General features: G+C 39.0%; 2 long non-coding RNA genes and 1 pseudogene across 2 annotated transcripts; all 3 read left to right on the top strand.

Moving 5' to 3' along the window:
* Positions 1 to 965: 965 nt before the first annotated feature.
* On the top strand, positions 966 to 37,767 carry LOC121978640 (annotated as a pseudogene).
* Positions 37,768 to 39,504: 1,737 nt separating this feature from the next.
* LOC121976454 lies at positions 39,505 to 40,023 on the top strand. Its single transcript, XR_006110636.1, has 3 exons — positions 39,505 to 39,590; positions 39,679 to 39,774; positions 39,965 to 40,023. It is a non-coding gene; the product is annotated as an uncharacterized LOC121976454 (long non-coding RNA).
* Positions 40,024 to 46,653: 6,630 nt separating this feature from the next.
* On the top strand, positions 46,654 to 47,755 carry LOC121976453. The gene is made up of 3 exons (XR_006110635.1): positions 46,654 to 47,322; positions 47,411 to 47,506; positions 47,697 to 47,755. It is a non-coding gene; the product is annotated as an uncharacterized LOC121976453 (long non-coding RNA).
* The last annotated feature ends 13,193 nt before the right edge of the window (positions 47,756 to 60,948 follow it).

Below are 60,948 nucleotides of genomic sequence, written 5' to 3'. Positions count from 1 at the left end.
AGCAATCCAAACGGGAAAATGGGGCTTTCACCACAGCTTGTCTTTCTCATCAAGACTCGATCCAAGTGTTATACCCGAAAGATCATCCTGAACTGCCCCTAATCTAACCCGGCTGGGACAGAAGACGCTAGGCGACAACAAGGTCAGGGAATCGTAATCGCCTGTCAGAGAATAACTGTTGTATCTCAGGGAATATTCCAATGGTCTGTGGTCATCTGTGAATGGAACCTTCTCCCAGTCCATGGGAGGATGCCGCATGTCCTCCATCACCAGACAAGTCCTGGTACCCAACATTCTCTGACATCGGTCAAGCTCCAGAGGTACACACGGTCATATAAAAAGGGAGACTCTCTCCCTTGAGCAGGTACGCTCTCTCGCACATTCGCAATTGTCTTCTACAGTTTCTTTTCCTTCGTACATTGTTCTTTAGGGGGGAAAGTATCTTATTTGAGCGTCAGAGGGCCTGCGCTAGGGACTTTTCCCCTGGTGTCGGTCTTTAACGTTCCGTATGCTTGTCTGAGTGTGCGCAGAGCTTCAAGTACCGAAGTATCGTCGGCTCAGTGACCACCGTTCATCAGCACCACGTGAGGGTCCATTATCTGGGGCACGTACGATAAGGGTGTCCTAGTCGTCTCTCCGTCAACACTAGTAACAGCTCATTCGACCTTCGTCCGACTTAGATTCCGGACAAGATCAGAGAAGATTGGAAAATATATTTTGTATGGTGTTTCACTTTTTGGAGAATCTTGAGAAATATATTTTGTATAGAGTTTATCATATTTTAAATGAAATATATTGATTTTTAAAATTTTCTATTAAACTCTATTCAAATTGTATGTTAGTAAATATTTTTTTTCTTATAGGGACTCCTTTTTTTTTTCACCAAGGGCCCCTAAAAGTCAAGGCTGGCCTTGTGCCCCTTGTTGGTGAGCTTGGGGCTGTCGATGATGCTGAGCGTGATCGTGATGAAGCTGGACCCGACGACAGGGATCATCCCTTCACTCAACGTTGCCTTCGGCCTCCTCGACTTCTTCATCAAGTTGTGGACCAAGGTGTTGGAGCACATCGGAGTCCTCCACGTCCCCTTCACTCGCCAGGAGAATGTCGTCATCCAAACCTACATTGTCACTGCCTACGGCCTCGCTTTCAGCGGTGCATTACTTTCCAATATATTTTTCCTTTTTATGGTCTTTTTATCTCCAGATTCAAGTTTTAGAATTTTGGGGCTACTAATGTAATCAATTAAATAAGTCAAAAATTAAAAGGATCAAATTTAAAATTAAAGAATTTAACTTAAGGGCTTAATTATCATAAATATAATAGTGTGAATATCACATGTACAATTTCTAATTTGTTGAGGGTCAAATTAGAAATAAACAAACTTAGATAATTATAAATATGAGTTGTTGTCCCAGCTTGTAGTACAACGATTTTGTTTAGTGCTCCATCAACAAAACTCTCTGGATATTAAGACAATCTACAAATTAAATATCATTGTCCAAAATTGACCACAAACTATGAGTTTTGGTATGCTTCCGCAATTCTGATTATTATGTTTATGATTTTTTGTTATTTGTTTGAAAACAATCAGTTCAGTTTATCTATTAATTCTAATATTGTAGGAACCGATTCACTTCTAATTTATGACAATTTATATATACTTGATATAAATATTTCTTTATTGAAATCCTAAATGTGAAATCACGTGGTACTAAGCGTAAATTTAATACTGAAAACTTAGGTGTATTATGACACAAATGTTTAGGACACATATATAGAAATAAAATTAAACTACTTATATTTGATGAAATTTTACACTCCACTGATTTTACAGACCTAAACATTTGCATTAAATAAATTAAGGGCAAACAAACTAAAATAAAGAAAGAGGGTGCATATAGAGCTACAGAAGTATTGGAATTGATATATATAGATCTTTGTGGATCATTTTCAACACTTTCTCGGAATGGTCAACAATATTTTGTATCATTCATTGATCATTATTCTAGATATGCATACTTGTTTCTTATTTGTGAAAAGCTCAAGCATTGTATGTTTTCAAATTATTTAATGTTGAAGTTGAGAATCAACTCTATAAAAGAATTAAGACAGTCAGATCTAATAGTGGTGGCAAATGCTAAGGTAGATATGACGGTTCAAGTGAGCAACATCCAAGACCTTTTGCTCAATACTTAGAGGAGTGTGGAATCGACACCATGCCAGGCTCACCAAGAATGGTGTAGCTGAACAACAAAATCAGACTCTTTACTAGATTCTACTCTGGAGAGAAGCATTAAAGACTACACTTACATTCTAAATTGAGTACCCACTAAAGTAGCTACCAAAACACTTTTTGAGCTTTAGACAAGACGAAAGCCAAGTCTAAAATATTTTCATATTTGAAGATGTCCGGCTGAGACTAGACTGTATTGGCCACATAAAAAGAACCTGAACTTCAGAACAGTAAGTAGCTACTTTATTGGATATTTTGAGCGATCACGGGGCTTTTATGATCCAAAGGTAAAGATAATCTTTGAGATGGGAACTGCAACTTTATTTGAGGATATTGACTTGGGGCGGAGGAGCGGGGGGTGGGGGGGGGGGGGGGGGGGTAAAGTGATAAACCTTGTTTTTGAAGAGGAATGTATTCCACTACTCTTCAAGAGGAAATGATTCATATTCCTATAATTGAATTTTATTTCTGTCAGTAATTAGGATGCAATACAAGAACAATAAGACATTGTCAATCAACTTCTAGAAGAACAAACTCAACAACCTTAAGACCCCGTGTATGAAGAACAAGTGTCTTTATGAAGGTTTGTTGGAGAAACGATGAGTGTAATTTTGGATGACTACATAGTACTACTCCAAGAACATGAGGAAAATAATGGTATGATAAAAGATGATTCGATCAACCTTCGTTAAGCCATGCAAGATTCAAATTCTTAAAAGTGGATCAAGGCAATGAATGAGTATGAGGCAATGCAAGGCAATAAAGTTTAAGAACTTGTCCTATTCCTAGTGGGTTGTAAGTAGGCTTTTAAAACCAAACAGAATTCAAATAGTAATATGGAAAGGTATAAATCACGTCTTGTAAGTAAAGGGTATATTAAAAAAATATAGGATTGACTTTAAGGAGATTTTTTTTCTCTAATTTTAACGAAGGACTCTTTTAGGATGATCATGACACTTGTCACACACTTCAATATGAAACTCCATCAGATGGATGTCAAGACAGCTTTCTCAATGGAGATATTGAGAAAACAATCTATATGGTGCAACCCAAATACTATGTATTGGGAGATCCAAAGAGTATTGTAGGTCTATTGGCGATTGGCTATGGGGGGTGAATGACATGCAAGATAAAAAATGAACCTTTCTTGATATTTACAGCTTGATTAAATTAACACTTGCATAAAAAATTAATAAGCTAATTAAAGAAAGAAGAGGCAGAGTAAGAGTTACTGGGTTTGCAATCAGGGGATTGCTACTCCAAGAAAGTTGAAAGCTCACTAAAATCTCCTCTGGGCGGAGAAGCCTATTAAAGCAGTAAAATCTCACAATTACAAAGCTAAATTGAATTAGAATCAATTACAAGTGTTGTGTTTAGCTTCTGAGATTAGGGATGTATTTATAGCCCTGATCGGTGCGCCTGAAGGGTTCGAGGTACCTGGACGTGGATGGAATTTTATCTCGTCGCAATGGATCGGGCCACATTACGAGTTGATAAAAATTATGGTCCGGGCACCCAAACCTAAAAGTCAACATTCTGTTAATTTTTTGCTCTGGGTCTTCCGCTCTGATTTTGCTCGCTTAGATCCGGGTCTTTCGCTCTGGTTCCGCTCGCTTGGGTGATTTCGGCCATTCGGAATAGGGCTCACCCAAACCCATTTTTTTACTTTCTCGAGCAACCTTTCGCTTTAGTTTCTCGTCCCTCGAAAATGCCGCGCGCCTCCTTCTCGTCCACCAGCGTACTCTTCCATAGCACCTCATCCCTTGGACGCACTGAGCTCATCGACTCTCTCTCATGTCGTCTTTCTCACTAGCCGCGTCTTTCGCTCATCTTCCTGTGCTCCTAAGTTCCTGCACACTTAGACAAAAGGATTAAAACACAACAGGACCTAACTTGACTTGGTTGATCACATCAAAACTATCACGGGGTACTTACAATCTTCCCCTTTTTGATTTGAGTAACCCAAGTTAAGTTAGGGTAAACCAAATAAAAATAACAGTAAGGTAATGAATTTTACAAGTACAAAATAAGCAAAAAAATCTACCTCCCCATAGACTTCACTAATTCTCCCCCTTTGATCACATTAAAATAAGGTAGTCTAAGAATATAACTTGAAATAAAGTCTAAGGGTTAAAGTATAGTAAAAAAAGAAGGTTTAATTTTAAAAAATTTGGATTTTTTAAATTATAAACCAAAAAAAAATTTAAGTTTTGAAAATTTTATAACAGTTAAACAAACATATTTAAAGTAAATTTAAAATTTTTCAAAAAAGATTAAAAAATATTTTAAACAGAAATAACTTCATTTCAGTATAAATTCAAGAAGTTAAAAATAGTTATTAATCTAAAAAAATATTAAAATATTTGCTGAGAATACATAATAGTTAGTAACTTTACCGAAAAAATTTCAAAAATTGATTTTTTTTAAAAAATTAATGTTAGAAATTTGTATTTGGATAAATAATTCATAGAAATTTCATCAACGGTCAAAAAATTTCAGAAAAACTATCTTAGATAGAGAAAATAATAAAGTTCCACAGAAAAATAAATTTTACAACAAATAGCACTACAAGATATTTTTAAATCGAAGAATACAAATTTTGAAAAAATACATAGAAAAATAATATAACGATAAAAAATTTTTTGAAAATTTTTCTATAGATGAATACTGGAATTCTCTTTCTTAGAAAAATTTAATTTTAATTATTTTTTAAAATAGTAATTATGTAGAACTATTTATTTGATAATTCTAAGCATGAATATGAAATCAAAATAAAAGTAACACATGCATAATGATTTTTCAATTTAAGCATGATTTTGAAACCTAATATAGGTTTCTTCTAACTGGGTTAATAAAAAATTCCTTTAGAATATGTTTTTGTAATGTTCTTCTAACGTGGCCTTTATGAAATCTAAAATACCAATTAAGTTCTCAGTCATATTTAAAATTTCTATCATTAGCATGTAGAAAATTGAGTATGAATCATCTTTTTCTAGCATTTCAATTTTATCTTTTATTTTTGTATTTTCATCTATTAGTTTTTCAAATTCTTCTGTTAGGTATACATGTTCTTTCTTTGACTTTATATACTTTGTTCTATTTTTATATAATGATTTACTTAGCATTTGCACAATTTTAAATAATTGCTCTGGAGGAAGCATACTTACTTGACTTACCGTGTATTCATCGGTAGATGCTCCTATTTCATTGCTGCTTGCTTCTGTAGTGTCTTCCCCTTCATCGATGCTCTCAATGATCATTTTCGAGGTGCTTTCGTCGTCTTCGGTAGGTACTCGACAATTAGCGCTATTCCGGTAATCTCCTTGGATTCGGATGCTTTTGAAGACTAGTCGGTATCCATAGCACAATCAAATTCTTCTTTCGTTGATTGTTCGTAAACTCCAAGAACTTTTCCCAAAGTTCTTTTGCACATTGGTAGTTATCGATTTTGTCGAGTTCTTGAGCAGGAAGAACACTTAGTAGGTTGAACTCGACCTTACTATTTGTTATGAATTTGTCGCACTGCTTTTGATTCCAAAGATGCTTCTCAAGTTCTTTTCCATCTTTACTTTTGGGGACATCAAAACCAAATTTCATAGAAAGCATTATATCAAAATTGGTTCGAGAAAATACCTCCATTTTTTGTTTCCAGAATGAGAACTCCCCCTCAAATGTTGGCGGGTGGATGCTGAGTCCGGTCATTTCTTTTGCTTCGATCGACGATTAATCCTCCTGAAGCATCCTTTCTCTGATACCACTTGATGGTCTCTTTGTGGCTGGCTAGAGGGGGATGAATAGCCTGCAAGATAAAAAATGAACCTTTCTCGATCTTTACAGCTTGATAACTAACACTTGCATAAAAGAATTAATAAGCTAATTAAAGAAAGAAGAGGCACAGTAAGAGTTAATTGGTTTGCAATCAGGGGATTGCTAATCCAAGGAAGTTGAAAGCTCACTAAAATCTCCTCTGGGTGGAGAAACCTCTTACATCAGTTAAATCTCACAACTATAAAGCTAAACTGAATTAGAATCGATTACAAGTATTGTGTTTAGATTTTGGGATTAGGGCTGTATTTATAGCCCTAATCGGGGTGCCTAGGAGGGTTTCAGGTGTTTGGATGTGGATATAATTTTATCCTCGTCGCAACGGATGATGCCACGTTGTCAGTTGATACAAATTCTGGTTTGGGTGCTTGGAACCAAAAGTCAACATTCTGTTGACTTTTTGGTCTGGGTCTTCTGCTCCGATTATGCTCGCTTGGGTTTGGGTCTTCCGCTCTAGTTCCACTCGCTTGGGTGATTTCTGCCATCCGAAATAGGGCTCCCCCGAACCCACTTTTCGACCTTCTTGAGCAACCTTCCGCTCCGGCGTCTCATCCCTCGGAAACGCCGCACGTCTCCTTCTCATCCACCAGCATACTCTTCCACAACACCTCATCCCTCGGACGCACTGAGTCTGTCGACTCTCTCTCGTGTCATCCTTCTCGCTAGTTGCGTCTTTCGCTTGATTTCCTGTGCTCCTAAGTTCCTACACACTTAGACACAAGGGTTAAAATACAACATGACCTAACTTGACTTAGTTGATTACATCAAAACTATCATGGGGTACTTACAAGTATGGTTTGCAAACTTAGAAGTCCATCTATGGGTTAAAGCAAGCTTCTTGTCAATGGTACCACAAATTTTATCAAATAATCATGTTATTTGGTTTTGAGGTAAATGTGGTAGATGATTATATGTATCATAAGTTCAGTGGGAGTAAGCATATCTTCTTGGTTCTATATGTTGACAATATTTTGCTTGCCACAAACAATATAGGTATGTTAAATAATATCAAGAGATTTCTATCCAGATATTTGAAATAAAAGATCTTGGTAACACATCTTTTGTACTAGGAATCTAAATGCACCGAGGTAGTTTTTGAGATATTCTTGGATTTGACATGGAAGATTCCAAACCATGTAACGCCCCGGTAGCTAAAGAAGATAAGTTTAGTCTTAAACAGTGCCCTAAAAAAAGCCTTGAGACTCAAGAAATGAAAATGATTCCCTATGCTTTGGCTATATGACGTCTTATATATGCTCAAGTTTGTATGTGTCCGGATATTGCGTACATAGTTAGAGTGTTGGGCAGATATTTAAGCAACCCGAGAATGGATCATTGAAAAGTAGCAAAGAGGATAATGAGATATTTAATGAGAACTAGTGATTACATGCTCACATATAAGACTCTGATTTTGCAGGATGCCAAGATAGCATGAGATCTATTTAAGGCTATGTTTTTCTATTAGCCGCCAAAGCTATCTCTTGGAGAAGTGCCAAACAGGCACTGACAACTTCTTCCACCATGACAGTACAGTTTATATCATGTTACGAGAAATCTAATCAGGGAATATGGTTGAAATTTTTTGTCTTGGTTGAGTGTTTTGGGAAGGGTTAAGAGACCACTCAAGTTATTTTGTGATAATAGATCAGTTGTATTGTATTCTAATAATAATAGTAGCTTGACAAAATTAAAGCACATCGATATTAAGTTCCTTGTTATGAAAGAGAGTACAAAGTGGACAGATTTTAATAGAACACATAGACACAAACTCCATGATAGCAGATCCTTTTACGAAGGGTTTACCACCCAATGTCTTTTATGAGCATACCACTCGTATGAATGTTATTCAATTTGGCAAAGTCTAGATCTAATGGGAGTTTGTACCATATATATTTTCTATATATGTTTGGTTATGTTGTTGAAACTTATGTATTTAGATTACCTTGCATGTAATTTTTATACCATATATTCATGATTGATCTATGTGATTTGATTGTATTGATGTACATGACCATTGATGGTTTAGTTGTGAAAAATGCAACAAAGAGTACATTGATCCTATGTCTATGTAATTAATATATGACATTGTTAAGGAAGCCCTATGACTATAATGACAAAAGTTTTGAGCTCTAAGGTTAACACATTTATAAGTTTATACATATGGTCATTATTAAAACTTTTAGATTATAATTGTAATTATAAATATTTAATGTCATCAATTAAATAAGTCATAATTAATGTGATCAAATTTAGAATTAAAGAATTTGACTTAAGGACTTAATTGTCATTGATTCGGAGATAAGAACTTATGTGGCACAGGTCAATAGTCACAGTGTAGATCAAAGTCAAAGCGGTTAACACCAGGCTTCAAGTAAGGCTAATCCGAGTAGGAGTGACTACATCAGCCGACAGGAGTGACGCTGCTCGGTCGACATGAAATTAGTCTGAGCGGACCACCCGTTCGATCAGATGCGGCACCGACATCAGTCACGCAAAGTAATAAAAGAGAAGACTAACTTGAGGAAGAGAAAGCAAAGGAGAACACTCCATCTGTCATTAAATACATAGAAGCCAAGACAAAGGTGTCTTCTGTAAATAATCAATATCGTTAAACAGGGAAAGATGGAAGATTACTAAGAAAGGTATAAAAGGGGCATGCCAGGTATGAGGGAAAGGCAAGAAAAATAAGTCTCGGTCTCTATCATTTCCCATTTTCCTTTCTCTGTTTCTAACTTGAGTATCGGAGAGCCAACGCCAGAGATGCCTTCCTTAGTTTTAGTTTTATTTTGCAGAGTGGAGCGAGGTCATCATCCAGTCAGGGGAATTGCCACCTCCCCGACTTCACACTTTTGGACAGGATAAGTCATGAATATAATAGTGTGGATATCACATACACAATTTCTGATTTGTTGAGGAGCAAATTAGAAACAAGCAAACTTAGACAATTATGGATATTAAGAAAATTTACAAATTAAAGATCATTGGCCAAAATCGATCACAAACTATGAGTTCTGGTACACTTCAACAATTCTGACTATTATGTTAGTGATTTCTTGCAAATTGAATAGAGTTTAGGATTTTTCGTTGAAATTTCTCAACCGATTTTTCTATGATTAAGCTTTTTCATGCTTTTCCATTTTATCCTTTTTGTCAAACAAGATATAATAATTTCTTCAGTTTGACAGTAATTTTAAAACTCAATTAACAGGTGGTTATGGCAATTACCTCCTTGGAATGAGTTTGAAAATCGCAGGCCAAACAAAAGAAGCAAATGATCCACTGAATATCAAGGACCCAAAATTAGGATGGATGATCGTTTGTCGTCAGTTTGTAGGATTGTTTTCTGTCACGCCCCTCAGAAAGGTAAGTAGAATCAAACAATGGCCTAATGATTGTACTGGCAGTGGCCCTTTTGCAAGCTCTTCAAGTTTTTGTAGTATTTGCACCGTTATGTAGGAATACTTATTTCTTGATTTCTATAGATAATGATCATCGACTACAAGCTGATCTATCCGAGTGGCACTGAAACTGCATACCTTATCAATGGCTTCCATACTCCTCAGGGCGAAAACTTGGCCAAGTAACTATCTCAAGAGCATCCAAGTCTTTTCTCTCTTTCACCTTTCCAATAAGGCAGTAATGAGAATGTAATGATCTTGCCATTGAACCTTCAGGAAGCAAGTGAAGACACTAGGAAAATTATTTCTCTTCAGCCTCTAATGGGGAGTGTGGTCGCTCCATGTGTTTTCTGGCTTTTATGTAACGCCTTCGATGATATCGGCGTTCCAGGAAATCAATATCCGGCACCTTATGCCATCCTTAACAGAAACTTGGCAATTCTAGGCGTCAACGGTGGTCTCCTCACTACCCAAGCACTGCCTCACACTGTGCTACATATTTTTCGCACTGGCTATTCTCATCAACTTGGCAAGGGACTTGTCTCCTAAGAAGGTGGGCCAATGTATCCCAATTCCAATGGCAATGGCTATACCTTTTTTCCTTAGAACAGCCTTTGCCATTGACATGTTTATAGGAACTGTGATAGTATATATTTGTGTGGCAAAAGATGGACAGGGCAAAGGCGGCAGCATTTGGTCCCACAGTGGCATCTGGTTTGATATGTGGTGATGGAGTATGGAGTCTACCTCAAGCAGTGCTTGCATTGCTCAAAGTCAAGCCACCGATATGCATGAAGTTTCTCTCAAGACCAATGAATGAAAGGTTTGATACTATTATTAAACCAGCATCATAGTTGTAAATTGGAAACAGGTGGACAGAACCAGCTTTATCTGTCAGATATGATCTCTAAACATCTTATGGCACCAGTTATTATGTATTCAGATACTTTATATGTGATATATGTTTAGCTTCACTAATGGAAGTTATCTTTAGGGAGGGTAAGGTAAATCACCTACCTGAATATTGTTCCATGTTTTATATAGTGTCTCAGTGGTAGTTTTCTACTGTCTACATATATTGCAAGGTTCCTTTTTTGATAATACCTTTTCCAACTCTGAGTTCATAATAGTTTGTAAGTTGTTTATCTCTCTCTTGAATAATTCTAGCATTTTGATAAAGCATAATAGAGTTTATGAATTAATTAACATCATTTCTTTAGATGGCAATGATAGAGGTGCTGAAGAAAATTATTAATTTCATCTGAGTTGAAAATGTGAACTATATATCTAAATAATAACTAGATGTAGCAAAAACCCAGTCTTTTAAGATATAAGTGCAGAAGCTTTCCAGAAGAGAAAACTCGTCGATAGAGATACCTGAAACAACACAGAAGCAATGAGCATGAGTTCACATTTTGGCATCAAGTCCTCTGATAAAAGACTCTCCTCATCAATTTGAACCTTTGAGACTTTTTTCAGTGTTTTCGTTAGGAAGAACAATGAACTGACCGGCCGAGAGGCCTTGTTTCCCTGGATCTGCATGAAGTTGTCAATAGCAAGAAATTCAATAATGAGCAACGAGTACCCTGTTTAAGATTAACATAAAGATGATTTAAGTATCAGTGTCACGACCAAGAACCCTTCGTTACCTTGATCATGTCCATCGAATCGTTAACAATGAAATGCATATATATAAAAGATTCATACACATTTATGTCATTTCAAGTTAGACTTTAACAGAAGGATTATATTGGCATAAAAGTGGGTTCATGACAGGTTGAAACAATTTCAACAACTATAAGGCCTGAATCTATTGGCAAATCACAATCCTTCAACCCTGAAAAGGTCATGACAGGTTGCAAAGGCTTAACTGACACACAAAGGCACAAGTGAGATATGACATAATTGATCAGCTAGACTTTAACAGAATAATCAAGCACAATGTTAGGCTTCCATAAATGAAAACCTTCAGGAGTTTTTAAGAGAGAGTTTTAGGATTTAAGATTCAGGGTTATTAAACGATTAGCAGGGTTGTAATTACATTACTATGTTCTTGTCCAAATATGGATCCTAGCACAGGCAAAGAAGTGAAAAATTTGAACTCATACTAATTGACCGAAGTTGTACTTTATATATGTAGAAAAATTTTTGTCTGGCTGAGGAAATATTTGGTGAGACTATGTGGGTACTATCCGGAGGTTCACTAGGCTCGAGCGGGCACAAAGCGCAGAACTGCGGAGCGCACAAGCATTAGTAGAGCAACGGGCAACATGGCTGGCAAACAACGGTGCTAGACGAACTAATTCCACCCAAGAATGTGTGGCATGCCCCGACAGGCAATCGTCTCAGAGCTACAGTGAGATCTGAGGCTCTTCTATGGGCAGGCGCTGGCAGTTGTGGAGCTCTACGCCAAAGGAGGCGTGGCAGTGCCGGATTATTATAAGCCTACAATGAGTCTCGATATCGATATCGATATCGGGATACGGGCAAAAGGTGGCGAAAGTCATGGCATTGTGCCTCATTCGCCTCCCATTTGTCATCTATTTTTGTATTCGTACATCTCTTGAAATAAAAAAAATTGAGGGAGCCAAATCAACTTTCTTTTAGGTCTGATTTTTTTTCTTCTTTTTAAATTGGATTTCAATATACCATTTCTTTAGGGTCATACTTTCTTCAAGTTAGATTTTAGTAGATTATTTTTTTTTTTCAAATTGGGTTTTTTTTCCAATCGAGGTTTAGTATATCAACCTCTTCAGATCAGCTTTCGAAACTCCAAGTAGCAAGCTAAGGAGGTCCTTTGAACGAAAGTCTACAAAGACTCAAAGAAGAGATTAGACATTAGAAGTAGATCAAGATGAACCTTGGCAAGGCCACTCCGATATTGGAGAAAAGCGGAAGAAATAAATGAAAAAAAGGATAGTCGAGAGTTTAGGGTTCACTTTAATTAGAAAGTGAAAGAATAACCATGATAAGATAGCACACCTCTTCCGTTCCTTGTCGAGAGACACGTCTATTGGTGATCGCGTTTCAACAACCGTGTCTCTTAGCGCTTCAATAGCTGCCGAGTTGAATCAAAGTTCGAATTTAGGCAGATTAAATTTGGATACAGTCGTCTCTCAGGAGTCGACTTGACCCAAACTTGATTTGATCAAGATCGATTTCACTTGATCCAAGCTCAACTTTATTCGAGCTCGTCTTGATTTGACGTCAATTCAATTTGACTTTTGACTTGATCATATCAGATGGTATTGAATGAAAAAAAAAATATTTTCATATCATGTCTCCACAGGGTACCTAGTTGACTTTAGAATGACAAATTTACTATAATAAGATATGGATTAATTCTCGATAGGAGCATGTCTTTGGGGAAAAACTCTTTCCACCCCTTAATCACTTGATGGTCGATTATAAACTGATTTCATAATTTATCTCCCTTTACATAATTTAATGACCTTGTATTAACATTTATTTTTCATATCATAAATTGTAAATGAAAAAGTATCCTCAGGTATCCTGAGAGGATTGAAAAGGATCAAAATCCATATCAAAACTTGAAAAATAAGCGAATTGTGCCAATGTTTTTGTTATCAATATATTAATGTGGAAAATTTGCTATGTACTGTTTAAACTAATATGACCAAGTCATCTACAAGTAAATTATTTTTCATCGTTTATTTTGGGAATGGATACTTGAGAATAATTTGACAGACTTTTGACAGACTAATGAAACACAATGTTAGGCCTCCATAAATGAAAACCTTCATAAGTTTTTAATTTACTTTTTTGAATTTAGGATTTAGGGTTATTAAACTATTAGTAAGATTGTAATTACAATACTATGTTCTTGTCCCTACATAGATCCTTGCTGTGAAAAATCTAAACTCACATTAATTAACTGAAGTTGTTCATTGGGTAGAAAAAAAAAATATCTTGCTGGACTTGTACTTGTGAAAATCCTGCAATCAACAGATTTGCTTTATTGTGGAACTTGCCTGAAGCAACAACATAATTTGTCAATTAATGTTAGATATTATATATTTTTCCCCAAATTATTAACTTTATCAAGATTAATCCATATAATTCGCTTGAATATAATATCTCTAAATTTCTTATTAATTAAATTAGAAAATTAGTCACTTGGATTCCTTGGTCTAGTTGGTAGTAAAACTATTTAACATGTATCTAAGATCATGGGTTCAAATCCAAGTATAGGGGTGGATGCTTTAAGTTAAACTATAAGGTATTCTAAAATACCTTTTTTTTCATATGTAAATTTTGTTTTTATGACACCATTTTTTAATAATTTTTTATTAGTTATCCGATCTAGAGTCTCATCTCAAATTAATTTTAATAAAATTATAATTTTTCTAAAACATTAATTCAATATAATTTATATTTTTTATTGGATTACTATTTTTTTTAGTTTCAAATTGGAACACACATATGTCTTCAGTATACTAAAGTGTTCTAAAATACTTTTTTTTTTAAAAAAAAATAAAATTTGTTTTTATGATACTATTTTTAATAATATTTTATTGATTATTGTAGAATGTCTCAACTCAAACTAATTCTAATAAAATTATATTTTTTAAAAGACTTTCATTCGATATAATTTTTATATAATTTATGCTTTTTAATTGGATTACTATTTTCCTTTTTTTATTCAAATTCAAAGACAGATATGTATATATGTCTTCAGTATGATAGATTGATAGTTGTTCTCGTATGAAGAAGACAACAAACTAAGGAGGTGGCTAAAAGTTTGACGTGGTGAAGATTTTATGTACTCCTATCATATAAAAGTATTAGTGTCGTCCTCAGTACATAGCGTAAATAAAGGACGCATGATATCTCTATGTAATGATCAGGAGTCGATTCTCAGGAATTAACGATATGAGATTTACTTCATAATGTACATAATTTTAAGTAAACAAAGGTATTCTAAAATTAATTTTAATAAAATTATAATTTTTCTAAAACATTCATTCAATATAATTTATATTTTTTATTGGATTACTATTTTTTTTTAGTTTCAAATTGGAACACACATGTCTTCAGCATACGGGGGCGGATCCTTTGGTCCGTAAAGACTGGATCAATTCATGGTCCAGTCTTTATATTGGTGAGAGACAATGGGCCCCCACCTATTAACAGATGGGGGATATTGCCTCCCACCAATCTCCTTATCTTGATCTAGGAGCGGACCAAAACAAGGGGACCAAGGATCCGGTCCTTCACTATACTAAAGTATTCTAAAATACTTTTTTCCTAAAAAAAAAATAAAATTTGTTTTTATGATACTATTTTTAATAATATTTTATTGATTATTGTAGAATGTCTCATCTCAAACTAATTCTAATAAAATTATATTTTTTAAAAAGACTTTCATTCGATATAATTTTTATATAATTTATGTTTTTTTATTGGATTACTATTTTCCTTTTTTTTATTCAAATTCAAACACAGATATGTATATATGTCTTCAGTATGATAGTTGTTCTTGTCTGTAGTTGTTCTTGTACGAAGAAGACGGAAAATTAAGGAGGCGGCTAAAAGTTTGACGCGATGAAAATTTTATATACTCCTACAAATATAAAAGTATCAGTGACGTTTTCAGGACATACCATAAATGATGGGCACATGACATTTCTACGTAATGATCAAGGGTTAATTCTTAGGAATTAACGACACGAGGTTTACTCCATAATGTGCATAACTTTAAGTAAACTAAGGTATTCTAAAATATCTTGTTTTTTTCATATATAAATTTTGTTTTTATGACACTATTTTTAATAATTTTTTTATTAGTTATTCGATCTAGAGTCTCATCTCAAATTAATTTTAATAAAATTATAAATTTTCTACACACATGTGTCTTTAGTATACTAAAGTATTCTAAAATACATTTTTTTTTTAGAAAATAAATTTTGTTTTTATAATACTATTTTTAATAATATTTTATTGATTATTGTAGAATGTCTCATCTCAAACTAATTCTAATAAAATTATATTTTTTAAAAAACTTTCATTCGATATAATTTTTATATAATTTATGTTTTTTTATTGGATTACTATTTTCCTTTTTTTTATTCAAATTCAAACACGTATATGTCTATGTGTCTTCAATATTATAGTTGTTCTAGTAGGAAGAAGATGGAAAATTAAGGAGGTGACTAAAAGTTTGACGCGATAAAAATGTCATGTACTCCTATAATATAAAAATATCAGTGTTGTCCCTAGGATGTAGCGTAAATGTTGGACGTATGATATCTCTGTATAATGATTAGGGGTCGATTCTCAGAAACTAACGACTGAGGTTTACCCTACCATATGCCTATGGTCTGTGTACCTGCATTTACCTCCTTCTATATCTGAGAGGTTGGCATTACGGGGCCGCTAAGATAGTGGATCTACCTTTTTTACAAAAGCGTCAGTGCCAGGCCGAGAAAGGGTTCTCGACGTTGGCCCTTTGACGGTCAAGTTAATTTTCGATGATATAGAGAATAGCAAGAGTATTGTAGCAAAATAGTGTGTAAAATGATGAAGTTGTGCATCCCTCTTCTTGTAAATGGAAATCCCTTTTTATAGTGCCACTGTAGTGCCTGCACACATATTTCAAAGTATATACACATTTTCCCAAATATCCTATGAAAAGACGAGTCAAAAAAATGTCCCTAACACCTTTCCTTAAGCGAGCATGCATATCTCTGATGTAACAGTCTGAAAGCTTCCATCGTATAATTAGCCTATAGAATATGCTCTGTTGTTAGTGGCAAAAACTTCCAAAAGAGTATGAGTAGATGTCGGTGCAGGTTGCACTAATAATCTGATTTTGATGTATGACAAATAGGTTAAAGTTAGATATGTTGTTTGTCTAACCCTTCTACCAAGTGTGCAGGAGTTGACTAGTCTGAAGAACCTGACTGTTAGAGTGTATACTAAAAGCCTAGCTTTTATAAACATTTATTTAGAAATAAAAAAATCACATTGGTCAAATGTCTATATTTTATTTGTTAATTGTAGTTGTTCAATTAATTTATATTGTAGATAACATGGTGTGTGGTGCCACACATAGAATATCATGTTATCAGTTCTTTATAAATTATAAACAGTTGCTCATGACTAATATGGAAAGGAACAAATCATTGGAATAGTCGTAGTGTAATTAGGTATTAGTTTATCTTGACTAATAAATTACACTAGTACACTCTAAGTGTATTGAGTAGGACCATTTTAGGTAAGTTCTTTTTATACTGACTTAATAAAAGAACTAAACCTTAGTTATTATGGAAGTGTGTGCTCTTAATCCTAATATAATAACAAGCACATATATTTAGTATTTATTTCTTTAACTTATCAAAGGGTGAGATTTAGCTCGATAAATCAATAGGCCTGATAAGTTGAGAAATGATATTACTTATAGTGTGTATTGTTGATTATAGAAGGAAACTGTGTCCTAGTTATCTAGGTTGAGAATGTCCCCAAGAGGAGCTCATAAGGACAATGAGGTTGAGTGGTACTACTCTTGGACTTAGATATTAATTAAGTGAGTTGTCAGTAACTTACTTAATTAGTGGGCATTTGTTATCTTAAACACAGGGAGACTAACACACTCATGATAAGAAGGAGCCTATAAATGTAATTTGGGATTGGTGCGGTAGTGCAACAATAACTCTTTAGTGGAATGAGTTATTGTTGATGAACTTGAGTTGTGTGTTCAGGGCGAACACGGGATACTCAAGCTCATCGGAAGGCCAAAATCAATTTCTCCTCTAGGTCCCTGTCGTAGCCTCATTAAAACCTCAAGTCCATCCAAATATAAGCCCATCTTGGTATCCAAGAAGGGGGCCGGTCCAATGCTTGGTGACCAAGCAAGGGCCGGCCACATCCTCCTCTATGGGGGCCGACCCTTTTGCTTGGTGACCAAGCAAGTAGGGTCCGACCATGATTAATTCAAATAGGAGGGGTGTTTTGAATTTTTAAAATCTTCTCTTTGTAGAAAACTATAAGTTTTAAAAGAGAAATTTTAAAATGAAAAACTTTCCTTATTTGAATTAGGCCACATGGTTTAATAGAGAGTTTTAAAAGTTTTAAAACTTTCCTTTTTTAACCATCCTCATGGTTTTAGAAAAAAGGAAGAGAACTTTTAAAATTAAATTTTCTATTTTTGTAACCATGTTAAAAAAAGGAAATTTTTAGAAGAGAAGTTTTAAATTTTAAAATATGATTTTAATTTTTAAAACTTTCTTTTTTAACATCCACTTTAGAAAAGAGAGTTTATAAAATTTTATAAGAGGATTTCTTCTTGTAAAATTTTATAAAAAAAAATATTATTCTTTCCTTTAATTGACCGGCCACCCTTGCTTGGTGCCCAAGCAAGGGGTCAGCCAAATCATAATCCAATCAACCCATGATTTGGTGATTGATTCAATTAAGAGGAAAGAAAAGGAAAAATAAAAATGGAAAAGGAAAATTTTGAGGAAGATTTTAATTTTTGTAAAAAGTCTTCCCTTATTTACCTTGGGCAAGTAATATAAAAGAAGGGGAGGGAAGGCCTCATGAGATAACATAATTCTTATTCTCTTGTTGGTGATCTCTTTGGCGGTCGGCCCTCTCTCCCTCTCTTCTCCCTTTGCTCTCTTTTGCTCCTTGGTGGTGGTGGTCGAATACTAGAAGATGGAGAAGCTCTTTTGGGTGGTGTTCATCTTGGAGGATCGTCGCCCACATGACGTCCAAGGCGAGGCGAGGAATACGGAAGAAGATCTTGAGGTCATTAGCTTGCAAAGAAAAGGTATAACTAGTAATTTTTTTCCGCATCATGCTAATTATTTTTCTTTGTTAGAATTCCAAACACAAAAGGCATTAGATTCTAGTTTTTCGGATTTGCTATTCAAATTTGTGTTTTTGTTTTTCGAATTTGTGATTCGATTGTTCTTTTTGGTTAAACCTAGAGTTATATAAAGAAATTAAATATTAGCTTTTCTTAAAAGGCTTTGTCTAGGAAGTGGTGGTTGCTCCCATATCCAAGAAGGCCTTGTGCCTAGCCATGTTTAACCTGGAAGCTAATTTTAGAAATTAATATTTAATTGAATTTATAATGTAGGTGGATTTGGATCAATAGTGTTAAGTTCCGCTTGCGATCCAAGTCTAAACCATCAAGAACAGATAAGTTAAATTTGGAATCAATGATGTTAAGTTCCGTCTGCGATTCCTAATTTAACTTCTAAAGAACACAATAGGTTATTAAGGAAAGATTCGACACTTGTACAAAATTTTTGTATAGTGGAACTGGTTCGATCTTCCTAGAACTAACCAACACTGACACCAGGCTAAAATCCAGCTAAGTTCGCGGGACTCGATAGCTGGTGCGAAGTCTAGATAAGTCTACAGGACCTGATATCTGACGGGAAGTCCGGTTGGGTCCGTGGGACCTGACAACCGGTTGAAGTCCAGTTGGGTCTACGAACCTGACAACTGGCAAGAAAACCTGGTGGGTTTAGTCAAGTGACTGCAAGTGATAAGTGAAGGTAAACAATTGGAGGAGAGATCCAGTGAGGAAGCGTTCCTCGTTGAGGGAACTGTAGGCGTCGGTTCAGCTTAGGTCTATTTGGGAAACTTAAGCTGAGACCTTAACTAGATCTTAGTCTCGAGGAGACAAGATCTAATTACTACTCATATTTTATTATGTTGTGCTAACTCTGTTTTGTAGGGTAAAAATACCGCTTGGATTAACCTTTTTCTTGCATGAGAAAGTTGTTGAAGAAAAGGGGGTCCGAGCGCCCGGAGCTAGTCCGGGTGCCCAGAGTAGGCTCGCCCAGGCGGGTGCCTAGGGCACCCTGATGGTCCTGGCACCCAAACTCGGTCCAGGCGCCTGGACTCGGTCCAAGCGTCCAGACTCGAAAAATCATCCATAAGCTGATGTGGAGTGCATTGATTGGCCGAGCCACGTGGTCCAGGTGCCCGAAGGGGTTCCAAGTACTCGGAATGGACCTATTTAAAGTCCTTCGACCGGAGCTTAAAAACAACAATTGCTATGACTTTCATTCTTGCTCGGTGCTCTTAAAAAGTTCTTATGACACTGTGAAGCTCCTCCGACAACCGACGACCAAGACTTTCCTATTTTCTTTGCTGTCGATAACTTTTATTTCAGTTATTGTACTTAACTCTTGTAACACTTTTTGTGAACTATTAGTGGATTGTTCAATGATAGCAATCGATGAGTGCGAGCCTTGGAGTAGGAGTCGTCGAAAGCTTCGAACCAAGTAAAACTTGATTTGTTAGCATTGTTTTATTTTCTTCTGCTACGTACTTCGATTTAATTCGCTCTCGATTTTCAACAATCACTATTCATCCCCCTCTAGCATCCTTTTCGATCCTAAAAGTAGTATTAGAACGAGTACTGCTCTGAATTAGTGCAACCACCAATCAGGTAAGGGGGTGATTTTTTCTCTCTCTCTTTCGTTTTTTGAGCTTTTTCAATATAATCCAATTGGTACAATTACTCTTTGGATAATTTTTTTCCATTGCAAATTACTCTGCATTGATACAACACCAATCGAGTCTTAATATTTTTTTTCTGTCACACTACTAATCTAAGACCTAGTCTTGGGACTTCTATTCTTTTTTCCTCTTTTGTGTGCAAGGTTTATGACCCAAAATGAGGGATACAGTACCGTACGTCTTCCCTCATTAACGGTGATGACTTCCCATATTGGAAGAAATAGATGGAGGTGTACTTGAAGACTAACTTCGACTAATAGTTCAACGTCACCAAAGGATACATGGCTTCCGTCAACAACGCTGGATTTCCAATGGACCGAAAAATTGGAATCCAGAAATAAAAAAGAAGGTCCAGATTGACTTCAAGTAGCAAGCTAAGGAGGTCCTTCGAACGAAAGTCTACAAAGACTCAAAGAGGAGATTAGACATTAGAAGTAGATCAAGATGAACCTTGGCAAGGCCACTCCGATATTAGAGAAAGGTGGAGAAAACAAATGGAAAAAAAGGATAGTCGAGAGTTTAGGGTTCACTTTAACTAGAAAGTGAAAGAATAATCGTGATTCCTAAATAGCACACCACTTCCTTTCCTTGCCGAGAGACATGTCTATTGGTGATCGTGTTTCAACAACCATGTCTCTTAGTACTTCAATAACTGTCTAGTTGAATCAAAGTTCGAATTTAGGCAGATTAAACTTGGATACGGTCATCTCTCAGGAGTCGACTTGACCCGAACTTGATTTGATCAAGCTCGATTTCACTTGATCCAAGCTCAACTTTATCGAACCCGAGCTCGTCTTGATTTGACGTCAACTCAATTTGACTTTTGACTTGATCATATCAGATGGTACTGAATGAAAAAAAAATATTTTTCATATCATGTCTCCACAGGTACCTAGTTGGCTCTAGCATGACATATTTACTATAATAAAATATAGATTAATTCTCAATAGGAGCATGTCTTCGGGAAAAAACTCCTTCCATCCTCTAACCACTTACCCTCTGTTTGGATGGAGTGAGGGAATGTTCATTAACGGAAGGGAAAGGGAGGGGAAGGAAGGGGAAGTGAGGGGAAGTAAAGTATTTAACTTCTCCTTGTTTGGGAGGGAGGGAAGGTTCATTAACGTAACATGTGTTACTTTGTTTGGGAGGAAAGGAAGGGGAATGAAAGTTAAATAGATAAAGTTACAAAAATGTCCCTACTTTTTAAATTAGAAAATTTTCATAATATTAATATTTATTTTATAAATACAAATTAGATATTTTTAATAATAAAATTAATTTTTTATATTATCATTTAAATTAACTATTTTTTAATTAAAAAAATTAATTTTTTATAGTATTCATAACAAAACAATGAATTTCCAATAATAAAGTAATTAAATGAAAAATAATGATTTTAGAAACCTTAAATAAAAAAAATTGAAAGATAATGCTGATAACGAGAATTCCTATTCTTTAAAAACTTATTAAATTTTGATGGAAAATTAAAAAAATAGTAGATATCCTCTTAAATTTTGAGGATAAAAATGGTTTCTTCCTTCAATTCAGTTAGAAGATGTGTCGGATCTCCTCTTCTAATAATCTGGCAGCAAGCGAGCTGTGAAGAAGGCGAGGAAATTGAACTCTGGCGATATAGCAAAATTAGAAATTGGAATATTTCTTAAACTATTAAGAACAGAGATAAAATTAGAATAAAAAATCTTTTATTTTCCCTTCCTCTTCCTTACACCCCAATTCGGGGTGTAAGAAAATCTTTCTTTCCATGGGTAACGAAGGTTAAAACTTACCATTTCTTACCTTTCCTTCATTTTTCTCACTCCTTTCCAAACAAGGTTCAAAGTTTCCCTTCCCTTTATTTACCCTTCCTTCCCCTTTCCTCACCTCCTCCCAAACAGACCATTAGCGGTCGGTTATAAGCTGATATCATAATTTATCTCCTTTCACATAAAATTATGACCTTGTATTAACATTTATTTTTCATATCATAATTTGTAAATGAAAAAGTATCAAAATCCATATCAAAACTTGAAAAATAAGCGAATTGTGCCAAAGTTTTTGTTATCAATTTATTAATGTGGAAAATTTGCTATGTACTGTTTAAACTAATATGACCAAGTCATCTACAAGTAAATTATTTTTCATCGTTTATTTTGGGAATGGATACTTGAGAATAATTTGACAGACTTTTGACAGACTAATGAAACACAATGTTAGGCCTCCATAAATGAAAACCTTCATAAGTTTTTAATTTACTTTTTTTAATTTAGGATTTAGGGTTATTAAACGATTAGTAAGATTGTAATTACAATACTATGTTCTTGTCCCTGCATGGATCCTTGCTGTGAAAAATCTAAACTCACATTAATATACCGAAGTTGTTCATTGGGTAGAAAAAAAAATTATCTCGCTGGACTTGCACTTGTGAAAATCCTGCCATCAACAGATTTACTTTATTGTGGAACTTGACAGAAGCAACAACATAATTTGTCAATTAATGTTATATATTATATATTTTCCCCCCAAATTATTAACTTTATCAAGATTAATCCATATAATTCGCTTGAATGTAATATCTCTAAATTTCTTATTAATTAAATTAGAAATTTTGTTACTTGGATTCCTTGGTCTAGGTGGTAGTAAAACTATCTAACATGTAAAACATCATGGGTTCAAATCTAAGTATAAGTGGACGCTTTAAGTTAAACTATAAGGTATTCTAAAATACCTTTTTTTTCATATATAAATTTTGTTTTTATGACACTATTTTTAATAATTTTTTATTAGTTATCCGATCTAGAAAGAGTCCCATCTCAAATTAATTTTAATAAAATTATAATTTTTCTAAAACATTCATTCAATATAATTTATATTTTTTTTATTGAATTACTATTTTCCTTTTTTGTTCTTTTTAGTTTCAAATTGGAACACGTCTTCAGTACGGGTGGATTATACTAAGGTATTCTAAAATATTTTTTTTTAAAAAATTGTTTTTATGATACTATTTTTAATATTTTTTATTAATTATTGTAGAATGTCTCATCTCTAACTAATTCTAATAAAATTATATTTTTTAAAAACTTTTATTCAATATAATTTTTATATAATTTATGTTTTTTATTGGATTATTATTTTCCTTTTTTTATTCAAATTCAAACACATATAAGTCTGTACGTATTCAGTATAATAATTGTTGTTGTATGAAGTAGACGGAAAGCAAGGTGGCTAAAAGTTTGACGCGGAGAAGATTTTACGTATTCCTACAATATAAAAGTATCAGTGTCGTCCTCAGAATGTACCGTAAACGATGGATGTATGATATATCTGGTATAATGGTTAAGGGTTGATTCTCAGGAACTGACGATATGAAGTTTACCCTACCATGTGCCTATGACTTATGTACTTGTATTTACCTCTTTCCATATCCGAGAGGCTGACATTAGGGGGGCCGCTAAGATAACGGATCTACCTTTTTTACAAAAGCGTCAATGCCAGGCCGGAAAGGGGTTCTTAACGTTGGTCCCCTGATTCTCAAGTCAATTTTTGACGATATAGAGAATAGCAAGAGTATTGTAGCAAAAGAACGTGTAAAATGATGAAGTTGAGCATCCCTCTTCTTGTAAATGGGAATCCCTTTTTATAGTGTCACTGTAGTGTATGCACACACATTTCAAAGTATATGCACATTTTTTCAAATATCCTATGAAAAGACGAGCCAAAAATGTCCCCCACACCTTTTCTTAAGTGAGCATGTATATCTCTGATGTAACAGTCTAAAAGTTTCCATCGTATAATTTGCCTACGGAACATACTCTGTTGTCAGTGGCAAAAACTTCCAAAAGAGTACGAGGAGATGTTTGTGCAGGTTGCATTAATAATTTGATTTTGATGTATGACAAATAAGTTAAAGTTAGATGGGTTATTTATCTAACCCTTCTACTAAATGTGCAGGAGACACCAGATTAAAATCCAGCTAAGTTTGTGGGACCCGATAGCTGGTGCAAAGTCCAGATAGGTCCGCGGGACCCAATATCTAGCGGGAAGTCTGGTTGGGTCCATGGGACCTGACAACCGGCTGAAATCCAGTTGGATCTGCGGACCTGACAACTGGCAAGAAAACCTGGTGGGTCGAGTCAAGTAACTACAAGTGGTAAGTGAAGGTAAACAACTAGAGGAGAGACCCAGTGAGGACACGTTCCCCATTGAGGGAATTGTAGGCGTCGGTCCAGCTTAGGTCCATTTGGGAAACCTAGGCTGAGACCTTGACTAGATCCTGGTCTTGAAGAGACATGATCTAATTACTGCTCATATTTTATTATGCTATGCTAACTCTGTTTTACAGGGTAAAAATATCGCCTGAACTAACCTTTTTCTTGTATGAGAAAGCTATTGAAGAAAAGGAGGTCCGAGCGCCCGGAGCTAGTCCAGGTGCCCAGAGCAGGCTCGCCCAGGCTAGTGCCTAGGGCGCCCTGACGGTCTTGGCACCCGGACTCGATCCAAGCGCTCAGACTCGGTCCAAGCGCCCAAACCCGAAAAATTATCCATAAGATGATGTGGAGCGCATCGATTGACCGAGCCACATGGTCCAGGCGCTCGGAGGGGTTCCAAGTGCTCGGAATGGACCTATTTAAAGTTCTTTGACCAGGAGTTTAAAAATATCAATTGCTATGACTTTCATTCTTACTCGGTACTCTGAAAAAGCTCCTACGACACTGTGAAGCTCCTTCGACAACCGACGACCAAGACTTTCCTATTTTCTTTGTTGTCGGTAACTTTTATTTCAGTTCTTGTATTTAACTCTTGTAACACTTTTTTGTGAACTATTAGTAGATTGCCTAACGAAAGCAGTCGACGAGTGCGGGTCTTGGAGTAGGAGTCGTCGAAGGCTTCGAACCAAGTAAAACTTAGTTTGTTAGCATTGTTTTATTTTCTTCTGCTACGTACTTTGATTTAATTCGCTCTCGATTTTCAACGATCACTATTTACCCCCTTCTAGCATCATTTTAGATCCTACAAGTGATATCAGAATGGGTACTGCTCTGAATTGGTGCAACCACCAATCAGGTAAGGGGTGATTTTTTTTCCCTCTCTCTTTCGATTTTTTAGCTTTTTCGATATAATCCAAATTGGTACAATTACCTCTTTGGATAATTTTTTTTCCGTTGCAAACTACTTTGAATTGATACAACACCAATCGAGTTTTAATTTTTTTTCTCTCACACTACTAATCTAAGATCTAGTCTTGGGATTTCTTTTCTTTTTTTCTTCTTTTGTGTGCAAGGTTTATGACCCAAAATGAGGGATACAGTACCGTACGTCCTCCCCTCTTTAACGGTGATGACTTTCCATATTGGAAGAAACAGATGGAGGTGTATCTGAAGACTGACTTCGACTAATAGTTCAACGTCACCAAAGGATACAAGGCTCCTGTCAACAACGCTGGAATTCCAATGGACCTGGAAAATTAGAATCCAAAAATGAAGAAAAAGGTCCGAATTGACTTCAAGGCTCTCAACACAATCCAGTGCGGCTAACAAAGGAAGAACTGAACCGCGTTGGCCCACACAAAAGCACGAAGGAACTATGAGATAAACTCATAGAATTACACAAGGAAACAAACGATGCCAAGGTAACCGAACTAAACTCACCTGTGAATAAACTAGTTAACGTTAAAATGCGGGACGAAGAAAAGATGACTTGGGATGACATAGATCGAAATCATATGACTACCTCGCATTGATGGCAATGGAACCGAAATTAGAAAGCGAGTCAGAGCAAGACGACGAGTCCAAAGATGAATTAAGACACGAGTCCACAATCATTTCCGAAGGTTCAAACGAGGTATCTTCTATCCCATCCTCTAATTTTTTTAGAATAATTACATGTTTAAATAAAAATGAATTAAATATGAAAAATAAAATGAATCACTTCTTGAGGAAAATCAACACCTTAAGGAACAAATTGAAAATAGAAATCCAAATAAAGATGTAACACTTGAGGAGAAAAACACAAATTTAAAAAGTGAAATTAATAAACTTAAAGGATTATTAGAAACTTTTACCACTACATCAAAAAATTTAGATTTAATTCTTAAAACTTAAAAAGTTGTATATAATAAGTCCGGGCTTGGATACAAGTCCAGCTTAACAAACAAAATCTTTATATCATTGATAAGTCAAAACAAAAACTTAACTAAAGCTTGAGTTCTGAAAGCGAGTCTAACCACGCAAGTAAGACTCAATCAATTCTATGTACCTAAAATTGAAATTCATTATCTAAAATCAAATCCAACTAAACCTATTAACTTAAAACTAAACCAAAATAAACCTTCAAAGCTAAATTCCAAACTTAAGAATCAAATCAAATCAAATAATTTAAACTTAAATAGAGAAAATAAATTCAAATCAAATAACTTCAAAACTAATTTAAATTACCATCAAATCTATTTTAACTATAAAAATAATTGACGTAAACCTAAAACCTAAACTGAAAAGTTTAATAATTCAGAGGGAGACTCCAAATTAGTTGGCACCTCTAAAATAATACGTTACCTGATAGGATAATTAGGATTAGACCAAAAAGGGATAAAAGTTTAACTTGACAAATAGTACTGGAGAAGTTTTGGATGATAGTAGGTTAGGAAAATTATGCCTATGCATATCTAGGAAGATATGGCTTCAACCTGGTATATTTGGCTTAGTGGAACTAAGTGAAGCTACCCCTTACCAATCCTAACTGGTTAGACCAAACTTTTGTTATTAAGTTCAGTGGATAAAACTATTTGGAAAACCTCGAAGGCGTGGTTACTCTAATGATGTCCAAGCGATTCACCATAGCTTAGAAGTTTATCCAAAGAATACCTGTTTGTTGAACCCAAAGCTAAACTTGAATCTAACACAAGTTTAAACTAAACCTTGAAATTCAACTTAACTCATCTCACAAAACTATAGAATCCCTTTTTCTGAAAACTTAGACTAGGTGAGATGAATAAGGATAAAATGTAAAATAAATTAAATTAAATTAAATTAACTTTTATTAAATTAAAATTAAAATCAAATTTAAATTAAATTAAATCAAAATCAATCAAGTTAAGTTCACACTTAGCTAAAAATTTACTTTTCTTAATTTTTTTTAGGAATCTAATTAGATATTGGACAATGGTTGCTCCCGACACATGATTGTGGATCAAACAATGTTCATAAAGTTAACCTTCAAAAGACTAGGAATAGTTGCCTTTGGAAACAACGGCAAACTGAAGGTAATTGGAATAAGTAACATTGAATTAGAATCCAATTTTGTTATTAACAAAGCAGTCCTTATTGAAAATTTTAAATTTAACCTACTCAGTGTTAATCAATTGTGTGACTCAAAGTATAAGGTTAGGTTACATCCACTAAATGCTTAATTAAACATATGAAAGACCCTACAATAAAACTAAAAGGACATGGGAATAATAACATTTATACAATTAACCTAGCCAACTCCTCACTTATGTGTCACTTGACATAAAAAGAGGAAATCTGGCTATGGCATAGGAGGATGCCCCCACACTAACTTTAGAAATGTCACCAAACTAAATAGTTTAGTTAGAGGACTACCAAAACTATAACTTAGACTCAATAATTTGTAATACTTGTCAACAAGAAAAATAGACCAAATCAACCCACAAACTAATTAATCAAATTCAAACCAATTCACCACTTGAATTATTACACTTAGATTTATTTGATTCACATGGGATTAAATCTATTAATAAAAACTTATACTGTCTAGTAATAATTGATGATTATTCAAGATTCACTTGGTTAAAATTCTCAAAAAAATAAAGATAAAATATTTGAAATATTTAGTAATTTTTGTAAACAAGCTACAAATGAAAAAGACTCAAAAATCAAAAGAATTAGAAGTGACAACGGTGGAAAATTTAAAAATCATAGGTTTACAAAATTCTACTTAGAAAATAGGTACCATCAAGAATTCTCATGTCCTTATACACCTCAACAAAACGGAATAGTAGAAAGAAAAAATAGAACTCTCTAAGAAGCCACTAGAACAATGCTTAATGAATACCAATTACTAAAATACTTCTGGGCAGAAGCTATTAGTACAACCTGCTATGTACAAAATAGAACAACAATAAATAAATAAACATAATAAAACTTCATTCAAAATTACTACAATAAATTACCTAATATTAAATACTTTAAGGTATTTGGATGTCCTGTTTACATACTAAACACAAGAGAATATTTAGAAAAATTTACATTAAAAGTAGAAAATAGAATCTTTGTAGGGTACTCCTTAAATAATAAAGGATATAGAATTTACAATAAAACTACTCTAAGAATTGAGGAAACAACCAATATAAAATTCGATGAAATTACTAAAGAAACTAACTCAACTCAACCACAATACCAACCAATTGATTTGACTAGAGCTAGCACTGATCTAGGGGGAGCAAGTGAAAATCTAATAGACGAATATGAAAGTGAACAAAATCTACCACAAGGAAATGAACAAACACAAACTGAGGCTACAACAATAAGAATTAGCTTAAACCACCAAATTGAACAAATTATAAGTGACCCAGACCTGAGAGTTCAGACTAGATCATCCTTTAGAAATCTAAGTTAAATATCATTAATCTCTAAAATCAAACCCAAAACAGTAGAAGAATCCCTACTCGACCCAAACTGGATCATAGCAATGCCGGAAGAATTGGCCAAATTTGAGAGAAATGAAGTCTGAGACTTAGTACCACTACCTGATAATAAAAAGATAATAGAAACAAAATGGATATTCAGAAATAAACTAAGTGAAAATGAGAAAATTGTTAGAAACAAGGCTAGACTAGTAGCCAAAGGGTTTAGTCAAGTAGATGGACTTAACTATGATGAAACATATACTCTGGTGGCTAGACTTGAGTCTATTAGAATGCTACTGAGCTATGCAGCTCATAAAGGTTTTAAACTTTATCAAATGGATGTGAAATCTGCCTTCCTAAATGGGCTAATAAAAGAAGAGGTTTATGTAGGTCAACTACCTGGGTTTGATAGTATAGATTATCTTGATCATGTCTTTAAACTTAAGAAAACCTTGTATGATCTTAAACAAGCACCTACGCCCTGGTATGAAAGGCTGACCTCCTACCTAATCTCTAAAGGGTACAACTAAGGTCAAATTGATCCAACTTTATTTGTAAAATTAGTCAAATAAGAAATCTTTATAGCCCAGGTGTGTGTAGACTACATAATCTTTAGTTCAGCCAACTCAGAATTTTTATAAGAATTTATAACTTTAATGAAATAAGAATTTGAAATGAACCTTGTAGGTAAACTAACTTACTTTTTAGGATTACAGATTAAACAAACTAATGAAGGAAATTATGTTTACCAACAAAAATACATCAAAGAATTACTTAAAAAATTTGAAATGGAAAATATCAAAGAATTAAAAACACCAATGGCAACTAACACAACCTTAGATAGTGACCCAAATGGAAAACCCGTAGACCTAAAATGCAATAGGAGTGTCATAGACAGCCTTTTATATTTAACTACAAGCCGACCTGATATTTTATTTGTAATTAGTATGTGTGTTAGATACCAAACCTGTGCTAAGGAATTCCACTTAACTAATGTAAATTTTTTTAAAAAAATATTTAAAGGGTACAATAATTGTAGGAATATAGTACCTTAGAACACCTAATTTTGTAGTAATTGATTACTCTGACTTTGATTATGCCAGTTGTAAACTAAATCGTAAAAGTATAAGTGATGGATGCCAATTACTTGGATCATCACTTGTTAGTTGGTTTAGTAGAAAATAACATTGTGTTGCGTTATCTACTACTGAAGTCGATTACATAGCAATGGGTAAGTGTGTACTACAATTGTTATGATGATGTACACATTAAAATACTTTAACTTGGAATATAAAAATATAAAAATCCATATTAATAACATCAGTTCAATTAACTTAATCAAAAATCCAGAGAAAGAATCAAACATATTGAAATAAAATATCACTTTATTAGAGATCACGTCACCAAAGGAGATATTGAACTCAACTATGTTGAGTCCAAGTCAAATTTGGCTGACATTTTCACCAAATCACTACTAGAATCTGAATTCGGTAATTTACAAAGACGACTGGGAATGTGTACGATATACTAGTTTTTTTTTTACAAATTTTCTAATGATTTTCAAATCCTAGGAAAATTATTTACTTATGTTTTCTAAAAAATTTTCCATTTCTTTAGTGTTGAAAAATTATTTTAGCCTTAATTTAGATCAAATCCATAGAAAGTATGATCCTATAAATCTAAGAAACGAGCATCTCACAAACACACTAGGTTTACCTTGATTGTGTATTCATAAACATAGAATGGCATGAGATGCGTAGGCCTCTTGTCTGGACTTCAGATGCTTATATTAGTACATCAACATAAGTTTGGGCATAAAATACCAAAATACAGTGATCAAGCTAAGCAATCCTTTTTAATAAACAATAAGTTAGATCAAATCTTACTTAACTTGACTAACCAAATAAACACTGCTATCCTCTATATAAATAGTTAATAACTAACAGTTAGACATGTACTACAAATATTAGAAATTAAATGGTTATTTTTTAAAGATATCAAATTCAGGAGGAGGATTTGTTTAGATAATTTTAAAATGATTTCATTTTAAACATCTTTCTTACTTTGAAAAATTTTCTTTGTTTTTTAAAAAAAGTACTTTAAAAATTAGTCTTAAAAAGGTATTTTTATTAAAAAGACCTTTGAATTTTTCTTAGAAAATTTTACAAATATTTACTTTTCTCAAAAGATTTCTTGAAAAATTGTCTTGAAAAATGTTTTAAAATACTTACATCTGACAAGTTTATATTCAAAACCATATTTCAAAATCTATTTTGAAAATTACTTTAGAAATTTTCTTGAAAATGTTATGCAAAAACTCTTTAGAAATTATTTTGAAAAAGAGCATTAAAATATTTTTAAAAATTATTACTTTTGAAATATTTTCAAACTTACTTTGGAAAATTTTCTTTAAAATTGCTTTGAAAATCTTCTCTTAGAAAATTACTTCTTTTAACTTCTTTTGAAAATCTTTATTAGAAAGTTTTTTTAATTACTTTGCAAATAATTTCCTAGACAAGTATTAAAGCATTAGAACTTACTTTTATAATCTCCCTTAGAAAAGTTTTTTTTGGAAATCACTTTGAAATTCTTACTTAAGAATTTTGTTTAAAATTATTTTAACAAATTTACTTTAAAATTTTTTCAAACTTAAAGAAGTTTACTTAGAAAAATTTACTCCTCCCTCAAATGAATCTGGAACAACACTTGTAATTTTTTAAGTAGTTGGTTTTCAAAGCCTTGTTTCAAAATTCCTTAAAATAATTGTTTGAAACTTGCTTAAAGAACTAAGGCTGCAAAATTCTTTTTGCTAAACCTTTATTTAATTATTTATGATTTTTACATTTAGTTTTTGATGTATGCCAAAGGGGCAGGATTGTGAGTTAGGCTAGAAAAATCAACTCGCTTTAAATATTTCATGCTTAATACTTACTTTATTGCTTTATTGTATTTTTTTCTAACTCTAACCCAGGTTGTCATTACATCTAAAAGGGAGAGATTGTTGGTGCAGGTTGCACTAATAATTTGATTTTGATGTATGACAAATAGGTTAAAGTTAGATGTGTTGTTTGTTTAACCCTTTTATCAAGTGTGTAGGAGTTGATTGATTTGAGAGACCTGTCACCAGGCTGAAATCTAGCTAGGTCCGCAGGACCCGATAGCTGGTGCGAAGTACAGATAGGTCGGCGGGATCTGATATCTGGCGGGAAGTCTGATTGGTTCCACGGGACCTGACAATCGGCTGAAGTCCAGTTGGGTCTGCGGACCTGACAACTGGTAGGAAGACCTGGTGGGTTGAAGGCAAGTCAAGTGACTGCAAGTGGTAAACGAAGGTAAGCAACTGGAAGAGAGATCCAGTGAGGACGCGTTACCCATTGAGGGAACTGTAGTTATCAGTCCAGCTTAGGTCCATTTGGGAAACCTAAGCTGAGACATTGACTAGATACTGGTCTCGGGGAGACAAAATCTAATTACTACTCATATTTTATTATGCTGTGCTAACTCTGTTTTGTATAGTAAAAATATCACCAGGACTAACCTTTTTCTTGCAGGAGAAAGCTGTTGAAGAAAAGCGGGTCTGGGCGCCTGACTCAGGCACCCGGAGCTAGTCCGGATGCCCGGAGCAGGTTCACCCAAGTGGGTGCCCAGGACGCCCTGACTGTCCGAGCGCCCGTACTCGATTCATGCTCCCGGATTTTAAAAAATCATCCATAAGCTGATGTGGAGCGCGTCGATTGACCGAGCCACGTGGTCCAGGATACCAGAGGGGTTCTAAGCGCCCGGAATAGACTTATTTAATGGCCTTCGACTAGGAGCTTAAAAACAACAACTGCTACAACTTTAATTCTTACTCGATGCTATGAAAAAGCTCCTACGATGCTGTGAAGCTCCTCCGACAACCGGTGATCAAGACTTTCCTATTTTCTTTATTGTTGGTAACTTTTATTTTTAGTTCTTGTACTTAACTCTTGTAACACTTTTTGCGAACAATTAGTGGATTGTCCAATGAGTCGTCGAAGGCTCCAAACTAAGTAAAACTTGGTTTGTTAGCATTGTTTTATTTTCTTTCACTACGTACTTTGATTTAATTCGCTCTCGATTTTCGACGATCACTATTCACCCCCCCTCCCCTGTGCCCTTTCTGATCCTACAGGAGATATACAGATGGGTCCTGCTGTAGGCCGATCGGTGGTCGCTCGATCGGGACACACCCACTCAGCTGTACTGTGCCGAGCCATCTCCCTTCGTTTAGCTTTCCCATTGTCGGAGGACTGCCTCTCATCCAGACGGGCTTGCCTCTCTCTCGGCGAGGACGGCAGCCGAGGGATGCACTGGCTGTTTGTCTCTTAACCTCGAGTCATTTGTTTAGCTCTGCTCGTTCGCTCGGCTGAAACTTGCCCGTTTAGCTGACTTTGACTCCTTCCTTGACTTTGACTTCCACGTCAGCTAGTCTTCCTTGCTTTGGCCTATCTCTAGTGGGGCCCCCTTCATTACCGCATCACAAGCCTTCCCCTCAAGTTTAGTCGAAGGAGGCTATAAGTCTGACTGATTGGATGAGTAGTATGTTCTAGGGCTCTTCTTCCGGCTCAGATGCTCTGGGATTTATAGTTATCGCTCGACTATCATCCTCAATGCGTAGGAGTTTCAAGCTACCGCTCGACTGTAATACCTATTTCATAAGGGTTTATAGTCGTTGCTCGACTATGATCTTTGTTGCTTCAAGAGCTTATAGCCATCGTTCGGCTTTGATCGTCTTTGTTCAAAAGTTTATAATCGCCGAGAGACTGTCATCCTCAATGTGTACAAGTTTCAAGCCGCTGCTCAGCTTCAATACCTATTTCACAAGGATTTATAGTTACCGCTCGACTGTGATCTTTACTGCGTCCAGAGTTTATAGCCGCCGCTCTGCTGTGATTAGTTGTCGTTCGACTACGATCTTCTTTGTTCAAGAGTTTATAGCAGCCGCTCGACTGTAATGCTCCACTGTCACTCGGTGATATCATGACCAACACTTAGCCATTTTTTACCTTCTTTCTAATCTCTGCTCCAGCCGCTTAACCCACGTAGTACCCTTTGATTGCTGCAGATGCCACTACAATTTCTCGAAAGTCATTCAAATTCTTGAACATTAATGCAAAACATGCTTATTCACGCCCTTTAATCATGCCCTCTGCTTTCTCATTAATGTCACATATAACCGAATGTCACGTGTCACCCTTGCACGTCGCCGCATAGGTGATGTGATAAGTAACTGTTGAAGCTTGATGTGATGATTGCCTTTTCAAATTCAATGGTCACGATGAAGTCTTATTTTTCAAAGCCCTCGATCGGATAGCTAGAGTCGATCGTCCATAGGGTTTTTAAACCCTTAACTTTTTTCTCTGCCCTATCATATTCTTAGTCTTCATCCCGATAACCTCCTTACTCCCCCTTCTCTGTTCGTCGCTAGCGATCTTTTCTTTCTCAGTAAGTTCCTCTATCCATCCGTTATTCCATGGTCGTCTCTCCTTCCCCATCCCTGACTATCCTCAGGTTGTGATATACCTCCACCGAGTCTAAATTTAATGGCAATGAGGTTGATAAGATGAAACTAACTTATCGCTTCCTTGACGGTTATCAAATCGCCATGCCCTCTACATACGATCACCCTCATACGCCCCCAACAATTTTTTGCCTTTCTTCAAAGACCAATTTCTTGTCGGCCTATGCTTTTTTCTTTCATCCTTTTTTTGGAGGTCTTTAGATATTTTCACATCCCCATGCATTAGTTAGTATCCAATTCCTTCAGACTGCTCTGCGGGGTTGTGGTACTATTCCATCTGTACGGGATTCCTCTTGTGCCTCATGTTTTTCATTACTTCTATTACCCGAAGCTTTATGAGCTGGGTACCTTTCTCTTCTAATCCCAAGTGGGTGATATATTTTTCTTCGTTTTGTCGTCTTTGAATCTAACTGATTTCTCTTTATTTTCTGCAAATCGAATCATGAACTGCACATTGTTGAGCGACAAATGCAGGCTCTCCGATACAGACATTAATGCCAAAGGAGTGGCTAAGTTGCAGAGCTGCGGCCTGTTGCCGGTTGAGCACTCGGACGAGCCGACCGACAAGGCAAGGGGAAGCCGGACGGCTGCCAGTGAGGCAAGAGGAAGTCAGGCAGCGGTTAGCAAGGTAGCTGCTCATATTAGCGAGCTGTCGCCCGAATGCCCATCCATGGTACTGGTCACGGTTCCATCCGTGTCGGTTATGTCGGGTGATCCTTTGATCTAACAGCGCAAGTGACACTGAGCGGAATCCTCTTCCCGTTCGACGACTTCGGTTTTGTAGGCCCGCGCTCCAGCGACGAAATCCTGGCCTCCTTCTGAGACAGGGCAATCTTCTACTTCCACAATTCTTGAGAGGGAGGTTGCACTACCAACTCCTCCTTCTTCGGACAGGATGCCCTCGCTGTCCACACTGCTGTCCGAGACAATAATCACGCCACCAGTTGTGCTACCGACTCCTCCTTCGTACTTGGTATCCACCTCAAACTAGATGACTAATCCAAGGACTCGGCCCTCTCTCACACATCCACTATGAAAATACTCATTCTCGGAAATAATCCAAAGGCAGAGAAGTCTCATACAAGCTCACACACAAAGAAGATACAAGAAGACAAAGATACAAGCTAATACAAATGAAATCTTATAAGATTTACAATGATGAAACATAGCTTTCTCTCTTATTGCTTATAGACACCTCTTAATCAACTTGGAAGTGCAGCAATACTTCTCTCTAAGTCTCCAAGAATCTGGTGTGTGCCTGTGAGAAATGTGGACAACAGAGTTCTACTAAAACAATACATGAAAAATCCTTTTCTAGGGTTATCCTTGGCGCCTTAATCGATACAGTACATGAAAAACTCTTTTCTAGAGTTATCGTTGGCGCCTTAATCTATTAAGAAGCTTCTTAATCGATTACCACATCAACAACCTTCATAACAACTATTTTTCTGAAACTTAATCAATTACCCTAATCGATTAAGCCTTCCAAATCGATTAGCCTAGTCGATTAGGAAGCTTTATATCCACGCGGGAATTAGCTGTAAGCGATTAAGCTTTCCTACTTAATTGCTTACCATAACTACTGTTTCCCACAGAATCAACCTTAATCGATTAAGGCTTGCTGAATCGATTACTCTAATCGATTCAACTTCATTCAATTTCTCACGACAATGAGCTTAAGCGATTAGGGTAATCGCATAAGATATGGTAATTGGTTACCAAACTCTAACTTCCAAACCTAAGTCTAGGACTCCTTTATCCAATATCCAGTCAACCGTGACTTGTTGGGACTCCTCCTTGCCTAGCATCCTATCAACCTTGACCTGCTGGGATTTCTTCACCAAGTGTCCGGTCAATCTTTTGACCCGCTTGGACTTTTCTCCTCGTGCCAAGTGTCCAGTCAATCTTGTGATCTACTTGGACTTTTTTCCTCATGCCAAGTATCCGGTCAATCCTTTGACTCACTTGGATTTTCCACCTTATGTCAAGTGTCCGGTCATCCTTGAACCACTTAGACTTTCCATCTCGTGCCAAGTGTCCGATCAGCCTTGACTCACTTGGATTTTCAAATGCCTAGTTTCACTCACCAGGACTTTTCACCACCTAGCTTTACTCACTAATACTTTTTATCTTGCTTCACTTATTAGGATTTTCTCACTGCTTAGTTTCGCTTACTAGAACTTTTCACCTGACTTCACTCACTAGGATGTTTCATCTGTCTTGCTTCACTGATCGGGACTTTCCAATTGTCTGACTTAACTCACCAGAACTTTTTAGTTCAAGTATCTGGTCAACCTTGATCTACTCGACTCTTCTTATGTCAAACTGATCAACTTTGACCAATCTCCTCAATAGATAATTGCATATGCAATCTCCATATATTATCAAATATCAAAACTCAAGTTTAAACTAACTCAAGCTTAGTCAACTTTAGTCAACCTTGACCTAGGGACAATTGCACTAACACTCTCCTGGTCTATTACACGATTTCAATATTTTTCATCTAGTGAATTCTTTCAAAAAAAAATTGTCATCTAAATTATCATAATTCCGTGAATAAATTATAATAGTTTTAAAGTTTTTACCTTATCAATGTATCTAATTGGGTTGTTTTTCTCGACTTTGATCCCTGAAAAATAACTCAATCAAATACATTGATAAGGTAAAAAAAATACAAAAATTGAGGCAATTTAGATGACAATTTTTTTAGATGAATTCACTAAATGAAAGATATCGAAATCGTATGGTACATCATGGATTATGGACCAAAAGATCTGAACGGAATCACATGGCCTCACATTAATAATCAACAGGGTAACTGGTTTTTAGCAAATCTTCAGCAACACATGAGTCTACATGGCTTGGAAGGATACAAGATAAATCCTTGTTGCTACTATTGTTTCAACTAAAGAAACCTAGCATTTCCTAGTTTTATATTGTGCGCAGCATCATTCGGGTCTTTATAGCTATCTCCATGATTCTTGGTGATGGTCTTTATAAAGTACTCAATGTCCTCACCAAATCAGTGCAAGCTTTAGTTTCCGATTCACAAAAAGTCCATTTAAGCACCCTTCCTGTCTTGCACGAAGTCCATATGGCTAAACAACCAATCGTTTCATATGACGATGATAGGAGAACTGAGGTATTCCTCAAAGGTCAAATCCCAAAGTGGGTGGCAATTGGGGGATATGGCATGCTTTCCTTAGTTTCCATCATCACACTCCCTCACATCTTTCCTCCACTCAAGTAGCACTTCATCTTGGTTGTCTATGCCTTAGCTCCCGTTCTAGCTTTCTGCAACGCCTATGGGTGTGGCCTTACAGATTTGAGCATGGCTTCGACCTATGGAAAGCTTGCCATTTTTATCTTTGGAGCTTGGGTAGGTACCCACCAAGGCGGTGTGCTTGCAGGCCTTGCTTCCTGTGGTGTCATGCTGAGCATTGTAGCTGCTGCTAATCATCTAATGCAAGACTTCAAAACTGGGTACTTAACACTTTCTTCTCCGAGATCTATGTCTGTGAGCCAAGTAATTGCCATGGGTTGTGTGGTCGCTCCGTGTGTTTTCTGGCTTTTCTATGGAACTTGGCTGCCATCAACAGATTTGCTGAGCATTATGGAACTTGGCTGAAGCAACAACATAATTTGTCAATATGTTATATATATATTTTCCCCAAACTATTAATTAACTCTTATCAAGATTAATCCATATAATTTGCTTGAATGTAATATCCCCTTAATTTTCTTATTAATGACATTGAAGTTATAGTCACTTGGATTGCTTGGTCTAGTTAGTAGTAGCATGCTACTATCCAAGATCATGGGTTCAAATCCAAGGAGAGGAGGAGAAAGACGAAGAAAGAGGTAATCTAAAATGGATATTATTTTTATTGGTATTCTCTTATCTCAAATTAATTTTAATAAAATTATAAAATTTTGAAAACTTCCGTTAGACGTGTTTTTAAATATCTATATTTGTTCATTCCATCTCTTTTTTTATTATTATTATTTTCTAAGTATTCCACAATTGAAACAAACATCATTGAATTATATTTTATTTCCTATAATTTTAATTATATGATTAAAATTATACATAATCATTAAATTTTTAAACATACTGCTAAATCATAATTAAATAGACCCATTTATAATGGTGGGAAATAAGGGATTAACTACTATTTTAGAAAAAGAAATATTATTTTGGTTCATTTTCAAAGGATACATAAGGATTTGATGTTCATTATAGTATCAAAAAGCTCATTAAATCTTTTAGAATAATAAAAATATTGCCTACTTAAAGTTGATATATCTATTTTGTTTTTTAATTAAATTTAAGGACATTTTAAAACTTTAAAATTTTTTGATCAAAGTCAAACAACTTTATATTTCGTAAGTTCTCCCTCAGTATACATGTAGTTTTTTTTTTTCACAAAATTTTGACAAAGTCCACTCAGGTACATCTAGGAAGCTTCATTAAGGGTTTTTAAATTAGGTCGTGATTATTTTATATAATTTCCCAGATTAAAATGATGAAACTTTGATTTACGTATCATTAATTTTTCTTAGAAGTTTTTATAAATAAAAAAATATTTAACGTTTTAGTTCTTGATATGTTTGAATGGAGAGATGGTGCACTAGACATATTGTAAAATACCGGGAAAAAAAAAAGAATATTAATAAGGGAATTTTCCGAAATTTTTGGACATTTTTCGGGAATTTTTCGGAGCTCGTACGGACGAGTTCACGGGGATAAAAATGGAGCCCAGGGAAGCCTATTTAGGCTACCCCATTTAAGAGAGGAAAAGTTTGCTTTTCTTTTATTTCTTTTCTTTGTTTGTTTTTATTTTCTTTTCCTCTGGTTTTATTTGTCGCCGTTTCCCTCTTCTCTTGCCCGAGTCCTCTTCTTCCTTTTCTCCCCGACGCCGCCGTGCCTCTCCTTGCCCTAACTGCCGGCCGACGGTTTCTTCTTCCCGAACGCGGGCGGCCCGTTCATTTGCCGGAGCCCTAGCACAGCCGCCCGACCGCCTGCCCGAGCCAAACTCCTCTCCTCTGCTTGCCCTAGCCACTCGACGCCACCACAGCGATGCCGTCTGTGCCCAAATCCCCTCTGCCGCCGGCGACGAGAGCCACCGCCGACCCCCTGTCGCCCTAGGTGTGGAGATACCGAGCACTAGCCGATCGCCTCTGCCCTAGTTGAGCAACACTGCCGCCGATCGAAGCCTCTCTCCATCTTCCTCCTCAGCCTTGTATCGGCTGTTGTCCCTCTCTGCCCTAATGTTGTGATCCTTGCCCTCTCCACTGCACAGTGCCGACGCTGACCCACCTTCACTGGCCACTAGGTTCAGCCGTGCCCTAGGTCTTTCACCAGCACACCTCTGCTCGGGTGGTTTCCGGCCAGGAGCAAGAAGGGTCAAGTCTTAGTTCTTCCTGCTTGGTCCGATTATTTACAGTAAGGTAAAAGATTAGGTGGTCAGGTGGGTTGTGGTTTGATTTGTGGTTCCATTTATTGAACTAAACATGATCTCAGTGGGAAGGATTTCAGCAGGGGGATTCGGTTCCGTGGGGACTTCGTTTGGTTCTAGCAGCACTCCAGTGAGCAGTTCCTTTGTTCCAGCATCAAGAGGGGCTGTGAATTGAGGTATCGTGTAAATTTTGATACATGATGAGTTAGGTTTATGTATAGTATTGGATTGGTATTGAATTTAATCCATTGCTTGTTTTGTTACATGAGATCAATTCCATTTCTAAGGAAGGATAAGGTTATTAAATAGGTTTGGAGATTTTTATTTAGCTATATAGCTAAATACATTATCTGTTTGATAATACAGGACCTTGATTCGAGACGAGCATCTCGACGTTCGAGTTGGACCTTTCTATTTACGGAGGCGGGTACTTTTGACTTATTGTCTTTGATATGCTTAGTAATTAAATTAACAAGATGCATTAATTGTGTTTCTTACTTGTTTCAGTTAACCCAATACATGCTACCTGTTGATTGATTGTTTGTTTACATCTTGTATGGATACGTACCTGATTCCATGCTCATGGGTAGTGATATAACCATATTTTACCATGTCGGGACCTAGGTTTGATACCTTATAGGATCGATACCTTGATATGATTCATTCGCTTTGGTGCACATTATGATATGTCCGGAGATGGTTTAGTATATTACCATGTTTAGTGACACGCACCATTCGCATGATTGCATGTTGAGTGATTGATTGCTCCTTTATTGTCGAGCACTTTGCCAGTTTCATCACTGTTCGGTGATCCTCATGGGTAGCGGGACACAGCGTGGTAGACGTCGGTTTGACTCTTCCGGTGCTCCGTTGATCCGCTCGTGGGTAGTGTGACGCGTGTAGCACGTTAGAGATTCCTTCCCGTCATAGTGTACCGGGAGATGAGCATTAGCTCCCCATTTATGATTTAGGGTAGAATGCGTATGTACTCGACAAAGATCCCGTCCACCGATCACTCATCGTGAGTAGTGTTCTTGAGTGCACCACTGTCACCCACTTGGTCCCACTTTTGTTGTGAGTTGGTGGTAGCGTCGGTGACCGTGACATCGCATCATACGTGATGCATTTATTGTTCAGGTTTGTGTTTGTTGCACTTATACGCCGCATTGCTTGATACCTTGATCGATACGCATGTGTCTTCTATACCTTCTGATGCTTTGTCCTTTTACTGGTCCCTAGTCTGATTCTCTCTGTCTTCTTGGTTTGTAGTTACCTTTATCTTTATCGGAGGACGCATGATTAGTCAGTGTTATTTCTTTACTGCGTATCAATTGTACTGCCGAGTGTTGGACTCACCCCGCCTCCATTGTTGATATTTTCGGGTTGATGCTGTCAGGAGAGTTCTAGGTCCCTGCAGACCTCGAGGATGTGATTGGTTTTCGTTTGGTTTCCTTTTTCTAGACTATTTGAACTTGTTATATTCTGGATTTATTTACTTACGGACATGGTATAGATTTTATTATATCGATGGATTTGGTTTGGTTTTATTCTACTATATGCCTGCCTAGAGGATATCGGTTTGAGCTTTCTGAGTGTAGTGGAGTAGGTGAATTGAAGTGTATTATTTTCTTGTTTGATTATATATAACTGCGTGGTGATGTTTTATTTTGTTGTTATTATTCCAACCGCTATTTGTGAGATGTAGAAGATTGTCTCTCGTACAGGGAGATCTTCAAAATTTTCTCGACGGGGACTCCTCAGGGCGTGACAATTTAGTGGTATCGGAGCCAGTTTTACGATCTTTTGTTTCGTATTTTTTTCGAATTTATCCGATACCAATTTATTCGTATCGAGCGATAATACACGCTGTGTTCGAGATTTATCGGATCTGGTTGTTGGTATTCGGATATTTGGGTTAGCTGTTTGCATGAGTCAAACCGGGCATTATCGGATTTTCGATATGGTTGTGTTTCGATTTATTTGGATTTATTCGGATTTCAATTTGTTTCAATTTAACCATTTAACCCTGGAACATCTCCAGACGTGAAATAGGTATGTTGTTATTTTATGTTGGTTATATTGTATTGATATCCGTAATTTAATTTAACAGATATGAGACGATCTACTCATATTCTGCGAGGCGTGGTGCTGGACGACCACGTGAGAGGACCACGGATCTCCGGATATGCGGAGATGCCCATCGTTAGTGAGCACCGTCGATCGCGGACTCGGGATCGTGGAGCATCGGCTCTCAATCCCGATAGCTCCGTGAGATACCTATTTCGCCACACCGACGATCCACGCCTACCACTGCACTCATCGTGGGTACCATTGGTGTACCACATATGCTCCAGTATGACTATGGCGTATTCAGACCACCGCCACTGGACTCCACAGTACCCGACACCATGGCACCAAGTGCCCCGGTGCCTCTGATGAGCAGCACCATATCCCAGACCTTTTCACTGCACTCCAGTTGCCACCACTTTGCTTCCCAGCAAGACCACCGGCTTTATGCTCGGTATATACAAAGAAGACGGAGTTCCTCCTCCGGTTTATTCCGCGGTATCACCTCAGTCGTCCCGTCACAGCTCACTGATATTGTCATTGCACGAGCTAGGATTCCAGCCTTGGCCGAGTCGATGAAGACTCGTTTCACTATTTTCCGCGGAGATCTCGATCCGAGTATGGCCTGTCATGGATAGAGACTATGGAGCGACTTTCTTCTATACGGCTTGCTCCGAGTGGGAGAAAGCAGTGGCCGCTTACCATTTACGGGACTAATACCGTGGGTTACTCAGCGTTCTATTATCGGTGAGCGCAACGTCACATGGACCGAGTTCAGTTTTGAGAGCCGTTTCTTTCCACTATCCTATTAGATGGCTCACGACAGATTTTAGAGTCCGAGGCGTAATAATCGCTCGACCGAGTATAATATCGAATTCCTCCGGTTGTACAGCTTTTGTCCAGAGTTAGTCATGAGGACGTAACTCGCATGATGCGCTTTATGATGGACGGTTACTGCGCATGTATAGTTCACGGATTAGGATTACATCTTACTCGATGCATCAATCGAGCTTTGATGATAGAGTTAGCTCAGCAGAGAGACAGGAAAAGAAAGCATACTGGTCGACATCGTAGGTCCAGCAGACAGACAAAGATCGAGTAGTCGCAGACGATCAGTCGAGTTCTTCCGGGGTTTCTCGTAGGTCTCGAGGTTAGGACAGCTTCCTCAGACGCTTCCGGTCTCCCGGCCAGATCGTAAACACCACCGATATCTGAGTTTCCGATGTGGTTCCAGAGACCACATCACCTCAGCTTTTATTGCAAACTGCCTGGGCACCAGAGCCGAGATTGTCAGGTGAAGGCTCAGCAGGCTTCCGAAGGTCGAGCAGAGGGGACAGTCTAGTCAGTCGATGTCTCGACGAGGAGGGCGGAGATTCACACCTCACGGAGCAGCCCTCCGCAGCAAAGATTTGGCATGCTTGGACAGAGTACTCGGTGCTCAGAGCACCCGCAGTTTTGCTCCGTGACCTTATTATCCGACTCAGAGGCAGTATCAGACTCAGTCCCAGCCATCCTCTACTCCTGCACCACAACCATTACCACCTCCTCCTCCGCCAGAGACCGGTCGTATAGAGGACATGAAGCGAGCCGACGGATCCGTTTTCCGCGGGACGATTTCTATTTATGCATTTATCGTTGATATTTTGATTGACATCGTAGTTCGGATTCTTTATATCCGCACTTTACGCGGGAGATTGGTAGATTACCCATCGTTAGGTCGCGATTGTCTCACCGTCGGTGATACTTTGACGCCACCAGAGATCGAGGTTGCCGCTAGACTTTGGCAACATGATACTTACTGTAGATCTTTTAGTATTGGAGATGGTCGAGTTTGATGTCATACTTGGCATGATTGTCAATATATCATGCTACCGTTGATTGCCGGACGAGGGTGGTCACCTTCCTCCGAACCAACCCTCGTGGAGTTTCACCGGCATCGACGACGGTATCTCGATTATTTCAGCGATTCAGCGCAGGCCGTCTCGCTTGTCATGGTTTTATCGCTTGATCGATCGAGGATGAGTAGTTCGCAGCCTCCGATATTCCCTGTCCGGAATACCGATGTATTTCCGAGGAGCCGCTGTTTGCCTCCCGTAAGGCCGGTGGAGTTCGCTATTGAGTGATTCCGGAACCGCTACGACATCGAAAGCTCCGTGATCGTATGGCACCAAAAGAGTTGAACAGTCAAGGTTCAACTCCGGAGATTTTAGATGAGGATTCATTCGCCTAGTGTTTCACCAGGGGTTCTCCATTATTGTCAAGAAGAAAGACGCACCATAAGGTTATGTATTGACTACAGATTAACCGTCAGAAATAAATATCCACTACCACGGATTGAGGATTTGTTTGATCACCTCAGGTACATCGGTGTATTCTAAGATCGATCTACGATCCGGATATCATCATTGAGAGTCGAGATTCCGATATCCAAGATAGCATTCCGCACCGGATACGGTTATTATGAGTTTTGGTAATGCCATTTGGCTTACCAATGCTCCAGCAGTGTTTATGGACTTGATGAACCGCATTTTTGGAGTATCTAGATCAGTTCGTTATCGCTTTCATTGATGACATATTGGTACTCTCGCTCCGAGGAGGAGCATGCACAGTCGCACATCTTGGAGATTCTTCGACGACATCACCTGTACGCGAAGTTCAGCAAGTGTGCATTCTGGCTTGTTTTCGGGACACGTGGTTTCTAGCAGAGGTATTTCATTGATCCTCGAAGATCGAGGTCACACCGGTTGGGAGCACCAAGTCGCTCAGAGATCCGCAGCTCGATTGGCGGATATTACCGACGCTTTGTCGAGGACTTCTCGCGTATTGCTATGCCACCGACACGCCTTACCCGAAAGGCGTGAAGTTCATATGGTCCGAGGATCATGAGACCACTTTCGTGAGTCAAGCGAGATTAGTGTCGGCTCCAGCTTTGGTTTTACCTTCCGGAGAGGATGGATTGTACTTTACACCGACGCATCTCTTCATGGTTTTGATGCAGCACGCCAGAGTAGTCTCTTATGCTTCTCGTCATGAAGGAGCATGAGAAGAACTACCCAGCTCATGACTGGAGTTAGCCGCCATCATCTTTGCGAAGCTTTGGCGTCATCATTTATACGGTATCACATTTGAGATTCTCACTAATCATAAGAGTCTCAAATATATTTTCACCGAGGAGCTTAATCTTGACGGAGGAGATGGATGGAGTTCTGAAGGATCACGATTGTACCATTAGCTACCACCCGGGAAAGCTAATGTGGTTGCAGATGCACTCGGCAGAAGTCCAGAGGGACTTTGACTTGCCACTGACTTTCAACGGACTTGATTCTGAGTTTCTCGGAGTTAGGGGACCGACAGAGCGTGGTATTCTTGTTACCATGGTTGCTCATCGTCGATCGTGACGAGGATCCGAGAGGCACAGGCCGGTGATCAAGATTAGCAGTCAGATAGCTTCCGGGCAGTACACCGAGTTTACACGAGACGAGGAGGGTATTATATTCTTCCGAGGCGATTATGCGTACCTCGGTCATCCGGCCTTACAGAGCTACTCAGAGGCACACCGTTCTCGATTTGTGATCCATCCAGGAGGAACCCGTATGTATCGAGACTTGAGGCGTTCCTTGGTGGAACTGCATGAAGAAAGACATCGCGGATTTCGTAGCTAGATGTCTTGTCTGTCACAGGTGAAGGCTGAACACCAGAGACCGCATTTTAGTGGATTCCTATTCACGAGTGGAAGTGGGATCACATTACTATGGACTTTGTGGTAGGGTTGCCGAGGACGACGAGGCCACGACGCGATTTGGGTAATCGTTGATCGATTAACCAAATCTGCGCATTTCTTAGCGATTCGGAGGACTGATCCCCTGGATCGATTGGCGATCTGTATTGTCGATTATCGACTACATGGTGTTCCATTGAGTATCATTTCGGATAGAGATCCACGGTTCACGCCTCGCTCGTAGTCTGCAGGCCCTTAGGCACACTTGCTTCAAGATCCTTTCCATCCACGCATGTATGGGCGGACCATATCTGGACTTTGGAGGACCTCACGAGGTCATGTGTTATGGATTTCTGAGGCGGTTGGGAGGACCATCTCGTTAGTAGAGTTTACCCACAACAACAGCTTCCATTCGGCTATCCAGATGGCACCGTTTGAGGCGTTGTATGGTAGACCTTGGACACCCGTCCTTCGATGAGGCCGAGAGGCCCAGATTGTTGGGACCTCATGAGTTCACAGATGCAGTTGGTCCGCACTATCGACGGAGGATGTCGAGGCGCAGGATCGCCGGAAGAGTTATGCTGATCGGAGACGCAGACCATTAGAGTTCTCTGTTGGTGACCATGTATTTCGCGAGTTTCACCCACGAAAGGGTGAAGAGATTTGGCCTCGAGGTAAGCTAGCTCCGCGATATATTGGTCTTTCGAGATCTTGGAGAGGATCGGAGCAGTAGCTTACCGACCGGCACTACCACCGTCCCTGCACGATGTATTTCATGTATCCATGCTGAGGAGATATGTACCCGATCCGACGCATGTGCTGGCAGATATCCCAGTTCCAGTTCAGCCTGACATTACCTATGAGGAGGTTCCGGTACGGATTCTCGACCGGAAAGAGCGTCAGTTGCGGAACAAGACCATCCGGCTGGTTAAAGTCGGATGGCAGCATCATTCGGACGAGGAGGCTACTTGGGAACTCGAGGATACGATCCGAGCTCGATATCCCCATCTTTTCATTTGAGGTATGTGATTTATTTACCGTTCAGCATTTATACTCTATATCTGTTGTTAGTATTTGCTGATGGTAGATAACGAAATTTGGGGACCAAATTTTAATTAGTGGGGGAGAATGTAAAATACCGGGAAAAAAAAAAGAATATTAATAAAGGAATTTTCCGGAATTTTTGGACATTTTTCGGGAATTTTTCGGAGCTCGTACGGACGAGTTCACGGGGATAAAAACGGGGCCCAGGGAAGCCTATTTAGGCTACCCCATTTAAGAGAGGAAAAGTTTGCTTTTCTTTTATTTCTTTTCTTTGTTTGTTTTTATTTTCTTTTCCTCTGGTTTTATTTGTCGCCGTTTCCCTCTTCTCTTGCCCGAGTCCTCTTCTTCCTTTTCTCCCCGACGCCGCCGTGCCTCTCCTTGCCCTAACTGCCGGCCGGCGGTTTCTTCTTCCCGAACGCGAGCGGGCCGTTCATTTGCTGGAGCCCTAGCACCGCCGCCCGACCGCCTGCCCGAGCCAAACTCCTCTCCTCTGCTTGCCCTAGCCACCCGACGCCACCACAGCGACGCCGTCTGTGCCCAAATCCTCTCTGCCGCCGGCGACGAGAGCCACCGCCGACCCCCTGTCGCCCTAGGTGTGGAGATACCGAGCACTAGCCGATCGCCTCTGCCCTAGTTGAGCAACACTGCCGCCGATCGAAGCCTCTTTCCATCTTCCTCCTCAGACTTGCATCGGCTGTTGTCCCTCTCTTCCCTAATGTTGTGATCCTTGCCCTCTCCACTGCACAGTGCCGACGCCGACCCACCTTCACTGGCCACCAGGTTCAGCCGTGCCCTAGGTCTTTCACCGGCACACCTCTGCTCGGGTGGTTTCCGGCCAGGAGCAAGAAGGGTCAAGTCTTAGTTCTTCCTGCTTGGTCCGATTATTTACAGTAAGGTAAAAGATTAGGTGGTCAGGTGGGTTGTGGTTTGATTTGTGGTTCCATTTATTGAACTAAACATGATCTCAGTGGGAAGGATTTCAGCAGGGGGATTCGGTTCCGTGGGGACTTCGTTTGGTTCTAGCAGCACTCCAGTGAGCAGTTCCTTTGTTCCAGCATCAAGAGGGGCTGTGAATTGAGGTATCGTGTAAATTTTGATACATGATGAGTTAGGTTTATGTATAGTATTGGATTGGTATTGAATTTAATCCATTGCTTGTTTTGTTACATGAGATCAATTCCATTTCTAAGGAAGGATAAGGTTATTAAATAGGTTTGGAGATTTTTATTTAGCTATATAGCTAAATACATTATCTGTTTGATAATACAGGACCTTGATTCGAGACGAGCATCTCGACGTTCGAGTTGGACCTTTCTATTTACGGAGGCGGGTACTTTTGACTTATTGTCTTTGATATGCTTAGTAATTAAATTAACAAGATGCATTAATTGTGTTTCTTACTTGTTTCGGTTAATCACTGCCCAATACATGCTACCTGTTGATTGATTGTTTGTTTACATCTTGTATGGATATGTACCTGATTCCACATGCTCATCGGTAGTGATATAACCATATTTTACCATGTCAGGACCTAGGTTTGATACCTTATAGGATCAGATACCTTGATATGATTCATTCGCTTTGGTGCACATTATGATATGTCCAGAGATTGGTTTAGTATATTACCATGTTTAGTGACATGCACCATTCGCATGATTGCATGCTGAGTGATTGATTGCTCCTTTATTGTCAAGCACTTTGCCGCCATCACCGCTCGGCTCCGCGACGCCACGGGTAGCGGGACACGTAGCACGTCACTCTTCCTGCTCCGCTGATCCGCCTGGGTAGTGTGACGCAAGATGTAGCACGTTAGAGATTCCTCTCCGTCATGTACTGGGAGATGAGAGCATTCGCTCCCCATTTATGATTTAGGGTAGAGTACGATGTATCTCGACAAGATCCCGTCCACCGATCACCATCGTGAGTAGTGTTCCGAGTGCACGCTGTCACACCTACCCACTTGGTCCCACTTTTGTTGTGAGTTGGTGACTGGCGTCAGGTGACCATGACATCGTATGCATGATGCATTTATTGTTTGTGTTTGTGTTTGTTGCACTTATATGCCGCATATTGCTGGATACCTCGATCGATACGGTGTCTTCTATACCTTCTGATCGTTTCCTTTTACCGGTCCGGTTAGTATGATTCTCTCCTGCCTTCTTCTCAGTAGTTACCTTTATCTTTATCGTGAGACCGACGCATGATTAGTGCTAGGTGTTATTTCTTTACTTGCATATCAATCTGCTGAGTGTTGGACTCACCCCGCCTCCATTGTTGATATTTTCAGTTGATGCTGTCAGCTGGTCCCTGCAGACCTCGAGGATGTGATTGGTTTTTCGTTTGGTTTCCTTTTCTGTTCTAGACTATTTGAACTTGTTATGTTCTGGATTTATTTACTTATGGACATGGTATAGATTTTTATTATATCGATGGATTTGGATTTGGTTTTTATTCTACTACATGGACGGCAGAAGAGGTGAGTTCGTCGGATTTGAGCTTTACGAGTGTAGTGGAGTAGGGTGGATTTCGAGTCAGAGTATTATTTTTACTGTTTGATTATATATAACTGCGTGGTGATGTTTTATTTTGTTGTTATTATTCCAGCCGCCTGTGGCTGAGGTATTTTCTCTGGCGCAGCGGAAGCGTGGTGGGCCCATAACCCACAGGTCCCAAGATCGAAACTTGGCTCTGATACCATCTGTAACGCCCCGGCCCAAGCGGCTCCACCCAAATCGAATCGGGAACGCCACCATAATTAATCATCGGGTTGACGACTAGCTCCACAGACCACCGGAGGTTCTTTCAGCGTGCTTTGTCCTCACTCGCACGCACCCTGGAAAACTTCCCAGGAGGTCACCCATCCTCAGATTTCTCCAAGCCAAGCACGCTTAACTTTGGAGTTATTAAGTTTGGGCTCCCGAAAAGGAAGGTGCACCTTGGTGATATGGATAGTATCATCTAACCTTTTAAGTCATACTTAACCAGAATCTCAGAACCGGGGTATTACAATCACCCCTACTTAAAGACACAACGTCCTCGTTGTGTAACCACAAATCACACCACAGACAAATCCCAGAATCTCCCTCGCTAGGTGGTGCCCTTGGTGCTCCTGCCACAGGCGCACTCACGGTCGCAAGGTTGCTCTGATACCATCTGTAACGCCCCGGCCCAAGCGGCTCCACCCAAACCGAACTGGGAACGCCACCAAAATTACTCATCGGGTTGACGACTAGCTCCACAGACCACCGGAGGTCCTTTCAGCGTGCTTTGTCCTCACTCGCACGCACCCTGGAAAACTTCCCAAGAGGTCACCTATCCTCAGATTTCTCCAAGCCAAGCACGCTTAACTTTGGAGTTCTTAAGTTTGGGCTCCCGAAAAGGAAGGTGCACCTTGGTGATATGGATAGTATCATCTAACCTTTTAAGTCATACTTAACCAGAATCTCAGAACCGGGGTATTACACATATCACTCGGATGTTGACCGGAAGAAAACTCTGAATCTGAGAAGTGGTTGTGAATGGGGTGAGAATTCTCTCTACACATACTAAAAAGAGTCAATTGAATGTCAGAGTCAAAATCAGGGAAGAGGTCCCTGACAAAGGTCCTCCGACGCTCAAATCAGTGTAGTGCCCGAGTGGAAAAATGGAGAGACGAATAGTAAAGATTTGCGCATAGATGAGACTGTTGTAAAAACATACCTTGTCAACGGAAATATCCCCCCTTTATATATCACCTCTTATAACCTCTATAATCATGAGGTGGCAGAAAATGTCGGGTGTCCAAAGCTATCAAGGGAATATGTATAGCCTGGGAGACGAATAACCATCTGAAGAATCTTCTATTTACCCGTGTGCACCCTTTTTATAACTTGCGCCATTAATGAGAAGGTTAAAGAAATATGCTATTATAATGTGTCAGTCAAGGAAGGTTTCATTGAAGGCCCTTATAACAATAGAAGAATATTATTTGACAAACGGTTATTCTCTGACACTATTGTTTCCAGGGTATATCTCGATCAGATGTTTAACCTATCAGGTATGTATTAATAGAGTAATGCCTAAGTAGAGTACCCAGTATAATAGGGTTGTCAGGTCTGCAACTTGGACGACTATGTATGGTGCTACACTGACTTTCTGATAGTGAAGCAATACGAAGCTAAATCCTCTAGGTCTGGTCGGTTCTATGATCGACCGACCCTATAATGGAATACTTGCCTCTGAGATAATAGCATGAGTTCTGGAAGTCCGGTCAGGCTTATACTTAGAGTGGCCTTGCATATTTATCACAAGTAGGAATGTTTAACCATGCCAATCTGACTAGCCCTATAGTGGCTATGTATATGAAGGAGAATAGACATATATGAGCATTGAAGACCCGCGGGCTCGACTGGCTATTAGATCGACCAACTGTATACTGAGTTGTACTTTGAGAATAATAGGTTGGGTCCCCTGGGCTTGGCCAAATATATGATCGCTGGTCTTATGGAAGGTCGGTCAATAAGGACGGGCATTCCTTACACCCGAGCGGATAATGGACGGTCAAATATACACTGGTGTTTTAGTACAAGAGTAGAGCACTAGGTACCCTGAGTCTGACCGGCCCTTAGGATGGTCCTTCTTAAACCGAAGGCTTTAATGCTAGGTGAGGGACGAAAGCTTGTAGAGGGTGACATATTAGCTGCCACCTTTCATTGACTTTGATTGTCACCTTAGTTTTGTTAGGATCGATGATCGCGGCTAGAGAGGGGGGTGTGAATAGCCGACCCCAAATCGTTCGTTTCTTTCTACAAATCAAGGTTAGCACAGCGGAAATAAACAATAGAAACGACAACGGAGAATAGCAAACCTCAAACTCGTCGATGTAACGAGGTTTGGAGATGAAACTCCTACTCCTCGGCGTGTCCGTAAGGTGGACGAAGCCTATCAATCCGTCGGTGGATGAGTCCCCGGAGAACCGGCTAATAAATACTCCTTGTGCGTGGAGAAACCTCGCCACAATAGCTTGCAACAGCAATATGGAAATACAAAGAAGAGCAAGAACAAAATACACAATGAATGTACAAATACTCGCTTGCCTTCTCGTCGACTGAAGTCCCGGATGAAGCACCAACTTCACGGACGAATGCCAACAAACAACTCAGTCAAAGAAGCTCACACGAAGCTTCGGAGCTCAGCAAAGCTTAAGCACAAAGATGAAGAAGAAGAAGCGAAGCTTCGACCGGAAGAAGAGTGTTTTCAGAGGCCTCTTTTATACCGTGATCCACCGCCAAGAAGAAGCCGAAGACAAGAAGATGTAAGACCGTGTGAGCCAACGGATAGTTCTCGACCGATCAGGTGAAGCCTGATCGGTCCCGGGACCGATCAGGCTTCCTCCGATCGGTCCAGGACCGATCAGATGACGTTCCTTCCTTTTCTCCCGAACTTCTTGCCTTCGATCGTTGTTTCGATCGGTCCGCACCGATCGATAACACCGAGGCTACTATTTGGTTATTGATCGGTCACCGCACCGATCCGGATACTATCACCGATCGATCCATCGATCGATCCGAGCTTGGTTTTGCCCAAACCAAGTCCCAAACCTTTCAAACCAACATCCGTCAACCTTGACTGTTGGTACATCATGCTTAGCATCCGGTCACTTCCCTACCAAGACTCCCCACCAAGTGTCCGGTCAATCCTTTGACCCACTTGACTTTTCTCTTCGTGTCAAGTATCCGGTCCTCCCTTGACCTACTTGACCTTCTCAACACCGATGTCCGATCACCCTTGATCCATCTGGATTTTCCCTTCCGGCTTCACTCACCGGGACTTTCACCTAGCTTCACTCACTAGATTTCCACGGCTTCACTCACCAGATTTCCAATCGCCCGGCCCACTCACGAGACTTTCCCACCGCCTCGGCTTCACTCACCGGACTTATTCTGCCCGCCTCGGCTTCACTCACGGGACTTTCCACATCCGGTCCAGAACGAGCCACCGAACCCTCTCGACCCAATTCTGGAGAACGAGCCACCGAGCCCTCTCCGACTTCCATCCGGTCCGAGAACGAGCTCCCGAGCCCTCTCGACCAGTCCGGAGAACGAGCTACTGAGCCCTCTCCGACTTCCATCCGGTCCAGAGAACGAGCTCCCGAGCCCTCTCTGACCACAGTCCGGAGAACGAGCTACCGAGCCCTCTCCGACTTCCATCCGGTCCAGAGAACGAGCTCCCGAGCCCTCTCTAACCACAGTCCGGAGAACGAGCTACCGAGCCCTCTCCGACTTTCATCCGGTCCAGAGAACGAGCTCCCGAGCCCTCTCTGACCACAGTCCGGAGAACGAGCTACCGAGCCCTCTCCGACTTCCCATGTGCCAAGCTTCCATACTTGGACTTCTCCGTGCCAAGTCTCCATACTTGGACTTTTCCCGTGTCCGGTCAACTCACCTCGGGTCAACCCGGTCAACCTTGACCACGAGTTGCACCCCCAATCTCCCAAGCTTGTATCCTTGTAAAACATCAAGATACAACTTTTCTGTTCACGTCAAACATTGTCAAACATAACTCGTCAAACATCAAAACACAACTCGAGTCAAGTCAACTCGAGTCTGGTCAACCAGGTCAACCTTGACCTAAGGTTGCACCAACAATCTCCCCCTTTTTGATGTTTGACAAAACCCATAATCGAGTTAGGTTAACCCGATAACCTAACTTAGGTTTTCCAATGTTCTTCCCTGAACATTTTCTATTCTCCTCAAACCTACACTCTTCCCCTTTTTGACACACATCAAAAAGAGTGAATCAAGGTCAAGAGTTTCTTCCTAATGAAAGTCCCATACATTTCATTGAAACTCTTAATTTCCCCCTTGATACTAAGGTCAACAATTAACTTAGCGATAATCACATATCACTCAAGTCTTTAGGAGTAAAAACTCCCCCTAAAAGTCAACTCCCCTTGACTAATAGGTAAAACTCCCCCTAAAGATCAACTCCCCCTTGACCATTGCACCAACAATGTCTTGGAGAGTTTCAAACCTTTAGAACTCTAAAACACCACTTCCATAGCTGTAATTTCAGACAAACAGTCGAAATTCAGCAGGTTGGCACGCCTATCGGCCAGCGCCGCGATCACGCTGGAGATCAGGCCGTTGCCGCGCCCGGCGATCGACCGTTCCTCGCCATCCACCAGCACGCGCCCGATAAAGGTCTGATAAGTTCTTATTTCTCTCCACGAAATTCAGAAACCTCTAGAAAATTACAGAAAATTCCAAAAATTGTGAAATTTTGAGGATACATTCCTCATAACATATACTATCATGGAAAAATAGTTTTCTATGAAAATAACTTCCATTTTTCAATCTTGATACAAAGTTCAAAAGTCTTTGAAATAGCTCAAAGTTAACTTATCTTTGTATCACTTGGCTCAATGATGAGAGCTATCACTAGAAAAGCTTCATCAAGGTTTTTAAAATCAATTTTGAAATGATTTTAAACCAATTCAATTTAGGACCACAATCTTAGGGCTAAATGTACATGACTTGTACATAAGCTTTCCCTATGATCCCCAATTTTGAATTAGGCTCATCTAGGTACAAGAACTATGCACCTTGTTCCTAACTCATCATCCTAATATCTCACACACATCTAAGGTGTATCAAACACATCCAAGTCAATTTTGATGTGAGATATGGGTTTAGGTTATCTTAGGCTAAGGTCTCATGCATTTTCTAAACATCAATTTGATTTTCATATCAAATTGTGTTTTTAACCTTAAATCAATTTCATTGATTGTAAATGCAAGAAATGATGACATGACATAAAATGATATCATATATAATAACATGTGCCAATGTCATGATGTCATGGCATAAAGTATGAAACTTAAATAAAGCATGACATATAAATAACCTAAGCATTATTATAACATTTTAAATGATCATAAAATAAATATGATGTCATGACATGGCATATGGAAAACAATATATGGCAAATGACATGTAAAGGTATAGAAAATACCTAATTCTAGCCTTAGTTGTCATTTTTGATAATTTCGATCATTTTGCCATAAATTCTATATTCCTAAGTGTAATAGACCTAAAATCATATCCTCAAGACTTTTAGATCACTATGTGCTAACTAGATTGACTCTTGAAAATTCCTCAAATGTGGTTGGAACATCCTAATTATCTTAGGAATAATTTTCCATTTCATTTTCAAGGCTTGATTACACCTTGAAAATTCCTAAAGTGCCACCTTTTGCCATGATTAGGTTAACTACCTAGTCAAGTAAGGTTGGCACACCCTAACTCCTAGCGTGATGGAATCACGCTCCTAGGAACCCAATACCTATTTGAGCTCATTGGGTTCACTAAATATTCACTAGGAATGACTTCCCTAGCAACCCTCCTAATGACCCTCCTAGGTTTTGAAGCCTTGGTCATTTGGGACTCATCAAGATCAACTCTAGGGGTGACTCCCCTTGTGACCTTGGTGATGGTGTTTCTAGCCCTAGGTCTTGTTCCATAATCGAATGGAGCATTATGATAAGTGGGCTTGACCACTTGAGTCTTAGGTTTGTGACTCAAACCTCTCATGTTCTTGGGCTTTGATTTTTGACCCTTAGACCCTTGAGTTGACTTCTCTAAATTCTTAAGGGCCTTTTCTAAATTGTCAAGTCTTGACCTCAAGACTTGATTTTCCTTTTCTAATACCTCAAGTTTTAATTTGTCATTTATCTTTGAGGTATTCCTAGGCATATGTCTAGTTGTTTTGGGATTTCTACCTAGGTTCTCCTTAACCTTAGATGAGTTAATTCTAGGGTTGGCATTTCTAGTATCATCATTACCTAGACTAACATGTTTGGCACCTAAGCACGTGTATTGATTCCTATAATTAACATGCTTATCATTATTAGCAATTGCAATAAAACTACTAGCATGTGTCTTATTAGAATTGCAATAATGAGCCTTAAAGGTTACCTTAGGGTTTGCCTTAGCTCCCCCTATCGATGTGCTCGGTCTCTTGTCCTTGTGAGATTGCCTCCCCCTCGGACATTGTCTCCGATAATGTCCCCTTCGCTTGCATTGGAAGCACACCACGTGCTCCTTGCCCTTGCATGTTGGGACTCCGGCTTCCTTGACCTTTGGCGCCGGTGGAGTCTTTCTAACCCTCTTTAGACATTTATTCTTGTAATGTCCAAATTCCCTACACTCAAAGCATAATATATGCAATTTACTAGAACTTAAATTGCTTGAGTTACCTAGGGTTGAGGATGGATGTGAGCTCTCTTCTTCATCCCTTCCGGAGATAGAAGCTTCTTCTTCTTGCTCCGATCTTGAAGAAGAACTCTCCTCCTTTTCTTCCTTAGATGTTGAGTAGCCCTCAACTTCTAATTCCCCTCCTCCATGATGTGAGCTACTTGGCTCACTTGACTCCTCTTCATGGCTTGAAGTGGAGTTCCCTCATGGAACTTTGCCAAGTTATTCCACAACTCCTTGGCATCGTTATATCCACCTATCCTACACAAAACATCATTAGGTAAAGAAAATTCAATGATTTTCATTACCTCATCATTGATGGTTGATTGGTGGATTTGCTCCTTCGTCCACTTCTTCTTCTCCAAAAGTTCTCCTTCTTTATCCAATGGAGGAGTAAAACCTAATTGCACACACCTCCAATTTTCTAGGTTAGTCATAAGAAAGTACTTCATTCTTACCTTCCAAAACGCGAAGTCGTCGCGATCGTAGAAAGGTGGAATTGTGACGTCTTCTCCAAATAACTCCATTCTCTAGCTTGTGCTCCCTTGGGTGTTAATCCAACGAAGAGCGACCTCGCTCTGATACCACTTGTTAGGATCGATGATCGCGACTAGAGAGGGGGGTGTGAATAGCCGACCCCAAATCGTTCGTTTCTTTCTACAAATCAAGGTTAGCGCAGCGGAAATAAACAATAGAAACGATAACGGAGAATAGCAAACCTCAAACTCGTCGATGTAACGAGATTTGGAGATGAAACTCCTACTCCTCGGCGTGTCCGTAAGGTGGACGAAGCCTATCAATCCGTCGGTGGATGAGTCCCCGGAGAACCGGCTAATAAATACTCCTTGTGGGTGGAGAAACCTCGCCACAATAGCTTGTAACAGCAATATGGAAATACAAAGAAGAGCAAGAACAAAATACACAATGAATGTACAAATACTCGCTTGCCTTCTCGTCGACTGAAGTCCTGGATGAAGCACCAACTTCACGGACGAATGCCAACAAACAACTCAGTCAAAGAAGCTCACACGAAGCTTCGGAACTCAGCAAAGCTCAAGAGCACAACAGTGAAGAAGAAGAAGCAGAAGCTTCGGACCAGAAGAAGAGTGTTTTCTGTAGCAGCTCTCAGCCTCTTTTATACCTGCATCCACCTGCGAAAAAGAAGCCAGAAGACAGCAGAAGACAGAAGACCGTTGTGAGCCAACGGATAGTTCTGGACCGATCAGGCTGAAGCCTGATCGGTCCAGGGCACCTCTGATCGGTCCTGGGTGTTGGTGCAACCTTAGGTCAAGGTTGACCTGGTTGACCCGACTCGAGGTGACTTGACTCGAGTTGTATTTTGATGTTTGACTTGGGAAGATTGTCGGTGCAACCTTAGGTCAAGGTTGACCTAGTTGAGTTGCATGTTGATGTTTGACACTCGTGAGAGAGTTCTATTCTTGATGTGAGACAAGAATAGATGGTTGGAAGATTATTGGTCCAACCCTAGGTCAAGGATTGACCTGGTTGACCTGAAAAGTCCAAGTATGGAGACTTGGCACTGGGAAAGTCCAAGCAGGGAGCTTGGCACGCGAAAAGTCCAAGTATGGAGACTTGGCACTGGAAAAGTCCAAGCAGGGAGCTTGGCACGGGAAAAGTCCAAGCAGGAGCTGGTAGTAGTGGAAAGTCTTGGTCAGGGATGTTAGGCAGGTGGAAAGTTCTAGTGAGTGAAGTTAGGCAGTGTGGAAAGTCCCGTGAGTGAAGCCAAGCGGTGGGAAAGTCCTATGAGTGAATTAGGCAGGTGGAAAGTCCTGTGAGTGAAGCCAGGCAGATGAAAGTCATGATGTTAGGTGAAAACCCTAGTGAGTGAAGCTAGGTGAAAGTCCTGGTGAGTGAAGCCGGGCAAGGGAAAATCCAGATGGATCAAGGGTGATCGGACATCTGGTGATGGGAAGTCTAAGTAGGTCATAGGAGTGACCGGATACTTGGTACGGAGAGAAAAGTTTAAGTGGGTCAAAGGGATTAACCGGACACTTAGCGGGGAGTCCTAGCAGGTCAAGGGAGTGACCGGATGCTAGGCGCAATATACCAACAGGTCAAGAAGTTGCTGTGGGTTATCTGATCGGTCTGTGGATCGATCAGTTAACACACAGAGTATTTCGTGGGATATCTGATCGGTCCGGTGACCGATCGAGAATAAGCAACGAAGCCACAGAGGCGAGGGGGATCGGTCTGGGGACCGATCAGCACAACGCCTGATCGGTCCCCGGACCGATCAGGAGGTTCCCTGATCGGTCCATGGACCGATCAGGGACGGAACAGAAGTGAAGGCTTCTTTCCTGATCGGTCTGCAGACCGATCAGGATGTTGCCTGATCGGTCCACAGACCGATCAGGGTTCTAGCCGTTGCGACGCAACGGCTAGTTTCTTTGCTGTTTCTTCTTCATAGGTATAAAGGATCGAGGGCATCTTCTGTGCTAGCACGCTCTTCTTTCTTCTCTTCTGCTGAAGATTTGTGGGTTGTGATAAGAGCTCTGTTTGAGTTCCTTCCGAAAGCTTCGCGTGAGCTTCCCCGACTGGAACAGCTGCTGCTGTTAGGGTTTTTGAAGCTGCTGTTTCATCCGGACTCCAGTCGACGAGAAAGCAAGATTGGTAGAGTGCTTGTGTATTCTTATTGTATTTCTTGCTTATTCTTTATACTTGTACTCCTGTTTGCTGTTGCAAACAAGTGTGGCGAGGTTTCTCCACCCAGAAGGAGTTTTTATTAGCCGGTTTTTCCGGGGACTCATTCACCGACGGATTGATTGAGTTCGTCCACCTTACGGATACGCCGAGGAGTAGGAGCATCATCTCCGAACCTCGTACATCGCTGTGTTAAGGTTTGATATTCTTCCTTTCGTTTCTAGTTTATTTTTCCGCTAACTAATTGTAGGAAGAAACGAGCGATTTGGGGCGGCTATTCACCCCCCCTCTCTAGCCATCTAAGATCCCAACAAGTGGTATCAGAGCGAGGTCGCTCTTCGCCGGATTAACACCCGAGGGAGCACAAGCTAGAGATGGATCAACTCGGAGAAGACATCACCATTCCACCCTTCTACGATCGCGACGACTTCGCGTATTGGAATGTAAGGATGAAGTATTTCCTTATGACTAACATTGAAAATTGGACTTGTGTACAATTAGGTTTCACTCCTCCGATGGATAAAGAAGGAAAACCTCTTGAGAAGAAGAAGTGGACGAAGGAGCAAATCCACCAATCCACAATCAACGACGAGGTAATGAAAATATTTGAATTCTCATTACCTAACGATATATTGTGTAGGATAGATGGATACAACAATGCCAAGGAGTTGTGGAACAACTTGGCTAAGTTCCATGAGGGGAACTCCACTTCAAGCCATGAAGAGGAGTCAAGTGAGCCAAGTAGCTCACATCATGGAGAAGAGGAATTAGAAGTTGAGGGCTACTCAACATCTAAGGAAGAAGAGGAGGAGAGTTCTTCTTCAAGAATGGAGCAAGAGGAAGAAGCTTCTATCTCCGGAAGGGATGAAGAAGAAAGCATACATCCCACCTCAACCCTAGGTAACTCAAGCGTTTCAATTTCAAATAAATTACACATAATGTGCTTTGAGTGTAGGGAGTATGGACATTACAAGAGTAAATGTCCAAAGAGGGTTAGAAAGACTCCACCGGCACCAAAGGTCAAGGAAGTCGGAGTCCCAACACGCAAGGGCAAGGAGCACGTGGTGTGCTTCCAATGCAAGCGAAGGGGACATTATCGGAGCCAATGTCCGAGAGGGAGGCAATCTCACAAGGACAAGAGATCGAGCACATGTATAGGGGGAGCTAGGGCAAACCCTAAGGTAATCTCTAAGGCACATTCTTGCAATTCTAGTAGGATGCATGCTAGTAGCCTTATTGCTATTGTCAAGAATGATAAGCATGTTAATTATAGAAATCGATACACATGCTTAGGTGCCAAACATGTGAGCCTAGATAAGGATAACACTAGGAAAGCCAACCCTAGAATTAACTCATCTAAGGCTAAGGAAAATCTAGGTAGAAATCCCAAATCATCTAGACATATGCCTAGGAATACCTCAAAGAAAAATGATAAATTAAAGTTTGAGGTATTAGAGAAAGAAAATCAAGTCTTGAGGTCAAGACTTGACTCTCTAGAAAAGGCTCTTGGGGATTTGACTCTAGGGTTTAAGGGTCAAAAACCAATGTCCAAGGACAAGAAAGGTTTGGGTCACAAACCTAAGTCCCAAGTGGTCAAGCCCACTTATCATAATGTTCCATTCGATTATGGAACAAAATCTAGGGCTAGGAAGACCATCACCAAGGTCACAAGGGGAGTCACCCCTAGAGTTGATCTTGATGAGTTCCAAATGACCAAGGCTTCAAAGCCTAGGAGGGTCATTAGAAGGGTTGCTAGGGAAGTCATCCCTAGTGAATACTTAGTGAACCCAATGAGCTCCAATAGGTATTGGGTTCCTAGGAGCGTGATTTCATCACGCTAGATGAGTTAGGGTGTGCCAACCTTACTTGAATAGGTAGTTAACCTAATCATGGCAAAAGGTGGCACTTTAGGAATTTTCAAGGTGCAATCAAGCCTTGAAAATGAAAGTGAATATTATTCCTAAGGTGATTAGAATGTGCCAACCACATTTGAGGAATTTTCTAGAATCAATCTAGTTGGCACATAGTGATCTAAAAGGCTTGAGGATATGATTTTAGGTCTATTACACTTAGGAATATAGAAATTATGGCAAAATGGTCAAAATTATCAAAAATGACAACTAAGGCTAGAATTAGGTATTTTCTATACCTTTATGTGCTATTTGCCATATATTGTTTGTCATATGTCATGTCATGACATCATATTTATTTTATGATCATTTAAAATGTCATGATAATGCTTAGGTTATTTATATGTCATGTTTTATTTAAGTTTCATACTTTATGCCATGACATCATGACATTGGCACATGTTTTCATTTATGATACCATTTTATGTCATGTCATCATTTCTTGCATTAATAATCAATTGAATTGATTTAAGGATGAAAAACACAGTTTGATATTGAGATCAAATTTGTGCTTAGAAAATGCATGAGAACTTAGTCTAAGATACCTAAACCCATATCTCACATCAAAATTGCCATGGATGTGTTTGATACACTTTAGATGTGTGTGAGATATTAGGATCATGAATTAGGATCAAGGTGCATAATTCTTGTACCTAGATGAGCCTAATTCAAGAAATGGAGGATCATAGGGAAAACTTGTGTACAAGTCATGTACAT

Source organism: Zingiber officinale, chromosome 4B (assembly GCF_018446385.1).
Source record: "Zingiber officinale cultivar Zhangliang chromosome 4B, Zo_v1.1, whole genome shotgun sequence".
NCBI lineage: Eukaryota > Viridiplantae > Streptophyta > Magnoliopsida > Zingiberales > Zingiberaceae > Zingiber > Zingiber officinale.
The sequence above is the reverse complement of the archived record's forward strand: the minus strand, read 5'-3'. Positions and strand labels throughout refer to the sequence as shown.